Here is a 72,089-nt window from a genome sequence, read left to right as displayed (position 1 = left end):
AATAAACCTATTAGGTGTCATTATAAATATATTTGATTATATGATGGAGAAGGTGATCATGTGAAATTAATATGGGAAGAGAAAGAATGTTTTAAATAAACATAATACATACAATACTTATTAAAATAATACTATTTAATATTGTACTCGTTTATTATTAATATATTTTATTAATGTATTTTGATTATTTCCCTTTCCCCGATTAATTCTTGTCTGATTTTGCTAAATTTGTATTTCATTAACATTAATTTCTATTGTACGTACATGTCGTATGGCTTTATTTAACAAAATATATAGTGTCCTTTAGGATTTCTTCTTTTTTTTTTAATAAAAAAAAATGTACTCATTTGTGTTAAGGTATCAAACATTTATCATTATACATACACACAGATATAGACTAGCAATATTGTTGATCAGTGCAAAAATAAGAAAATGGAATTCCAAATAATATTTTATGTTCCCATATATATATATATATATATATATATATATATATATATGTATACTTGTTATAAATTAATAGAAAAACACAAATAATAATCATTCTAGTAGAAATTAAATTAAATTTGTCATGCCAAAAATATATTGATATTGTTAGGTTTTGCACTAACCTTGTCTGTTATATTGAGATATTAAACGACGTCATACCTTATACTCATGTTTTTAGAGTTCGTTTAAATTGTAGGCTGTTGATATTTAATGTAAACTTACAAGGGTGTATAATAATGACATTCATATACATCAGACAAAAAATTAGCATACGCGTACTTATTATTTTGGATTCTTGATCTGTGCCATTTATGGCACCTTTAGGCTATGTTTTCTTTATATTTCTATGCTCGTTTTTAGTCTTTTATGTCGTGTTTTTAGAGAATAATGCTCGATTTGCGTGTTTTTGTGTTAGTTTAGAGAAATGTGTGCTTTTAATGGTTTTCTTATCATTTTGTTCATTTCTCGGCTATTTCTCTCGCTTCTCCGTTTCTTTGTCTTGTTTTGTAGGTACGTCGCAGGCTATATGCATCGGAATTGAAAATATCATCCACTAGGATCGATATGCACTTTTCGGAATTAAATTTGAGTTAGAAACAAAGGAAAACGAAGGCTTCCAAAGTATCAAAAAGGACCTTTGTGCATTGTGTCAGCCATTTCTCGAGTTCTACGGATCAAATTGAGGTGATTCAAGTTGGGTTGGAAACTAGACTTGAAGAGCATTCCAATGATAGGTTGCACGCCTTCATACAATTCCTAGATTATAAGTTACAACCTTCCGAAGTTGGTCTTGCAAATTTGCCGCGGGCGAGGGCTACAGTACCCGCGGGCATGAGACTACTGCAACCTATTTCTGCCCATTTTCGACCAGGAACTTGGAGAGGGCTGGCCGCGGGAACTACACATAGAACATACGTTATTAAAGGATTGGAATTAAATGGTTTAAGTGGAATGAATTTATTAATTATTCCACAAGGTTATTATTTATTTATTTATTACTCAATCATGACTTGTTAGTATGTTGAGTAAAGGTGGATTATTAAGCCGAAATGACTAGGTGGGTTGACTATGTTCAACAATTTGGATAATTTGAAAGTTTAATGGAAATAAAGGTCAATTTGTGATGTGATCACCATTGTCCTAAATAAGTTTAAAAGTGAATTCATGTATGATTGTTATGTATGGTCTTCTTGAATGAGCCGGCTATTAATTAAAATTGTAATCACGTAAAGTGAAACATAGATGAGCAATAAAACTCTGGAAAGCGTGCACTTTTAGAGTATTGACAACTATGGGTTGGGGTACACGGTGGTAGACCGTGGCTTTTTGAGGCTTGTATGATCAACACGTCCTCTTCTCTTTTGGTATTTACATTTTTATTTTATAATGAAAGTTAGATGGGATCCTAGACTAACTTTGTGAGAATGGAGTCGCGCCCATTCTTGCATTGCGCTAAACTTTTATTTTAAATGGTCATTTGGGACCAAAATGATTTGGTGGTTTGGACAACCTCGTCTATTGCTTACTCCAAATTGAATTAATCAAACTAAATACAAAGAGTCAAGTGTTTGGAATTGGTTAGTAATTATGTTGAGTCAATTGAATTTTCTAAGTGTAAAATCTTGATTAATGAATTCGTGTTGTATGCTTATTTACTTTAATTAATTGATCATGCTAGGTTTGGTACGTTGTAGCTTGTATGCACTCAGCTATGCTGATTGCGTGCTTTTGTGTGTGTTTTCTTTTGGTCATGGCCTTCGCCTTTCAATGACCTTGTGATGATCCAATTATTACACTTGTATTATTGGGGAGCAGTATTGCACATGTAAGCTTGATGATGTGAAGTTCGGTGATTTGACATACGCATTGTCAAGGGATTGGTGTGATTGAGAGTATTCGTTCTTTGCGTTGAACTTATTTATGTTTTACTATTTTGATTATGTTTTGGGATTTTGAATATTGGTTTGATTCAATAAGGGCCTTTATGGTTCCAATTTGTAAGCTTTGACTTATTGGTTTTCTAAATTATATTATTTTAAGATTTGAGTTGGATTTCCGCTGCAACACTTTGATAAAGCCTTAACGTTTTAACACGTGGCGGTAGCATGCCAATTGTTCTCATCTATTTTTTATTTAAAGTAAGTGGTTTGGAAATGGGAGAATTATTGGGGTGTTACAAAGTGGTATATGGGAGCTTAGGTTAGATTTAATTACCACTAAAGCCAATTTTAAAGTATTTAGGCGCCTAACGTTTTAAATTTAATGAGTTTTATTTAAGTACCTTATTTAAAGTAAACTTAAGTTTTCAAAAATTATTCTATTCTATTATATTTATTTCGTCATTTATATAAAAAAAAAGGATTTTTTTGAAAATAACACCACATATTTTGAAAAAAATGGATTATAACACCACCTTTTCTCGAATTTGTATTATAACACCACATAAAAATCAAAAAAATAGATTTCGCCACCTACTAACGGATTCCATCCAAGAATCCGTTAGTGGTGCTCACTTTTGACACATGTCACTCATTTATTGGATTAAAAAAAATTAAAAAAAAAAAAGAAAAATCCTATAATGCTAAACCAGCCACCACCGCCGGTGGGTTCCCACCACCGTCACCCAAACCTAACCTCTGAAGCTCCGAGACCGTCGCTGAACCACCTTCGTCACCATACCCTGCCCCAAAACCTCCGATACCGTCACCACACCATCGAAACCCCAACCTAAACTAGCCGAAACCCCAGCCCACATCGTCGCCGAACCACCGTCAGCCGAAACCTAACCCAACCTAGCCGAAATCTCCCAGCCACTTCGATTCCTCCTCGAAAAACCACCCCTGTACTTCCGCTTCACCTTCAAACCGATCGAAAACCACTTTCGAAGCCCTAGCTAGGTCGATTTTGCGGTGAGGCGACGACATGGGTGGTTTTCGGTGGTTCGTGGTAAGGGTTTGCACGAACTGATTGGTGGGATTTGCGCGGGGGGGGGAGGGGGCTGTGGTGGGTGGGGATGATGAGCGGTGATTTCGACGGTGAAGGAAGGGTTGCCGGCGTCAGTATGAGTCTACGGCTGTGGAGTCGCGGTCGCCGGTGGTGGGCTAGTGGCTGGGTTATAGGGTGTTTTTCTTTTTTTTTAATTTTTTTTTACCTTTATTTTTTAAACCAATGTCTTATTGCCACGTGTCTATCTTGGGTCCCACTAACGGATTTCATCCAAAATTCAGTTAGAAGGTGGTGAAATCCAATTTATGGATTTTTTTGTGGTGTTATAATCAAAGTTTGAAATTATGTGGTGTTATAATCAATTTTTTGTAAAATTTGTGGTGTTATTTTCAAAAAAAATCCTAAAAAAATAAAATAAAATAAAAATTATTTTATCTAATTTTTGAATTATTTATTTATTTTGAAATAAAATTAATTTATTTATTTATTTTATTTTCTTAACTTCCTTGCTTGTTTCATTTTGTCGGTGAGATTTGGGTAGCTTTAGAAAGGGCGTATAAGATAGATTATTTCTTTCTATATGCATTGTAATTAATTCTTTTGTCTTTTTCTTATTGTATGAAGTGATTATGCAAGTTATTTAATTGTGTTTGTTTTATATAAAGGTGCTACTTGATTGTGATCACCTAGTATCATGTTTAAGGTTTAAAGCACGTAATATGGAACTATATGTGATGATTTGTGCTATATGATATGTGTAAATTAATTTTATGTGAAGCATATAATTATGTGACTATTATAATGTGTTTATTTAATTATATTATTTACTTAATGTTTGGATTTTGGAAGGGATATTAATCAGGGAATTATTTTGATTTAATTTTCGTGTGCGTAGGAATGATTAAAATTAAATAATCATTTCCTTTAGAAGTGATTTATTAGGGGCGATTGTGTGGCCGTGTCCACCTTTCTACCTTAATATATATATTTGATGATTGTGAATGTGATTTATCGAGCAAGTGAGTTCTTTCATGTTCATGTCGGCCTGAGAATGTGTTATATTTCTAGGCAGAGAAGGAGGATGGCTAACAACGATGCTTTAGCTGATGCTATTAGGCTTCTAGCTGAGAACTTGAACCAAAACCGCAATGATAATCCCGATCCTGCGGGTGAGATGTTTAAGAAACTTGCCCAAGTTATGCCACCATACTTTGAAGGAGGTGGATACCCAACTTTTCTGGAGAATTAGATTAGGGAGTTCGATAAGATCTTTGCTGCTTTGAATTTCCATGAGAATATGAGAGTGGATCAAGCCGCCATGTATTTGAAGGAAGAGGCAGACATTTGGTGGAGGGATAATGGAAACGTGCTTCGTGCTGAGGCTAATTTTGGTTGGGAGACTTTCAAAACAAAACTTAGGGAGAAGTTCTATCCACCATTCTTAAGGAATTGAAGCAAAAGGCTCAAGAGTTCATCAATCTGCAAATGAAAAATATGTCGATTACTGAGTACTATAACAAGTTTATGAACTTGTCGAGGTTCGCTCCTGAAGTAGTGCCTACTGAGGAGTTGAAATCTCAAAGATTTGAGCAAGGTTTGACAAAACAGTTACAGAAGGACTTGGCTGGAAAGACTTTTAAGACTCTTGATAAGGTTTATGGGAGAGCAGCGCACTTGTACGGTCTGAATGTCAGGAGTGCACCTGAGAGTGGAAGTGTTGGAGAAAAGCGTAAGGATTTTGGAAATTCGAGTGACCAAGGTCGCTCCAAGAAGCCAAGGAACGAGAATTTCCAGAATAGGAATGTTTAGAACAATGGAGGGTCATCTAGAACTAATGGCCAAGCTGAGAGGCATTACAACTGCAAGAGATGTGGAAAGGATCATCCTGGAAAGGATTGTGATGGAAACTTGGTTGTGTGTAGATTCTGTAACAAGAAAGGTCATAGGGAGTTTGAGTGTTTCTCCAAACTGAAGCAACAAGGGAATGGGAACAAGTTTACTTTAACAAGCAATCAAGGAAGGAATTCGAATGGTCAAAATGGGAATACAAAGAACGAAAATGTTAACAACAACAACTCCGGGAATCAAGGAAAGAATGTTACTCCAGGTTGTTTGTTTGTGATGAGCAAGACGGAAGCTGAAAGGTCTTCTGGCGTTATCACTGGTAACTTTTCTATTTATTCTATTTCTATTAAAGCTTTATTTGATTCTGGAGCCACCTATTCTTTTATTTATAGTTTTGTTGTGAAACAATAAGGACTAGTTGAACCGAATCCGTTTGACTTGCCTATTAGTTTGCCTACTGGTGAAGTTGTGAGGTGCACCAAGATACATAAGGGTTTATCTTTGAGGATTGGAGAGACTGGTAATTTTTCCATCTGATCTTATAGAATTTGAGTTGGGTGACCTTGATGTCATTTGGGGAATAGATTGGTTGGCTACTTATAAAGCTAAGATTGGTTGTGAAGTACACAAGGTTTATTTAGGGAGTCCTTTGGGAGAGAATGTGTCTTACAGACATTTTGGGAAACCAAATGGTATTGGTATTATTTCTGCGATGAAGTTGTCGAATTTGGTAAGTAAGGGGTGTCCTTTAATTTGTTCTTTTGTTGTGTGTAAGACTTGGAAATGAGTAGTAAGGTGGATGTGGAAGATGTTCCAATTGTGAATGAGTTTTTGGATGTATTTTGTTAAGAAGAAAGATGGGAGCATGAGGTTGTGCATTGATTATAGAGTGCTGAAATAATATGACTACCCAGGATCTATGATTTGTTTGATCAATTGAAGAGAGCTTGTGTGTTTTCCAAGATTGATTTACGTTCGAAGTATCATCAACTAAGAGTTGTTGATAAGGACTTTCCTAAGACTGCTTTTAGGATTAGATATAGGCACTATGAGTTTTCAGTTATGTCTTTTGGGTTTGACCAACGCACATGCAATCTTTATAGACTTGATGAATCGAGTATTCCATGAGTAAGTTTGTAGTTATTTTTATTGATGATATTTTTTGGTATACTCGAATAGTAAGGAAAAATATGAGCCCTTGAGAGGTCGAGGATTATATGAGAAAGAGAAATCCTGAGTTATTTAATGAGGTGAGTTACGAGGGCGTAACTCTTGTTCTTTAAGGGGGGTACAATGCGTATAATTTCGCGCTTTTTGCCCTATTTTATGCTATTTTATGATGTTTTCAAGCTTTTCATAGCTATTTTATTGTTTACGTATCTAGTGAAGTGTGTAAATTGGGATGGTGATAAAGTATTAGTGTCGATATTATGACACAATTGGAATTCCAGCAACATAATATTGATAATTTTGAAATGATTTTATGCAAATGTTTTGCAATTTAAGGGATTTTGTGCTAAGTTTCGGGACGAAACTTCTTTTAAGAGGGGTAGATTGTAATCCCCCATATTTTTAAATATATTATAAATGAAATTTTACTTTATTTATAATATTTATTAGTATTTTTCCGAATTTTATTTTAAAAAAAGTTTCAAATTATTTTGGCCGGAAAATTATTTTTATTACATTATGATTTTTATATGAACCATCATTCTATAATTCATGTCCAAACAATCAAAGCCAATCTCACTTTACATACTTAATTGACCCATTAATTTTATGAGGCCCAATCTTACAACTTGCCCTACACCACTCTCTCTCCTATAAATACCCCATACATCCCCAAAATTTTCCCCACACAAAAAGGTTAGTAAATTATCTTCTCTTTATTTTATTTCTTTATTTTTCCTTTATTTTCCTTTTCTTTTCCCTTTTCCCTTTTTCTTTTTCTTCTTTTTTTTTCCCTTTTAAGTGAGTTTTCACTCACCACCACCGCTGCCTCACTTATGCCGCCAGCCACCACTGACTCCGGCGCCGCCCCCAAGTCGCCGGCGAACCACCTGGCCGGCCACCATGGCCGCCTCCCCCACCTTCTTTCTCCATTTATTTTGTTTTATTCTCTTGTGTTTTATTAAATTGTTTTGGGTTTTGATTTCAGTATAAAGATTATATTTTTAGTATCAAATTATATTTTGATGGTATAAATATTATAAATTTCAGATTATAATTGTTGTTTTAATTTTCAGATTTTATGAATTATAAACCTAGGGTTTTAATTTGTTTAAATTGGGGTTTTAGGGTTCTTATGATCAATTAATTTGGGGCTTTTGTTCCTATTGCATTTCTAATGATTAATTAAGTATAAAAACATGTTTTTAATGAAGTTTTAAGGACTTTTAATCTAAATTATATTGCTGGAAACTTGGTTAAGTATTAATTTATTGTTGTTGGTTGTTTTCTAGGAAGTGATTATTCCTTAGGAGACTTTTAACTGATTAAAAGTGGCACAAAGGATTGTTTACACGAGGTACGTACATGTCTACTTCGTTGTAAGTAGTATCATATTTAGGTACCAAAGAAAAGAATTTAGTTTCATGATTAGAGAACACTTGGATGAAAATTGTTTGGTTATACATTTAATTAATTCATGTGCTTATGTTTATGAGACATGTTTTGGTGAATTGATTATGTTTGTATGGAATTATGGATGCAAACATGTTGAATTATATTGGATTAATTGTTTATATGGAGTGTTGATACATGCATAATTTTATTGGATTGGTTTGTTAACCACATTTGGATTATTAAAGGATTGGAATTGAATGGTTTAAGTGGAATGAATTTATTAATTATTCCATAAGGTTATTATTTATTTATTACTCAATGATGACTTGTTAGTATGTTGAGTAAAGGTGGATTATTAAGCCGAAATGGCTAGGTGGGTTGACTATGTTCAATAATTTGGATAATTTGGAAGTTTAATGGAAATAAAGGTCAATTTGTGATGTGATCACCATTGTCCTAAATAAGATTAAAAGTGAATTCATGTATAATTGTTATGTATGGTCTTCTTGAATGAGTCGGCTATTAATTAAAATTGTAATCACGTAAAGTGAAACATGGATGAGCAATAAAACTCTGGAAAGCGTACACTTTTAGAGTATTGACAATTATGGGTTGGGGTACACGGTGGTAGCCCGTGGCTTTTTTAGGCTTGTATGATCAACACGTCCTCTGCTCTTTTGGTATTTACATTTTTATTTTATAATGAAAGTTAAATGGGATCCTAGACTAACTTTGTGAGAATGGAGTCGCGCCCATTCTTGCATTGCGCTAAACTTTTATTTTAAATGGTCATTTGGGACCAAAATGATTTGGTGGTTTGGACAACCTCGTCTATTGCTTACTCCAAATTGAATTAATCAAACTAAATACAAAGAGTCAAGTGTTTGGAATTGGTTAGTAATTATGTTGAGTCAATTGAATTTTCTAAGTGTAGAATCTTGATTAATGAATTCGTGTTGTATGTTTATTTACTTTAATTAATTGATCATGCTAGGTTTGGTACGTTGTAGCTTGTATGCACTCAGCTATGCTGATTGCGTGCTTTTGTGTGTATTTTCTTTTAGTCATGGCCTTCGCCTTTTAATGACCCTGTGATGATCCAATTATTACACTTGTATTATTGGGGAGCAGTATTGCACAGGTTAGCTTGATGATGTGAAGTTCGGTTATTTCACATACGCATTGTCAAGGGATTGGTGTGATTGAGAGTATTCGTTCTTTGTGTTGAACTTATTTATGTTTTACTATTTTGATTATGTTTTGGGATTTTGAATAATGGTTTGATTAATAAGGGCCTTTATGGTTCCAATTTCTAAGCTTTGACTTATTGGTTTTCTAAATTATATTATTTTAAGATTTAAGTTGGATTTCCGCTGCAATACTTTGATAAAGCCTTAACGTTTTAACACGTGGCGGTAGCATGCCAATGGTTCTCCTCTATTTTTTATTTAAAGTAAGTGGTTTGGAAATGGGAGAATTATTGGGGTGTTACACCCCCACTTTGACTGAGTTTTTAGAAGCGTCAGTTACGAAAACGATAGTCAAAGTAGTCGATAGGGATGGAGAATGGTTTAAGACGTTCTGGGATCCTAAATCACTCTGTATACGCCGATACCTGCAGAAAAATGTTAGTTCTACATATAAAAGAGTAAAGGGATAGAACGCTTATCTAAAACCAGTGTATCGGTGGCAAATGAGCTTGGTAGCTTCCTAGCTTGAAGGAATCCACCGAATGACGTTTTGTTGAAATACTTTCCATGCCTGAGGAAAGTCGACTGATGAGTTTGGTAGTTTTCTAAGCCTGAAGAAACCTACTGGATGATACTTTCCATGCTTAAGGAAAGTCGACATATGAATTTGGTGTTTTTCTATGTTTGAAGAAACCCACCAATAATACTTTCCATGCTTGAGAAAAGTCGACAGATGATTTTTGCAGCTTTCTATGCTTGAAGAAATCCACCGGATAATACTTTCCACACTTGAGGAAAGTCGACAGATGATGAGATTGCAAGTATCTGTGTATCGAGAACCTTGCGTCATGAAATGATGGTTCGCTTGTCCCCGAACGTGGGTTGTAGATGGTCCTCTTGTCCCCGGACGTGGGTTGTAGTTGGTTCGCTTGTCCCGAACGTGGGCTATAGTTGATTCGCTTGTCCCCGAACGTGGGCTGTAAAAGGTTCGCTTGTCCCCGAACGTGGGTTGTAAAAGGTTCGCTTGTCCCCGAACGTGGGTTGTAGATGGTCCGCTTGTCCCCGGACGTGGTCTGTAGATGGTCTGCTTGTCCCCGGACGTGGGCTGTATATGGTCCGCTTGTCCTCGAAAGTGGGCTATAAATGGTTCGCTTGTCCGCGGACGTGGGCTGTAGATGAGACCTGCAAAATATAATTTGTCAAGGGACTCGTATATACTGTGATTGACTTGACCAAGTTTGACTTGACATGATATGACATGTGTATGACTTGTGATTGTGTGTGTATAGTTTGAGTGTGTGTGTGCAGACACAAGCAACCGAAAATGTAAAAGCAAAAATTTTCCATCATTTTTTTCATGATACTAGTGGAGGGTATCGACTTTCTCCCGAAAAAGAAAGACGTGAAAAATGAAGTTTTGTTTTCGAACTTCCCTCGATGAGAAAATTTTTAATAAGTTTTTTGAACTTCCTTAAAAGAAAAGACAAAAAAAAAGGAAGAATTTTTTAACTTCCTTGTTGAGCAAGATGAAATGAATCGTACGAATTGAATTTCTTGTCTTAAAAATAATGTATGCATGATGCATGACCTTAGGCCAGGAGGCTATGGACAATCACATCATGTGACACAATAGATGAATGAGCTTAGGTCATGGAGCTAAGACACATATATGGTGTAAAGAAACGATCTTGAACGTCACTTAGATCTAGAAGCTAAGCACGTATATAGATGAAGTGATTATGAATGTTGCTTAGGTCAAGGAGCTAAGAACGATATGCTTTGTATGATTAAAAAATATTGCTCAGCACATTATGCGATGCGTGAAACAATGAATATTGCTCAGGTCAGGAAGCTAAGCAAGTATACAATGTTTCTTCTAATGAATGTTGTCCTGAAAGATGATGAAACATGCACAATGTTGAAACAAGATTCCATGATGAAGGGTTCTTAAAGGGAAGGATGATATGGATATGTATGTGTGAGTGAAGTGTGTGAATGTGATACTAAGGCTGGCTGCAAAGGTTATGGTGATGGAAATATATGTGAGAAGAGTCAAAGATGATGACTCTTTAGGCTGGGTAGGCTAAATGATGTGGGTTCAAGCCCCCAAGTCTATCTCTAGATGGATATGAGTAAGCATTGGATATTCTTTGACTCAATCAAGCATGGATATGAATATAAATGTGAATGTGAATGTGGCCGCACCTCGATGTGAGGTTGCCTACATATTCGTTAGGAATCAGGTCGAACGTAGCTCTAACCGAACTTTGCACAAGTGTATGTACACCTCAAGGAGGTCTTTCAAAGGTCGTAATATGGTTAAGCTGAAGGTTTAAGGAAGAAAGGGGTAAAAAGGCTCAAGACCTGAGCTAAGCCCCCAAGATATGCAATTGTGTATTTGAAAATTTGAACTTTGCAATTTTATTTTTCATATATTTTTTTTATTTGAATTTCTTTTCTTTTTCTTTTTTTTGAATCAATGTAGGCAATCTCAGATCATGCGGTCCATCACTCACTTAGCATTCATCTTTCTCAGACACGGTACCAAGCACTCGATGAGAGACGCAATTTGAGACATGTTCATATCAAAGACATTGGAACACTTACCTTTAAACATTGTTTTATTGTTGCTTTGTTGCCTTTTTTATTTTTTTACTTGCTTTTTGAATGTTACACAAATTTCACATCTTCCAATCCCAGGGCTAGGTGATTGTAGGTTGAATAAATGAAACCAAACTTTAGATGAGGATCAAAGTGGTTGATGAAGAAATGGATATGTGATTGAGTGGTTAATGGGGGAATGAATGGGTTGTAAAGGTACCTCAAATCATTGGTATACCTTGTGTTCAGTTCGACAATTGATTTTTTTTTTTAATTTTTACTAATCACATGATCGAATGTAAGAAAGAGATGCTCATTTATGAAGAAGGTAAGAAATGTGACACATGCATAAGGAGAACCTATGCTAGACTTTTTAGGGGGAAGGGTTTGAAACAAAAGAAGAAGAAAATAAGAAATCTTGGTGAGAAGCTTGCATCGTGTTTTGTCTTCATGGCTGTTTATGAGTTACTTCTTTCGCCTGCTGAGAAAAAAGTTTCTTGTTGCTGATGCTTTGATTGGAAGAAAAGAAGGAAGGAATGACGTTCCCCTTATTCTTCCAACTCTTGCCTAGTGATTCTTGAACTCGAGTACTATGGAACAAAATGAGCTCGCTTAATGCATTGACTCAATACTCGGATTGGAAAGGAAGAGTGTATGAAACAATTTTGAAATCGGATTGGAAATACTCCACTCATTCCTATTACGACGGAAAACGACGCATGCATGGTCCTAGTATACGATCATAAACAATATAGTGCATTACTCGAATACAAAGTGTGTGCTTGACTCAACATGTGTGATTAGGTGAGTTTATTAAGACTCGTGGTATGATCGCATGGCTAGACATGAGGACGTTGTGAAAAACAAAAGACCCAATGACCAAATAGCACGGGAGACTAAAAGACAAACTAACTTGATTATTTTTGTCCAATTTTAATGTTTATACTATTTACTAGGTGAAAAGAGTCCATTGGAAATCGTTAGTCATAAATAAGATCAACCACAATCAAAGACAAAGAACACATGTTAAGGTTAGCACAAAAATCGATCACAAGAAACTAGGAAAAGGAGTAGAATTCTAGAAGAGTCTATAATCCTATGTTATAGACTCATGGGTATAAAAATAAATAAATAAATAAAAAAAAACTAAAAATCTATAATCCTATGTTATATGAGTTCACACGGATTAAAGGACTTGGCTAAGACTAGCTTGACACGAAAAGATAAAAAAAATTAAAAAAAAGGCAAAATTGGCCTCAACACTCTGAACTTTTGCTTGGGTGCACTCAGCACCCTGAACTAAGAAAAATAGCCAAAACACCCTGAAATATTAGCAAGGGTGCACTTAGCACCATAAAAGAAAATTTCCGGCCAAAAGTGGCCGGATTCCGGCGACTTTTTTTTTAATAAAAAAATATTTTTTTTTATTTTCTTCTTCTTATTATTATTATTATTATTATTTCCCTAAATGGATCCAAATTAAGCTCGGAATTCGCAAAAAATAATGGAAATACCCCATTTTGCGTGTCGAGGAATATCTCGATTTGGGTATTGGTTTTAGGGTCATTTTTACTCTTATTGGGTCCGAATTCAGATCGGGATTTGCAAAGAAAATACCTCGTTTTACGTGTTAAGAAATATCTCGATTTGCGTGTCTTAGCTACTTAGATATTTCTCGACACGCAAAACAAGGTATTTTTGTTTTTTTTTTTCAAAATCAAAGCTAAATTTGGATCCATTAAGGGTAAAAATGACCCCCGAAACCTTACCTGAACAATTTCCGTCAAAAAAATAACAACACGCAAATCGAGGTATTTTCGTAATAATAATAATAATAATAAAAATAAATAATAATAATAATAATAATAGTAATAATAATAAAATAAAATAAAACATTTTTTTATTAAAAAAAAAAGTCGCCAGAATCCAGCCACTTTTGGCAGGAAAATTTCTTGTATGGTGCTAAGTACACCCATGCTAATACTTCAGGGTGTTTTGGCTGTTTTTCTTAGTTCAGGGTGCTGAGTGCACCCAAGCTAAAGTTCAGAGTGTTGAGGCCAATTTTGCCAAAAAAAAAAAGAAAGTTGACGATAAAAAGACACCTAAACTGGACAGGTTGTAGTATATAAATTATAACTTTTGATCTGTCACTCTGATTGGGACGAAACCAACTCTAAATCGAAGATAAAACTCGGGGCTACAGATCCATAGGTTTCACGACATGTAACTCTTTCTAGAACTCCGGCTATGACCAAAAAACGTTGGCTCTTGTGCAGGATACGAGAATAAAAATCCGGGTTGACTCAATTTAAAAAAAAAATCTATGACTCGACTCAAAAAAAATAAAAAGGGTTTGATAAGAGAAGAAAAAATAAATAAAAAAATTCAATAAAAAAATGCACATATAAGCATATTGTCACGCATGATGCAATGAAATTCGCAACCTAAAGTCAAGTTCTATGTTCGACTATGGTCAAACTTTTGGGTGTCAAAGGGTACCATGGTTAAAAGTTTGGACGCGTTAGCAAGGCAGCTTCCCTTGAGGGTGCTTGCCAACGGGCGGCTCCGCGAGTTCGTGATGAAATCGAACTCGACTCCATAGTTTGGGTGGATTTAAAAACTCGGATGAACCCTTATTGCCATGAGCGTTTTCGGGTTGATATATCATAAAACCCCCGGGCTAGCCACATACATAGAACACGTACTATTATGGCAAAATAGGTAAGCTAGAATGCATATGCATATGTGACAATGCCAATTAAATCACAAGAATATTTTTCAAGAATCTTTCAAGTCTCATCCACTCATCTTAATTAAATACCGATCACTCAAATCGATAAATAACAAAGAATTTTCCCCAATGGAGTCGCCAAATTGTAGGCGTCGTTTGAAGTGCGCCTACGTTAATGTTGGGGTTTGGTGAGTCCGACTCACCGCGGAAACTAACCCTTACCCGAGGAACCACTCGCAATAATTAAAATCATAAAGCATAAATAAATAATCACAAAGAAAAGATAACTAATCTTACCCTCGAAGCGAGCTCGCCCAAAAACCGGGGCTCTTACTTGAAAGCTACGAGCACGTCAAGCGCCGCGCCTCCGACAATATTCACCCACAAAAAGGCGAACACAACTTTAAGGTCTACTACCTGGGGGTTAGCGAGGTCCGACCAAAACCCGAGTGTTATATGAGTTTAAGAGTTTTCCCAAAATTATGGAATGCTCTTTTTAACTCCCACTCAAGCAAAGAATTCTCAAGCCATTCCATGACTATTTATAAGGAAGTATGCCTTGTGAATTTCACTCATCTTTCAATGTGGGACTTTTCACAAAAAGATCCCACATGGAAAGATTGGTGAATTCAACCCTTAGTTAAATAAACAAAGGAACATGTAACAAGTGTCACATGGCTAGGTGTGGACCACTTTCTCACTTGGTCCCCAAGGCATTTCACATGCAATGTGAACTAACCATGTGTCACCCAACCTTGAGCCCCAAGTTGGGTTCGGTTGGCCCATTTTATTTTGGCCCGTGTCCATGACCCATCAACCCAGGCCCACAGCCATTGCCACATGTGTCGCCACCGTGGCGCACCGCCACCATGGCGCTGCCACGTGGCACGCTGCCACTTGGTGGATGCCAATGTGGCGGCTGCCAACGTGGCGGCCACGTGTGTTGCCACGTGTGCTGCCACATGGTGTTTTGCCATATGTGCTGCCACGTGGCATGCTCCTATTGGGCACGCATTCCTAGCCTTTTGCGTGGCTAGGATTTTACTTGTTACTTGATGCATTTTCCCGTCTTGCCAAATCCTAAATTTTGGCTCGACATTTGAGATTCTCCGACGCTCGGTTTCGACGCTCCAAGCTCGAATTTCCGACGTCTAAATGTTTAACACTCGGGCGGCGAATTAATTTCTTCCGAATTAATTCGTCGAGTTGGTTCGTATATTTTGCTCGGGTGTGACCCGAAGGGTTCAGTCAAGATTAAGCTGCAATATTAATTATATTAATATTACTGATCGGAAGCGGCCTCCACCCAGGCATTCCGATCACTTGACCTTACTGAATATATTAGCTTTCTAATAATTCTGAACCCGCTATCAGAATAATACACTTGTTCGAAGGACACCATTCTTTTCAATCTCCCACTTGTCCTTCTGGACAAGTGTGCATTTAGTGTGTAGCCCTTATCCTATGTCTCTTCATGTCTCTTCATGAACTACAGCGTAAGATTACTAGTCATCTTTGTTACGTCCAGAAGTGTTTCTCGAAATCCGAGTTTGACTGTTAATAAGCAGATGATTTCTAAAATCCATCTGAGCACGGCCATGCATTTTTCACAGTCTCGCTCTTCGAGAGGCCTTGTAAACAACAAGATATGTTCCCTATTGTTAGTAGGGGGACATTTCCAGTCTTGTAATGTAGCTTCTCTTACTAAGAGGACTCACCCGCCCAATATCTGTCTTTATAATCCCCAGTTACGGCAGACATTTGGCGGATACCAAAGCGGACCAGTACTCAAACAAGATATCTCCCACTACTCATGGTCAAAGGAAAAGAGTTCCGATAGTAATAATGAGAAAATACTTATGACAATTTTTAAATCTCTTAAAGTATCCTCATAGGTCGATCCAGTATGGTTCTAAACCAATACATGTGGAAATGATTTATATCCTCATAGCACAAGAAACGGTGCTATAAATCATACTACACACTAATCTCTGATGGTCATCAATCGTCCACAAAATATGTCCTTGATTAGGGATAGTTTTCGATTAAAATATTCAATGTTCACTTAATAGGTGTTTCTTTATCCAAGCCATTGACTTGATACCCTATTTTGAATATTTATTAAAATCGAATGGACTCATTATTTAATTCTAAACCACAATTAAATAGTTTTGTGGAATATTTAGAAATATTTTATTCCACTATGAAACTTCACAATGTTTCATCTTATGATTAATGGTTTTTCCCAAATGTTTTAAGAGTAGTACTCTTCATAAAACATTCATAAAAATCACACTCATATTTGATATGCTTGATTTCTTTCATGCAATTATGAATGTTGTCGTTCGCTTATTGCATAGGTTTAGTTATAATTACTTTGCAAACCTTACCATCTTCATTATCCACCATTTCCATAATAAGATGATAAAATTTTGAGAGTGTTAATGGATTACATGTGATTCAGGATTTATCGTCCAAGCAATGGCTCCCACTCATTTTCATGATTTGAGACCTTCTACTTGACAACCTACAATCATTAATGTTCAACAACGAACCTTTCCATTTAACATCTATCTTATTATTGCCTTTAAGGAAACAATATTCTCAACATATATTTTAGTAGACTCCCCGATGATGCCTTGCTTGGGTTTTACTCCAAGCGACTCACAACGATTTGGGATACCCTAATCACTTGTGATCATGGAAATTTTCCTTAAATTCCCGCACATTATACATGGATGCACATCCATGTTACCATTCTCAAGCCACGACACTTCTTGCCTCGTGCTTATAAATGGCTTCTTTGCTAAGGATCTAATCCTTGTTAAGGTTTGTGCTTGCAACATCAAAACTCAAGTTGTATTTGTTTCCATGCGTCAAGAACTCATCCAACTACATATTTAAGTGCTATGGATGTTCTTGACTATAATCTAATGATCTAATACTTAGATTAATGTCGACTGGTATTATATACGTACTTCACATTCTCTAAGCAAGTAAGTCGTCTGACGATTCCATATCATAGCCATACATGATGGATTTAATTCTAGAATGATTCTCAATTTTATTCCATCCATGTGACATTTAGCTCATACAGTTACACTGAGTCTTGCCAAATTGTTCGTTGTATGATATGATTGAAAGTCTCTTACTAGAGTGTTTCTTGTTTGATTTAGTACTTAGCCTAGCTTATACTTAGTTCAAACATTTACTTAGCTTCATACATATGGGTTGAAAGCCTTTTAAAGTCTTTCATGTTTAACATGGTAATTTCTTTTACTCATTTAAACATTTAATTAAGTCTATACCATAGAACTTAATTCCCAACATGTACTAAGTATCGTCTTTAGCTCGATCCATTGTCGAAAATACTTTCAAATCTAAACATTTAGCATTTGATGGTTGTTTCACAATAGAGTTCGTAAACTTCTTGTTGGACCATTACTTTTGCTCCCACTAAACTTCTTGTTCATCAGAATTTTTTATGTTTCTCCATAAGTCAATCCTCTTATTAACTTTATGAGAACACACGTTCCAATTCCTTCATGCAATGCTTCCTTTAATCCCATGACGGATTCCATGTGATTGCTTTCAAATCTAGCATTATTTAGATTTTCAAAACCCTTCGACTATTCCATAGTCACTTCCAAAATCCTATTTTGGGTAGGAGGTTTTTGTATCTATTTTGCCATATTTCATATGTGCAATTTTTCTAGATCAATCACGAAAAGACTTGAGCATTCCGATTGGTGAATGGGATTTTAAAACCAATTCCTTGATATTAATTATATTCTTTACAACCAATCTAGCTATGTATGTATATACATTTCCACATTTGTTAGTTTTCTCCTTGAAAACTTATTTGCAATCGATGGGTCTTTCACCTTTCATGCAAATTAATCAAATTTCAAACATGATTTTCAAACATGGAGTCTTTTTCGGATTTTCATGGTCTTTAACCATTATTCGAAATTTGGATTTGTCGTAGCTATCTTACAAGACATTATTCCTTTACTATCTAATAGTAAGTAGTATGCTTGTAAGTCTTAGGTTTGTTTCTAACTTAATAGAAAATTTATAGGATTCAATCCAAGCCTTTGGTGAATTCTATACCTATATGGGGCAATTGCATCAAACACTGAGTTTTAAGGCGCTTTCAAAGCCCTTTTATTATGTTGATCTTACTCCAACATCTTTAATGTTTTGTGAGTAATGAATCCTCTTTTAAGGCACTTGTAAAGTCCTTTTGAGTATTCTTGATCAAGCATTATCACAAAGTCCTTTAAGGTCTTCTGATATTCTCAGTTCTAGTTTGTTGCTAAGATCGATGGTCATCGAGTTCATTTTCCTCCCACTTGTCATTTTGGAAACGTGTTACTTTCCAGAAAGACACTACTTAGAGCAACAAACAATATTTTTTGTTCTCAATTGGGATGTGGAGGTATTACCCGTAGTCTCACTTGAATGCTTACAAAGAGACATGTATATTGTCTTTGGGTAAAAGTTCGTTGTGAAACAAACAGTTAGCTCCTACTTGAGCTATCTTAGTCTTTATTGAGCCATTCAGCTCCCACTGAGTCACCTAGCTCCCACTGAGCCACTTTTCTCCCACTGAGACTAAGAGCCTTAGACATATACTTGAAAAGACTTTTAGAAGTTATTTCTATCCATAACTGAATATGGCGTCCTTTCTTAGCTTCGACACATTGTTTAGTGTAAAATTAGTCATTTGTGCAAATCTTTAAGAACTTTATAGGAAGGGTTGTGAACCATCATTGTTCGAGTCATTTTCAAATGACACCGAGGTCTCCGTGAAGACACACCATGTTCTTTGTGTAGTTATTTATGAAAATTTCCATTCATAACTTTGAGATAGTCACGCTTGGCTAAAGCAAACATCGCTCGATCTAATCTAGACATTTTGATATCTTGCCAAGTCGATTATGTACTTCACCGAACTCTTGAGCTACTCAAGTCAAGTTTGTTCACATTTGATGAATATAGTCATATCCTTTCAAATTCTTTGTGAAACGTTGAAGTAATTGAATCCTCTTTAGCATTCGGAGTCAACTGTCTATACCAAGAACAATAGCTCTCTGCTTTGTTGGTTTCAACAAGTAAGACTTTCTTGTCTTAAACGATTCCAATTCAAGCAACTAACAAGAGCCTATTTAATAGAGCCTTGAGTACGTTCTTGTCGATGTGACATTGCTAAAGATGTTTGGAACGCAAATCAAGCCCATGACTTGAACTTAGTGAGTTTATCATGTTAGAGAAATGTTTGTTTATAATCAAGCATTCTTAACTCAACGCTTGGATAACCATCCCATTCAAATAAATCTCGCAACTATTGCTCATTACTTTGAATGTGAGTCTTTCCGTGTGTAAACGGATCAGTTGCTGATTATGGAACATAATAACCATTACTTGTTCCAGCCTTTGGATTAAAAGGTCTTTAAACAAAACATACGACCTTACAACTGATGTAGCTCTTCTTGCTTCATTCTAAGCTTGTAAGTCGATAACTTAGCTTAACTTCAATAGTTTGAGGTCACTATCATAGTGGAACACTCAAGCAGTATCCGATACTTGTGAAGATAACGAATTGCTAAGTAAATAACATGAACTCATGAGTTGAAATGAAATCTAATTCCTTTTCTTCGTTCCTTCTTTCCTATATTTCTTATCATACAATATCTCATAATCTTACTTTAAGAATCATTTCTTTAAGTACCTTGACTCTTATACTTTGTTAGGCATAATCAAGCACCTAGTGCGCCGTAAAACAAAGTTCCATCTTTTCCATTAATTCTTACTCGAATTACTACATCAATGAGTCCTACTCAATTGTGATGCGAAAAGGTACGTTGGTTGTCAAACATTGACAATCTTGAGTTTGCAACTCAATACCTCATGTTTTATCAAAATTACCTAGTATTTTGAATACATGATGTCCAACCGTCCTTTCGGACTTAATTATAAAAGTCATTCATGAGAATTGTATTTTAGAAATGCTTTTCCTTTCTTTGAGAACTATTCTCAAGGATTTCCTTTACCAATCATGGAAACAATATTATTTGATTTAGAATACTATAAATATAAGTTCTAAGTATAACCATTTATCAAGAACATAATAAGTTTGAAATTTAATAGCATTCATGCAAACTTCAATCTTATTAAACGTCTTATTTACGCATAATAATTGTCCCTATTTGGCCAAAATAAGGCGATTCCAAGATCCGAAGAAACAAAGAGTGGTTAAGCATGCTTTGGCTTGTCTTAAACACTCAATCTTCTAGGGTAAGCATTGTCTTGCTAATGGCTCTAAGCCACTCTTGGTTAGACAATCGTCGCATCTAATGCATCTTTGACGATGTATCTCTTTTGTCACGGTATGTGAGGACTCCTCACTCATACCGATGAGTTAAACCAAAACCAACGTGCACACCCGGTGTGCCTTATGGCCCTTGGAGAAGTGATGGCACCTCGCTTTGGCGTAGCCTACCATCACTCTCGTTCGGTTAGTAAGTGTTGTTTTGGAAAGGCAAGTTTGACTCAATATTATTAGGGACCTAGGATTTCTATGGTGGTTGATTTAAGTGAACTTAACTAATTATCGCAACATCAAGAAAACCTAAGCATGCATCTAACGAATAATTCACACACATATATATAAGCATAAAATATAAAGCGAAATTATAGATGCATATTGGCAACTAGCATGACCCCTTGAGATCTTCATATCTTCAAAAGGTCTTCATTTGCAATTCAAGGCTTTGTCTTCCAAGAAACGCCGTCTTCAAGACTTAACCAAACTATGCAAAAACTAGAGTCTACAACTAGGAATGATCTAAATATTAAAGTACAAAAATACTTAACGGTGCGTAGACCGTATTTAGATTTACAAAAATACATAACGGCACGCAGTCCGTATTTTCTATCCTAGTCGGGTCCCACTAGTTGCCATTTCATAAAACCAGTGAGAGAGAATATATATATTCCATTCATCCATTCACTATTTGTGAATGGCCCATGCAATTTACAAATTAAAACAAAATAAAATGCATTTAAACAATGTGCGCACTAGTAACTAATCTAGGTGGTTAATCCGATTAACACGCCTAATTAAACTAGTCAAAGTTTTTTAACCGATTATATAAATTACGTCATTAATAATTGAAGCTCCCACTAAATTCCGCATTTTCTTAATTAATCTAATTAATTAAGTCGGTAGCACCCAAACTTGTCAAAATAAAATTTTGCCAATGCCGCTCAAAACCGAGGTCTAGCCTCCCAAAATTTTAATTAAAATAAACAAAATTAATTAAAATAAATAAAACGGCAAAATAAGCAACATCAAGCCTACTACGGCTAGCCACCTCACCGCACCAAGCATACACACACGCCAAGACCACGAACACACGGCCCACGGCACACGGCCGCGAGCTGCTGCCACGGCATAGCCGCGCGTGGATGCTGCAGCCCGCACCTGCTGCCACGCGTGTGCTGCTGCCGTGCGTGGCTGCTGCCCCGCGTGTGGCCGCAAGTAAGGCGGCGCTACCACCTTGGCAGCCACATATGGGCTGCTATGCAGCCCGGCTCGCCAAGGTGATGCAATGCCTCGTTTAGCGTGCCACGGCCTCGGGATTTGATCCCTTTTCGCGAGACAAAAATAATTAATTCTAAATTAATTTTAGAACTAATTTAGGGAGCAAAATAAAATTTTAAACAAGTCTAACTTAATAAAATTTTCAAAGTGCAAATAACCAAAATAATTCCAAGAACCATTCTTAATTAAATTGGTTTAGCTTGGTGCAACATAAAATTGAGGCAATTTCTCACTTTCAATTTAATCAATTTAAATTAAACTTGAGAATTTGACAAAGTAAAGGGAAGTTGGAAAAATATGAACTTTAATGTTCAAATGAAAATTCCAACATCTTAATTTTGTGAATCCTTGAAAATTATATCTTCAACATGAAGATAACCAAATTTCTATCACAAAAATCGAAACTTTATGTTTCCAATCAACTCAAAATGATTAAAACATCAAAGTTTAACACAAAATAACATGGAATTTAGTGGTTTTTAAAGTTTCAATCACTTATCACAAATAAAGATTGAATCTTTAACACTTAGGAAGCCTCAAAAATAAAACTTTCACACTAAAAAGCAATTAGTTTGCAATTATGTGAAAATAAATCAACCTTTGAGCATCAAATACTACCAAGTAAGTGTGCTTTAAGGGGACATAAAAATGCAGAAAATAATGTAAATAATCAACCATATAATCAACAATTTATGCCATTAATTTCAAGGTTAGAAAAGACTTAAAATTTTTCGTCAAAAACGAAAAACCCCTCGAAAAAGGCATTTCTTGTCAGAATTTGGCTAAAATCACAGGTCCCTCTGGGGAAAAAAAACCTTTCCAGAATACGTTTTCCACCCAAAATTCACTAGTCTTGGGCGAAAATCTTGGTTCTGGGCCAAAATCGACATTAAAACGGGATTAAAATAAATAAAACCGAGCTACTAATCTAATTAGCAACTTAAACCAGAAAATTAAGCCAAAATAAACCTTGAAAAACATGATTATAAAAATAAACGAGCGGGGCTCTGATACCACTGTTGGGGTTTGGTGAGTCCGACTCACCGCGGAAACAAACCCTTACCCGAGGAACCACTCGCAATAATTAAAATCATAAAGCATAACTAAATAATCGCAAAGAAAAGATAACGAATCTTACCCTCGAAGCGAGCTTCGCCCAAAAACCGGGGCTCTTACTTGAAAGCTACGAGCACGTCAAGCGTCGCGCCTCCAACGGTATCCACCCACAAAAAGGCGAACACAACTTTAAGGTCTACTACCTGGGGGTTAGCGAGGTCCGACCAAAACCCGAGTGTTATATGAGTTTAAGAGTTTTCCCAAAATTATGGAATGCTCTTTTTAACTCCCACTCAAGCCTTAGTTAAATAAACAAAGGAACAAGTAACAAGTGTCACATGGTTAGGTGTAGACCACTTTCTCACTTGGTCCCCAAGGCATTTCACATGCAATGTGAACTAACCATGTGTCACCCAACCTTAAGCCCCAAGTTGGGTTCAGTTGGCCCATTTTATTTTGGCCCGTGTCCATGACCCATCAACCCGGGCCCACGGTCATTGCCACATGTGTCGCCACCGTGGCGTGCCGCCACTATGGCACGCTGCCACTTGGTGGCTGCCACTAGGTGGCTGCCAATGTGGCGGCTGCCAACGTGGCGGCCACGTGTGTTGCCACCTGTGCTGCCACATGGCGTTTTGCCATGTGTGCTGCCACGTGGCATGCTCCTATTGGGCACGCATTCCTAGCCTTTTGCGTGGCTAGGATTTTACTTGTTACTTGATGCATTTTCCCGTCTCGCCAAATCCTAAATTTTGGCTCGACATTTGAGATTCTCCGACGCTCGGTTTCGACGCTCCAAGCTCGAATTTCCGACGTCTAAATGTTTAACACTCGGGCGACGAATTAATTTCTTCCGAATTAATTCGTCGAGTTGGTTCGTATATTTTGCTTGGGTGTGACCCGAAGGGTTCAGTCAAGATTAAGCTGTAATATTAATTATATTAATATTACTGATCGGAAGCGGCCTCCACCCAGGCATTCCGATCACTTGACCTTGCTGAATATATTAGCTTTCTAATAATTCTGAACCCGCTATCAGAATAATACACTTCTTCGAAGGACACCATTCCTTTCAGTTAAAGCATGTGTGAATATGCTTGACACTCATAGGAAGTGGGAATTGACATATACGATTAGGGACAAGGAAAGTAGGGAGCCGCCAACAAGTTTTTAAGGAAGTTGTAAACCGTTCACGGATCATAAAAGGCAACCACGATAAAGGGACAACGATAGGCAACAACGATTGACCCGTGAAGGTTACACCCCATTCATAATCCATGAGATTACTAACTCCATATGGTTCGGAACCACGAAAGGAGAATCGGGGATGATGATACGAAGTGAGTCATGGAGTCACATTAGTCTGTATTGGCCTCTACTCGATTCTTATTGCGAAAAGCATTCCTGCGATCTCAAAGGCATACAAATAAAGATTCAATTTGCTCCAATCTATTATTAAGATAAATTGGTTGAATATTGATGCAACACATTATTTTAAAATATAGTGACCACTTGAAATAATAACAAGATTAAAAAGGAACCTAAACTGGTTGTCCAAATTATCTTATTAGGCGTGATTTTCAATTACATATTCCCTTTAAACATGAAATATAGTGATCAACAAATATAGTAAAACAATCATTAATATTGGAAGCAATTTAACAATAATAACGTTAGTCAAATCAAATAATAATAATAAACCTAATCATGATACTAGCAATATAAAAATAAAATAAGTAATTAAATTAATTAATTACTCACATTCTGCTCGTTCCCTTAAAATTGCTACATCATGAATAAATTGTTAGTAACTTCAATAAAAAATATAAATCAAATGAAAATTAAATTAAATAAATGTAAAGTTGATTTGGTCCAAACACTCAGTTAATTCTACCTTTCACGCATTGGTTTAAGTATAGAACTTTAGGTATTGTATAAACTCCTTGGAGTGCTTAGGGGAAGTATTTTGAGAGAATAGGGTGGCTAGTATTTAGGCTAAAGAGGGATAGGAGAATTATTTTGTGATCAAGCTTGTTGATGATTGGAAAAGGGGTGACATTTATAGAGTAAAAAGAAGGGTCGAAAAAACAAGATAAAATCCGAATTAAACCGGAATAAAACTCGATAGACAGCAGTTTTTGAGGTTTTTGTTTTTATCATATCTTTTGATCCAGATATCGAAATAAGATAAATAATATATCATTGGAAATCTCTTGAAGTATAATTTCTAACCCAATTAGAATCATATTAAAATATTTTGTAGAATAAAATATATTGCCGAAATAGTGAGACGGTGCCAGTTTTGGATAGAGTTTGATATTTTATTCATATCTTTTCCGTAGAGAGAGAAAATCTAAAAGTTTGATATTTTAGAGAGAGAAAATATTCTAAGTAGAGAGAGAAAATCTAAAAGAGAAGGTAATAAAAATTACGTACAAAAATCGTACTTAAACTTCCCTAAAACAAATCCTAATTGAAAACTAACAATCTTGACAATCAGGTCCTCTAAAAAACACGCGCCCGATCAGGCGAAGGGCCTCCCGATCGGGCCCGCCTTTTTTCTTGCCCTTCCTGGTGCGCCACGCTCGATCGAGCTTACGCTCACCCGATCGGGTGTGCCTTCTTGTTGATGTTTCTTGTGCGCGCCTGCCCGATCGGGCGCAAGCTTGCCCGATCGGGCCCGACTTCTTCTTCGAGGCTTGGACTTCGATTGGGCTCGATTCTTCGGCCCAATCCGGATTTCCTCTTCGGGTCTTGAATACTCGATCCAATTGCCCTGGTATCACATACCAGCCCTTAATCACCGGCTCTAACCGGTCCTGGGCTTCAAAGACGACCGTGTCCTCCTAATGCTCGTAGTTGCTTCATGAAAAACCTGGAAAACGCTCCAAATGTGCAATTTCCTACAAAACTCAAGCAAAACTACAAAAACACTAGAAAACACAAATTAGTAATAAAAGTAGCTCTAAAGAGCCAAAAACACCACTAATTATGACCAAAGGACGGGGGTAAAACACTATATAAATTGGACATATCACTACTTGATTACTAACAACAAGCAATATAGCAACTATATGCAGAAAACATCTACAATAAATTTCGTAAGTGTAAAACCATAAAATAAAAATTAAAAACCAAAATCGTAAAAATAAAACACAAAAACAAACACTAAATTGTATAGAATAATTCAAAGAACAATTAATAAGTAAAAATTGATAAAAATTACGATAAAAAACCCTAAATAGGAAAACATGTAATAAGATAAACAATGAAATCAAAATAAACAACGAAAATACAAATATAATTAGAAAATTACCTCAAGGAATGAAAAAAATATCGAAGAATACGATGTAATTGAAGATCAAAATCGAAAAATCTGGGCAGAAAAATTCGCAAAATCGAAGAACAAATGGCGTGGCGGAGAAAGCAATGTTAGAGAGAGAAAATAAGAACGCGAAGAGAGAGAAAATGAAAGGAAGAGAGAGAGAAAGAAAGGAGGTCATTCAAAGTGGGAAAATTACCAAAATGCCATTACTGAAATGAAAAAGACGGGTGGGATGTCAGCCGTTGGATTAAGGACGATCAACGCACCAGATTAGTTCCTAGCTCCTATTCTATGCTTAGGTTCTCACATGATCCCATATATATATATATATATATATATATATATATATATATATATATATATATATATATATATATATATATATATATATATATATATGCCTAAACCCGGATACCGATGTTTCACTTGGTTTCAGACTTTGGACATGTACATGGTTATGTCAATTGGAGCAGGTTAACCCGAACCTGTCGCCATGAGAAACATTGAATTTTTTTGTCCAAAATTTTTTTTTTTTTATTATTTTTAAACCAATATTTTGTCCTAAATAAATAATCAACATTTGATATAGTAACTTAATATCTGATACAATTCTTTAAATGTCTGATAATCAAATTTCAAAACCAATAACCAAAAAATCAATACCTGACATACAATTTGATGTCTGCTGAATACAATATTTATCCACAAACTTTATTTTACAAATATAATTTAGTGTTCCAATGACATATACTTTCAGCTATATAATTTTTCATTTTTAAAATCCAAAACTTCACATTATGTCAGAACGGAAGTGTTAGAGCACTCATCAATTGAATATACAGAGTTTAGAAATGAAGTTCTTTTACACACAAATTTATACATTAAGCTTTTAATTGAATAACGATGGTAGGAAAACAAGCAATTGCAACTGAAGTTGAAGAGAGTAAAATAAATTTCAATTTCTAATTCAATCACACAAAATCAGAATCTCCAAATGCAAACATGATCAATCTCTAAGATTTTAAGGACAAATTACACTACGGCTTTCACTGCTGTCACCATAGAGGATTATGATCATTCAAAACTCATAACTTAAAATTTTACTTACCTAAATTAATTGAGCACAGTGACCACATAATTTAGAGAATAAATTTGAATGACGACCGAATTGAGGGATAGTGCTTGAGATTCTAAATAGAGGTAACAAACAAACGAAAGTGAATGGAATTTACTGAAACAAATTACATACAGAAATACATTGGTCATTTATAAGCACAAGGAAAGGAATTTTGTACAACGGATGGACGGTGAGTCCGTCCAGATAAATAGAAATAACCTACCCTCTAAACAGCAAGAACAACACGAACAAATATAAATTTTGGTGAATTTGGATTGTCAAATTTTAAGTATATTTAAACGGCTATCAACAGTTATTCAATGTTGTATCATATATTAATAAGTGTTGTCAGATAATTCAATTTGATATTAGATATTAAAAAGTGAAAAAATGATATAAAACTTTGATAATGAAATGTTAAAATCTTACAATCACATCGAATTCTTATATAGTTACTTTTGTAAACATAAATGTAAAGATTACAACTCCACAAGCCAATATACTCATGCTCATGTTCAAGTCAATGTAGGTCGTTATTATTAATATCAATCATAACCATAGTTTCACAATCAAGTCAGAGATTCATAATAACAATCAAGTCAGAGATTCAATAGAACATATTGAATCAATAACATACTTAATAATAAAGTCTTACAGTGGGGATGTTGGTGTTGTTGATATCAATGGAATCAAGCAAAGAAGAAGAAGGCATTGAAAAGGCAGCAACTTTTGGCATAATTTGGTTATTTGAAAACCCTCCTAAAAACCGCGATGTATAAGATATGGTTGTACTCCAACGTGAGAACATATCTATGACCTGAATCAATCAACGATATCAAATACCTAAATCAATCAGCGATATCAAATTATAATTATTATTCGAAGAGATTTACTAACTGGGAAATTGGTAAATAAGGGATTTTAGAATTGTATATACCGAAGCTTGGAGTGAGTGACGTGCGTTTCATACAGAAAAGCTTGAAATCAATGAAAATTTTAACATACACCAAGGTGTACCATGCTTGGTACACCCGGTTGAGAAACGCCGGAAGTTTCTCACTTTTTTTTAAAAAAAATTTTGACCCCTTAATTTTAGGAGACTTCCATTGCAGCTGTCGTATATATCTCTGTCAACTTTAGCATATTGTAGAATTTTCTATATTTTGGTTTTTTGAATTTTTTGAAATTAAGATTTAAGAGAGAGAATTTCATGGATTAAAAATTATGGCTGCATATTCTTGCTAATTTGCTAACAATGATTGTGATAATTCTCCGATCGAGAATGAAGGTGAATTTGAGTAATTGTCACCTAAAGGAAAAGGTAATTTTAGATGAAATTTATATCTATTTTTCAACAACTATGTTATTTTAGATTTTAATTAGAATGTTTTGCATGATATTCAAATTCATTGTTTATTTTCAATTTGATTTAGAATATTTTGCATATTATCCAATTCATTGTTTATTTTCAATTTTAATTGATATTTGATAAATTTGTATATTAAATTCGAGAAAAATGATACAAAGGTGGAAGATGATGTTCTTTTTAAAATATTGTTATGTTCATTGTTTTTAATAGCTTTGAAATCAATGTTGAATTTCTTAATTTACATGTTATATTTAAATATAACTTATGTTCTTTTAAATATTCATTGTGTATTTTCAAAATATATATATATGTAGTGAATATTATTTAAATTTTAACGTGACAAAATTTTGAAAATTAAAATTTTGATTTATTTTTAAGGAAAAAAACCTTATAGAGGATAATTATTATAAAAAACAGATTTCCTAAAAAAGATTTACCATTAGAGGCGGGCTAAAAAGATAAAATCGTAATTATCTTTTACTTATTAAAAATCTATGCTAAAAAAATTTCGCGTTCTTTACCTTTTAACAATATGTTCTTTTCACTCTAATTATATGTTCTTTATCTCAAAGATTTAAAAGCACTATGTTCTTTATGCGCGAACACAATGTACTTTCCACCTTTATTTAAGGTATATCTTGCTTAGTATACTTAGGTGTAGGAACCATGCATTGTGAAATCAATACTATACTAATATCAACATGCAACAACAAAACCACCAGGGAGGGTGATGTATTTCCGATTCGTCGTCGACAATTATGGAAGTAAGCCGTTGGTCGCAGCAAAGAATATAAGAGAGTGATCACAAAACCTAAGAGAAAGAAACGGATTAGATTTAAATTTTTAAAGTTCAGAAATTAAAATACAGTTTAAAATAGAAATAAACATAATATCTATGGTTTTTTACTAAATGCGCTTGACCTTTCGAAAAATTCATCAAATACCCTCAAGTTTTTTAAAATTCATCAAATAGCATTGACGTTTGTTATTATTAATACCGTGACTTTAAAATGCCCCTGACGTTAAAGGTCCGTTAGCAATAAAATTTAATTCATCAAATGCCCTAACTTTGTTAAATAATTCACCAAATGCCCTAACTTTGTTACAAATAATTTAATTCACCAAATAATGAATGACTAGTTTGAAATTTAGAAAACTAATCGTTAGTTTTGGTTTTCACCCTTTTTTACATAAATACTCAACACATAGCAACCCTCTTATTTGCTTAACCACAAATTTTAACACCATGAGTTTATATGTCTAAATCATTTTCCTCAATGTGTGAGTGCGTTAGAGTTGCAAACAACTTCTATTCATAAAAAGAAGTGTTGGACACCAGGCAAACAGAGAAAAAAAAGGGGTTGTCCGCGAGCTAACGGACTTAGAGATTCTAAGGCCCCGTTCTTTAGAGTTGCTCTGCTCTGCTCTGCTGAGCCATGCTTTGCTCTGCTCTTCTCAAAAGAAATCTGCTCTACTCTGCTCAAAAGAAAGCTACTCTGCTCTGCTCTATTTTCAAATAATAATTAATAATAACTATAATAATAATTAATATTGTATTGATGATAATAATTTATCATTTTGAATAATTATAATAATTATTAATATTAAAAATAATTTTAATAATTATTAATATTAATAATAATTAATATTTATTAATCATAATAATTATAATTAATAATAATAGTTATCATTATTAATATTTAATATTTCAAACTATTAAGAATTAATATTTAATAATATTATGAATTAATAATTTCTAATAATTATAACAATTCTCTTAAATAAATAAATAATAATAATAACAATTATATAACAATTTCTTTTATAAACATTTGATATTAGATTCACAATGTGTAGAAACATTATATGTATGTGGGTATTGATTGTTAGTTCATTGAGTTGAATTATTTTTCAAATCTTTCCATAAAATTTAAGAATTTAAAAAAAAAAAAGGTTGTTTTCAATTAGTACTTTGTTTATCATTATTATTTAGGGTTAAAAATATATGATTAAGACAAATTTATAAGTAAAATCATTATTACTCATGAAATCATTTTATTTTAAAATTTTTGTGAAATAAATATAAGTAAACCATTGTCTTTTATCTTTCTACTATTAACATATGTTAATATAGTATACATATATTTATGTTTTCACTCACCTAAATCAATGGCTTATGCACTTAGTAATAGTAATAGTAATAATAATAACAACAACATTAATAATAATAATGATAATAATAACATTAATAATAGTATTATTATTATTATAATTAATAATAATAATAAGGAAAAATTGCTCCCATTAATCTTAACTTTGCCTCATCCGCCGAAATTAATCCCAACTTCAGTTTATTATCTATCACTAACAACTTTGGAGGGTATTAATTTTCGTTGCACCCAACAGGTCATCTAACCTGATGTAGTAGGTTACCTAGACACGTGTTAACACGTGATAGGTCCAAAAAAAATTAAAACAAAAAATTTTTTTAAAAAAAGGAAAAATACCCAACCCTCCACCCTATCCCGGAAAACACCACACCCCTACCCCGTCGGAAAAACCGCCCCTTCCCCGAAAACCCCTCATTCGCTACCGGAAACCACCGCTCAGCCACCCCTCCCCAGCCCCGATAACCCCTCCCCAGCCCCCGATTACCCCTCCCCAGCCCCGAAAACCCATCCATAGCCCCCCGATAACCCTTCCACAGCCACCGATAACCCCTCCCCACCCTCGAAATCGGCGAAGCCAGCCACGAAATTGGCGACGCCTATGCACGAAATCGGCCACAAACGGCCGAAATCGGCCGGTTTAGGGTATTCAGCCCTAACATCGGCCATTTGTGGCCAATATCGGCCATTTTTGGCCAACGGTGGTGGTGGTTTGATGTGCGGCGGTGGTGTTCGTGTGGTGGTGGGTGCTGCTGGGTTGTTCTATTTTATTTATTATTTTATTTTTTACATTTTTCTTTATTTATTTTTTTTTTTTACTTTAATTTTTTTTTTAATTTTCTTTATTTTTCTCAACCAATTACATATTGACACATGTGCAAAAAAAAAAATCACAAAGGTTTACCTGTTTTACCGGCTGCAAGTCATTTGGGTGCAACGAAAATTAATACCCCCCCAAAGTTGGGAGTGATAGATAATAAACTGAAGTTGGGATTAATTTCGGCGGATGAGGCAAAGTTCAGATTAATGGGAGAAATTTTTCCTAATAATAATAATAATAATAATAATAATAATAATAATAATAATAATAATAATAATAATAATAATAATAATAATAATAATAATAATAATAATAATAATAATAATAATAATAATAATAATAATAATAATAATAATAATAAAAATAGTAATAGTAATAATTATAAAAATAACAACAACATTAATAATAATAACATTAATAATAGTAATAATAATAATAATAATAATAATAATGATAATTGATTAGGGGATTTTTATCCACCAAGCGCCGTTTGACAAGTGGACCAACCAGGTTCCGCCACGCGTCCTCCACGGACCACTTAAGACACGCCACGTGTCCACCCATGCCAAATGGGACAACCGGCCATCAAGGCCCATTTCAGTCTAGAAGCCCGATCGGCCCTAGGTTTACCTTAAACCTAGAGAGTTGCACGCTTCCCAAGGCTATAAATACTCGATTAATCCTCATTAATCAAGGGACCGAATAATTAACGGAACGGAGGAGAAACATTACGGAACACACTAATAACCGGCTGATCTCGCTAGCAAAGCAGATTACCTACATTAAATACTCTCACCTAGAGAGACCTTATTACTTTAATTTCTGTATTAATTACTCCTTAATCAGGTACTAACTTGACCGTTGGAGGCGGAGCTCTCAGGAGTCTCCGTTATTTTGCAGGTACAGGCGTCCGGTTCCAGTCTCGGAATTGTAGCTCTCCCGCAGGACATCAGAAAACCCCGAAACATTTGGCGCCGTCTGTGGGGAGAGTACTTCAGAGATGGCATCCAAGTCTGTACCAACCCCAGAAGAGAGGCGTCCCCTAGACGACCCTCAAGTTCAGTCGGACCATGATACCGAAAGTGAATTTGAAGTTGAAACTCATACAGCTCCAGACGGGACCCTAAGGGCCCGCCGTACCCGTCATACTGAAATAAGGGAACGGGAGTATCTTCAAACAGGAAGCGAGCCAGCAGGCGCACCGCTTGCTCGGCAACAGCCGACTGATGGGTCTGCTCCCATCACAAGGAACGAACTCATGACCTTCATGAGGGGATTCAAGGGAGAGATCCAAGAGTTGATCAACAAAAAACCGCCTGCTTCAGTCAAAGAGCAGGCGGCCAAAAAACCTTCCACTTCACTGAAGAGGAAGCCAGTTCAAGGGCGAGAGGCGACTCCCCATCCTAAATCTAAGAAGCGGGAGCCGTCTGCTCTTGATTTCACAAAACTCCGTTATCCTACGGGAAATAGGAAACCGGTTCGTCATATTCAGGCGGACGGGTCAAAGCAAACGTTCACAGATGCTCGGCACCTGCTAGAGCAGAAGAAGAGTGACCGATTATCAGAGTCGGCTTCTACTTCAAATTTTCAGGACAGTTTGCGAAATGCCTCGATGAGGCCAACTCAGTCGTACCATGAGAGTCAGTCAGGCGGCACCTCCCGTCAGTCTGGCTTTCATAGTGCGCAGGCGGTACCAAATTTACCATTTGTGCCGCAACAACAATATTTTATGCAGCCACCTCCATTTGGTGGACCTGCAGCAAAAAAACGTCCAACCTATGGACTGGCAGCTACGGCTGCTTAGACTTGGTGAACAGCCGTCGGCCTTCTCCAAGGAAATTACTGAAGCCGCTCAGCCGGCCAAAGTAAAAAATGTTTTAGTAGGCGCCTATGATGGCACTACTAACCCGGAAGACCATCTGATGGCATTCACCAACCTGATGTACCTTCAAGGGTTGGATGATCCCACTTGGTGCAAGTGTTTCCCAGCAACTCTCAAGGGAATTGCACAGCAATGGTTCGGCAACCTGCCGACTGGTTGTGTAAACAGTTTCAGGACGCTTGCTTACTTATTTGCCTCCAACTTTGCAATGAACATCCCTGCGAAGAAAACGACCCTTGATTTGGGAACAATTCAGCAGGGTGAAAAGGAGGGGCTTCGTTCCTACATCAGGCGGTTCAACCTGATGAGAATACAGATTCAAGGATTACCGGATGAGGTAGCTTATACTGACTTTTTTAGAGGTCTCAAAGACGGGTCTACCTTCAAATTTGATTTAGTTCGAAAAAGGGTGGCGACTCTTCAAGAGGCCTTGATTGAAGCAGAAGCCTATATACAGGCGACTGATCTGTGTACAATGAAACAGTCGGACGGGAAGAGGTTCGACAATAGAGAAGGACGACAGAAACAGTCGTCCAACAAAGATGAAAAAAGAAAAGGGGTCTGGGCGGCTGATTCCTCTAAACAGCCGGCCAAGAAGAAAAAGGAATTCAAACCATACTCCCCAAAGTATGTGTTTAACAAGGATAACCAGTTTATCCTAAAAGAAATAAAGGGACGGCTCTCAATTGAGAAACCGCCCCCCATGAAGGGTTCTGCGAGCAACCGGGACCAAGACAAAATCTGTGCTTATCATGATGACATTGGTCATCACACCAACGACTGCATTAGTCTCATGCGGTACCTAGACCGCTTGGCTGATCAAGGTGATCTTGACACTTATGTCAAGAAATCTACGGGGAATACTTCCTCAAAAAAGCAGTCGGCCAAAAAGAATCAACAGGCCGACAGTTCCGATACAGATGATGCAGTCGTCTACACCATTGCAGGCGGCTTCTCAGGAGGCGGCCCCACTATTAGGGGCAACAAAGATAATATAAGGCGGTTAGATGTAAATTCCGTTCACCAAGAACGACCGTCCAAATATACATTTCCTGAGATTGTCATCACTGAAGAGGATCTAGGAGGAATAAGGGGGCCGCATGACGACCCTCTCGTTATTGAATGTAAAGTGGCCAACCAGAGAGTTGGTCGAATCCTCATAGATACTGGGAGATCTTCAGATCTCATCAGCAGCAAATGTCTGTCAAAACTGAAATATCAGACGGACTGCATACATCCGGCCTCCCACCCTTTAATAGGGTTTGGAGGAGGAGTCGTCCACCCACTGGGACGAGTTGATCTACCCGTCCGCCTGGGCGAAAAAGGGGAAGGACGACACATGGTAGTCCGATTCCTAGTTGTAGAGGAACTCTCTGCCTACAACATGATTCTGGGTCGCCCAACCCTGAATAGTGCCAAGGCTGTTATAATCCCGTCACTTATGCTGCTTAAGTTTGAAAGGGACAATGGAACAGTCGGCTCCCTAAGGGGAGATCAGAGGATGGCCCGAGAGTGCTATCTCTCGGATGTCAAACCCACTGCTAAGGCCACTGGGTCAAGTGGAGAAAAAACAGACCTTGACAATGTCAAGGAAAGTGCGCCTGTTCAAGAAACAGGCGACAGAAAAAGAAAGGCGTCCCAGACAGAGTCCGCCAGAAAGGCAAGAAAATAGCAATCATTGGCAGAGGACCGGCCGGATGAGTTCCGCCCTCAGCCGGCTGGTGAGCATACGGACCTGATATTAGACGACTCCCGCCCTGACCGAACAGTCAAAGTTGGGACGACTGCTCTGAGAAACCTTGGTGATGACTTTCACAACCTGTTGAAAGAATACAAGGACATCTTTGCATTTGAAGTCCATGAAATGCCAGGCATTAGTCCTGATCTGGCAGTACACAAACTCGCTGTGGATCCGAAAAAGAAGCCGGTACGGCAAAAGAAGCGGAACCATGGTGAAGAAAGAGGTCAGGCGGCCGCCGCCGAAGTCAAAAAATTACTTGATGCAGGGTTCATTCGGCAATGTTACTTCCCAGATTGGGTTGCAAATGTGGTACTTGTTAAAAAGCCGAATGGCACCTGGCGAATGTGTGTAGACTACACAGACTTGAACAAGGCGTGCCCCAAAGACAGTTACCCTCTGCCCAAAATTGATAACCTGGTCGACTCAACAGCCGGCCATGCCTTGATGAGTTTTATGGACGCCTATTCTGGTTTTCATCAAATTCCTTTGTGGAAGAAAGATCAGGAGAAGACGGCCTTCGTCACTGATCAGGGATTATACTGTTATACGGTCATGCCGTTTGGTCTTAAGAATGCCCCGGCTACATTCCAACGAATGATAAACACAGTGTTCTTTGATCAGATTGGGAGAAACGTCGAGGCATACATTGATGATATGATTGTTAAGACTAAACTTCAGAAAGATCATCTGACGGACCTCCGAGAAACTTTCGCCACACTCAGGCGGCACCATGTCATGCTCAATCCCAAGAAATGTGTATTTGGAGTTGAGTCTGGGAAATTTCTCGGATTCCTTATCAACCAGAGAGGAATAGAGGCGAACCCTGAGAAGGTACAGGCGGTCATTGACATGCAGTCGCCTCGTACCGTCCGAGAGGTTCAGAAGTTAACAGGTTGTCTGGCGGCCTTGGGAAGATTTCTAAGCCGATCAGGCGACAAATGCCTATACTTTTTCCAGGCAATTAAGAAAAAGGCAAGGTTTGAATGGGGGCCGGATGCTGAGGCCGCCTTCCAGAAATTAAAGGTTCACTTGCATTCCTTGCCAAGGCTGGTCAGCCCTTTGCCCAAAGAAAATCTCTACATGTACCTGGCCGTCTCTGATCATGCGTTAAGCGCGGTGCTCCTTGCTGAAAGGGACGGCTGTCAACTTCCGGTCTACTTTGTCAGTCACGTACTGAAAAATGCCGAGTTGAGGTATCCCCTAGTGGAGAAATTTGGTCTTGCACTCTTCATGGCTGTTAAAAAATTGAAGCCCTACTTTCTGGCACATGCAGTCGTCGTGTATACCGACCAACCGATCAAACGGCCCCTTACCACCATGGAGTCCTCCGGACGAATGATCAAATGGGCCATAGAAGTGCAGAGTCTCGAAGTTACTTTCGAGCCTAGAAAAGCAGTGAAGGGGCAAGCCTTTGCTGACTTTATTGTAGAGATGACTCGTCCTCCTGACTCTCAAGTTCCAGACCAAGTCTGGAAGGTATATGTGGACGGAAGCTCTACTTCAAACGGTTGTGGAGCAGGCGTCGTATGTCAATCTCCAGAGGGCGACAGGTTCGAGTATGCTCTACGCTTCAGTTTCCAGGCTTCAAACAATGAGGCAGAATATGAAGCTTTACTAGCCGGGATCCGCATGTGTAAGGCGGCCGGGGCAAGGAAAATAGACGCCTGTTCTGATTCACAACTGATAGTGAGTCAGTACAATGGCGAATACGAAGCAACACATCCGGCCATGATCAAATATTTACAGGCGGTCCGACAAGCAGTCGGCTCCCTTGAGGATTTCCATCTGATCCAAGTACCGAGATCAGAAAACAACCAGGCAGATGCACTCTCGAAATTAGCATCATCCGCCTCCTCCGATACTCCTCGAACTGTGTTTTGGGAAGTAATGGAGAAGAGAAGCATCGAGGAAAATCCTATTGGAATTCTAGACAGAAGCTCAACCTGGATGGATTCAATCAGGGCATATCTGACAAACGGTACACTGCCGGATGATCCTCAACAGGCGGCATCACTGAAAAAACGAGCCTCCTGTTTTGAAATGATACAGGGGGAACTGCACAAGAGGGGGCACCTTCAACCCTTCTTAAAGTGTGTTACTCCTGAAAAGGGACGAGAGATACTAGACGATCTTCACTCTGGTTTCTGTGCTTCCCATATAGGTGGTAGGATGCTTGCTCAAAGGGCAAGGCGGCAGGGCTACTTTTGGCCTACTTTGGAAGCAGATGCAATGGAGATGGTGAAAAAATGTGACAAGTGCCAAAGGTTTGGCAAATTAATTCACCGTCCGGCTACTGACCTCACTACCATTCACAGCCCACTACCGTTTGCTAAGTGGGGCATGGACATTCTGGGTCCATATACGCCTGCTACAGGCGGCAGAAGGTATATACTTGTTGCCGTTGACTACTTCACTAAATGGGTAGAGGCGGAGGCTGTAAAGGGAATCAAGACGAAAGATGTAATTTCATTCATTTGGAAAAACGTCATCACTCGGTTCGGGGTTCCCATGTCTATGGTTTTTGATAATGGTCCCCAATTTGAGACGCCTGTTCTCAAAAGCTGGTTGGGAGACCAAGGAATTGGACATTACTTTGCATCTGTCGGCCGTCCACAAGCAAACGGCCAGGTAGAAGCCTTTAATAAAATCATCTCAGACGGTCTCAAGAAAAAAATTGAACGAGCAGGCGGCCTATGGGCAGATGAACTACCACATGTTCTTTGGGCCATTAGGACGACTGAAAAAGGGGCGACTGGAGAAACTCCATTCCTCCTAACTTATGGTGCAGAAGCTGTTCTTCCAATAGAACACTACGAGCCGACTCTTCGAGTAATGCTATATGACGAAGAGGCAAACTGGGAAGCTATGCGCCTGGCATTAGACTCACTTCCTGAAAAGAGGGGCAATGCTGTTTTGCGCCATGAAATCTACCGCCTGAGAATGACTAGATCATACAACAAAAAAGTGCACAGGCGTCCACTCAAAGTAGGGGACTTTGTACTTAGAAAAATGGAAGCAGTTGGTAGGGCTAACGAGTCTGGCAAACTAACTCCCAACTGGGAAGGACCCTACCGAATCTATGCGGAAGTCAGGGACGGTACCTACCGTCTGGAAACACCAGACGGACAACCGTTGCCTCGAACTTGGAATGTAGATAACCTTAAGAAATATTTCTTTTGAATGATGTAAAGTAAAGAGCTACTTAATAAGTTGGCACTTACTATTCAATTTTGTATTACGAGGGGCATGCCGTCTGTACCTTTACAGTCGGCTACTCTCCATTGAGTTTCACTCTTTATCTTTACAGGGGCATGCCGTCTGTTCCATTACAGTCGGCTACTCTCCCTCGAGTATTTTACTCACAATACTTAGCTAAAAAGTTTAGGGCCTGGCCGATCCTGTAACTAACAGGCGGCTACCCTTCTTTTACTTAGCACATACGTTCACCAAGAACGTACCAAGGCCACTGGCCGAATGATCAGACCAGGCGCCTAGTCAACTGATCTAACTTTTAAAAACTAATCCGACCTGTCCCAACATTATAGCAGGCGTCCGGCGGCATCCATTCGGATGAAATTCGTCGCAGAGAGCAGCTCCCTTTTGGGTGGAACATTGTTCTATAAACTAATTACACGGCACCTATACGACTGTCCCAAAGGGCAACCACGTAGCCGTTTTTGAGACAAGGATAACTCTATCACTAACCAAACCAGTGGTAGCAGTTGACATCTGAGTCAGATAACCGCCTGTATTACTTGGGATAAATGCAGGGGGTACCTATTGAGTTAATAGCCAACAAACATTGGCGAATCAAGGGGTCTAGCCGGCCTACGCCGCCTGGTACCTCTACTTCTCAAACAAAAGTGACGACGACTGAGTAACTCCAAAGTTAACTCATAGTCACTCCTTCAAATTTGGTATGGAACCTAAAAAGTTTGAGTCGTCCGCCTGTTTTATACAAACAAGGGCACTCGAACCCCTATTCCTACTGGATAACCTATTGAGTAAATAGCCAACAAACATTGGTAAATCAAGGGGTCTAGCCGGCCTACGCCGCCTGATACCTTTACTACTCAATCAAGATTGTGACGAAGACTAAGTAACTCCTATGTTAACTTAATAGTCACTCAAACTTAGTACTGAGCCTAAAAGGTACGAGTCGTCCACTTGTTTTTAATAAACAAAGGCTCTCAACCAATACTCTTGCTAGGTTAACAAATAACAAATTAGAGGCCAACATTGGCAATAAAGGGAAACAACCGGTACCCGCCGCTTGTTTTCCTACTTAAATTCCTTGGCTACTTGGTAATTCTATTTACTTGGTCAAATTGAATAAAGAGTTCGAATACCGATTGATTAAATGGCCGACTGATCATCTATCCTGGAAACAGACAACCAGTCGTCCAGGGGCATAGGCGGCATACTTACTATTTGTACCTGTCTTAACGTTCGGCCATACACAACAGTCTGTCTAGTGAGCAAATTTCAAATACTTAGACAAATTTGAACAAAAACAAAAAATTTGATTAAAATGAGCCGGCCATAAAAGACCAGCAGAATATTCAAAACCCCGGCCCCCTGGCCGGGTAATTACAAAGCAAACGGCACGCAGGCCGTGGAAAAAAAAAAATATACTTAAAGCTTAAGAAGGGGGCAGTTCAGTATCAGCAGCAGCCGCCTGGTCAGCACTCTTCTTGCTGGACTCGGCCTTCGCTGCATCATCTTTTGATGCCTTTCCCCCAAGTGGCACAAGCGCCACAACCGGCTCTTCCTCCTCCAACGCAACGTCCATCGCCTCTTCTTCAGCAGCCGCCAGGATCTGTTGATTATATATTTCCGAACACTGGCGGTACGTTCTTTCCCATGAGGCAAAGTCGGCACTGGGGAACAGTCGTTCCCAGGTCATGCGCTGGATTTGGGCGGAGTCTTCCACCATCTCCCGGACGAGCTCTTGTTTTTCTTGCTCGGCCTTGTCCGAGAGCTCTTGGGTAAGACTCTTCTCCTGGTTCACCAGGCGTTCTTTTACGTTAGCCAAAGATTTCTCCATGGCTTCGTAAGAGTGCATTTTCTGGCGAAGGGGTTTCAGCTCGGCTTTAAATTTGGTGACGGTCCCCTCCAGCTCGTCAACCTTCTTTTGGGCCGCCTCTAGCTGAGCCCGAACAGCGGCGGTCGCCTGCGCCTGATAATAAAGAAGATCAATGGTCAGTACTTCATTTTGGGCAATTTGAAACATTGCTTTATCACAGCTGGAGGCGGCCATAGCCTTTGCGGCCTTTACCTCTTTGTTTTTCCGATCAATCGGCTTGCGAAGGCTGTTGACTCGGAGCAGGGCCTAAGTACAAAGAAAAACAGGCGTCAGTTTCCAATCAAAAGGGTTAACAGGCGTCCTGGAACTTCAAAAGGGTATACCTCAGCTAGGATCCCCGAAATTCCATCGAGGTCAAGGGTGCCGGCACCCTTGACCGCCTCCCTGTCAGAGGGAGGAACTACTTTAACCATTGACTTGGCTACCTCAACCAAGTCAAGTCCCTGGGGGCCGGCTGCATTAAGCAAAAGGAAAAACAAGTTAGACCTAATCAAGAAGGAAGCAAGAGTGAGTTTTTACAAGCAAGTGTCCATACATCTAGGCGGCCCCGCCTGGGTTTTTGAAGAAGTGGCCGGCTGCTTCTCAGCCGCCACCGTTTTCCTGGAAGACCCAGGAGAGCTTGCAACAGTCGTTCTCCGGGCCTTGGGGTCCGGCTGTTGCGAGGAAGAAGCCCTTGGAGTGCCAGACTGAAAACAAAAAGAGTTAGTATATGCATAATACAACTTAAAGGGGAAGAGTTTTCAAAGCTTACCAAGGGTGCCTCCTTGCTGGGGAAGTCGGCGTACGACTGCTTCATTAGCGAAACCCGCAGCATGGCCGCCGCAGTCTTAGATGCTGTTATTTTACTCATGGCGTCGGCTGAAAGAAATAAACAGCAAAGTTAGTAAAAATCCCAAGTAAACAAGGCGTGAAAAAACAGAGTATTCGTCAGGCCGGCTACCTCTAGAGCACCGACTGCCGAGGCCACAGGCGGCCAAGAAGTACTCATCATAGAGCCACTTGAAGCTCGGGACGCAGTGTAGGGGTACTTGCTCTCGTACCCCTGAAGTAGAGTTCACCCTAGTCTCTACTTTGAAGAGTCCTTTGTCTAGGATCTCTCTTTTAGCCTTTGGGGGAACAGGCGGCATGCTTCGGCCGCCTGCAAGAAGAGGCGGATCCCTGTTCCACTTGTTAAAACGTTTGTTCAGCTCCGTGTCTGAACTCTCGATAATAAGGAAGGTGTTCCGCCAATCCTTCCATTTGTTTGCCTTACCTCTCGTCATGAGGTAACCCCTGTGGCTTGTTAGTTGATACCAGCCGGTACCTCCCGACTTAGGGGTCCGGCTGAGATAGTTCATGTGGGCGAAAGCCTCAAAACTTGGCTCCACCCCGTTCAGTTCGCACCCGGCCACATAGCCGAGTACGTTTACCCAAGAGTTGGGGGCTAACTGCCATAACCCCAGATCATACCCATCTAAAATCCGCTGAACAGCCGGATGTAATGGGAAGCGCAGACCAGCTTTGATGGCCGCCACATAGCAGCCAAAACAGCCGTCACCATAGCTGGTACCAGCCGGCCAGACGACAGTATCTTCTGGATCCGGCACAAACAGTAAATACTCCGGGCCCATTTTGTGGTTAGCAATAAAGCTCGCCACGTTGTCTCGCATGGTTGCGATCCGGCCCCGGGGCACCCTGCAGTAGTAGGGGGTGTTTTCCTCTCTGTAAGAGGCGGACGGCTCTGCCCAATTATCCCCCTTCTCCACTGCATGGGAACTTCTCGCCTCTTGTAGGCGGTTATGTTTTTCTTCTGAGTCAGAAGAACTATGGTCAGAAGAACTATGGTCAGAAGAGCTGGAATCGGACTCGTCCCCTGACGAGTCCGAAGAGGACGACGCCTCCCCTCTCCTAGAGGGGCCCGCCTCCTCTCCCTTAGAAGGAGCAGAAGGTAAATTAGACATGTCCACGGTTAGATGAGAAGGGAACACCTTGGTCCCTCTCTCAGAACTGTCAGCTTGACAGTCGCCTCGTTCCACATCTGGCGCCTGGTCAGATGTTTCGCTAAGGAGTACCCTTTGGGAGGAGCCGTCTGAGTTTGATATTCTAGCAGTCTTTTTTGTTCTGGCCATCACGTTCTGCATAGACACAGATTCAGTCGGACTCTGTATAAAGGGCAAAGATGGGTCCAGAAAAGGGCAGGCGGCACTCCTAGTCCTAGATTCAGCCGTCCCCGGTGACCGGCTGATCACTAACTTAGGGCGTGTCGTGTGCTTCCATGGTGCCATTTCAAAAAATAAAAAGAAAATTAAGAGTAAGAGAACTGAGTTACCTGAACGGATGACAGTTGATGAAGTCCTGAAAGTTCGGGTCAGTCGGCTTGTCAGAACAGGCGGTAGGCAGAAAAAGTCCGAAAATGTCAGATCAAGTTCAGGGGTCCGAATGTTCTCGCAAAAATTCTCAAATGTGAAAATGACCGAAGTCAGCACTTCCTTTTATAGGCAAAATGAGAAGGCGAAGGGTCGCTTCCGAATTCAAATTTGGGCGGGAGAGTCTCCCGGCCGTCTGCAAGGTGACACCTGTAACGGGCCGTCGCCTGTCACCGTGCGACACCTGTCACAGGCGACACGTGACCAGTCGCGTGCCACCTGTGAGGGGCAAATGATTAGGGGATTTTTATCCACCAAGCGCCGTTTGACAAGTGGACCAACCAGGTTCCGCCACGCGTCCTCCACGGACCACTTAAGACACGCCACGTGTCCACCCATGCCAAATGGGACAACCGGCCATCAAGGCCCATTTCAGTCTAGAAGCCCGATCGGCCCTAGGTTTACCTTAAACCTAGAGAGTTGCACGCTTCCCAAGGCTATAAATACTCGATTAATCCTCATTAATCAAGGGACCGAATAATTAACGGAACGGAGGAGAAACATTACGGAACACACTAATAACCGGCTGATCTCGCTAGCAAAGCAGATTACCTACATTAAATACTCTCACCTAGAGAGACCTTATTACTTTAATTTCTGTATTAATTACTCCTTAATCAGGTACTAACTTGACCGTTGGAGGCGGAGCTCTCAGGAGTCTCCGTTATTTTGCAGGTACAGGCGTCCGGTTCCAGTCTCGGAATTGTAGCTCTCCCGCAGGACATCAGAAAACCCCGAAACAATAATGATAATGATAATGATAATGATAATGATAATAATAATAATAATAGTAATAGTAATAGTAATAATAATAATAATAATAATAATAATAATAATAATAATAATAATAATAATAATAATAATAACAACAACAACAACAACAACATTAATAATAATAACATTAATAATAGTATTAATAATAATGTTGAAATCTGCTCTGCTCGGCTCTGCTATCCTAAAATCTGCTCTGCTCTGCTGACCCCTGCTCTGCCTAGAAGCTCAAAAGAACAGGGCCTAAGAGTACTCATACATTCAGGAAGATGAATTGAACATATAACTCAAGATGTTAAAATTATGGTTAAGCAAATAAGAGCACTACTATGTGTTGAGTATTTATACAAAAAGAGTTGAGAATCAAAATTAACATTTAGTTTCCTAAATTTCAAACTAGTCGTTGTACCTCAAAAAATAAAGGGTATTTTGTATAATTATTTAACAAATTTAGAGTATTTGGGGAATTTTGCAAAAAGTCAAGGGCATTTGGTAGCTCAAAATGAATGTGGAACCCACAGGCCATATACATCCCGGGATCTATGTGTATTTCAAATTTCAAATTTTGCAAAAGGTGAATTTCAAATACAAAATAGGTTTTAAATTTCACTTAAAATTTCAAAACAAGTGGAATACAAGACCCATATTATTTAACCAATTGCAAGTTGCCAACATACATCCCACGTATGTGTAGCCTTTTCGCAAAACAATTTATGAAATTATTAAACCAAACAAAGCTATATTAGCATGCAACTCGCACTTGAGCACTACATTCTCATCGAATTATAAGATATTTGACATGTATTGCTAAAAAAGAGTGCAACTGCAGATAAATTATTAGAAGGATAACTGAATCATTACATTATTAGGGGATTATACAAAAATTTATTAGTTAAATATAAATAATGTAAAATAAAAAGAAAAACTAGTGATACAAATGCTAATTGTACAAAATTGCAGTATCAGGCTATCAGCTAGTGCTCCCAGACTGTTCTCCAGAAAATGCACTGCCATACGAAGTTGATCCTGTTTGTGAAGCTGATCCTCCATGAGCTTTCTGCAGTTGGCGCAATCTGAAGGCATCTTTGGGAAGAGGTGCGCTCTGCATTGAAGCAGTTTCATCATCATCTTGTCCTGCAAAAAGAAATCAACCATATATAATGATCCCGAGCAAGTTAATACGTATAAAGCTTCACAAGTATCACAACGATCAGCTTGATGAGTGCTACACTAATACTCAGTATGGTATTCACACTATACCAACCACAGCCATTCACATAATCCAGCCAGCAAACTCCAGGTATCAAAATAACCAAAAATCAGTTCTATAGGAGCTTTTAAACCTGTGACTCGCAAGCAACTAATGAGACCATCAATATAAGGAAACCAACTAAATTTGGATACATAAGAGTATAAGACTAGGTTTCAAATTTAAAGACATCTGAGAAACCTGTATCAGCAGTTTCTTCATCAAAACTCAAAACTGTAGATACAGACCTATGTTTAGTTTCAGCAAGGTACAGTATCTAATTCAATGCATTTGAATTTTGAGTACATTGACTCAGTTTGATTGACTTGGTCTGTTTCTAGTAATCAGTTCATGATATATCATATCAACTTCTAGTTCAACTTATCAACGAAATAAGAAATAGTTGTGGTTGTTTTACGTTATCTCATAAGAGTACAGATATGCTTTGAAATGGAATGAAGAGCTTTGTACCATGGGAAACATATTGAACAAAACGAAAAACAATAAGAAAAAAATGCATTGCAGGCAAAACTAGCAGAAAAATCAATTAATGTGAAACTAAGACTCCCTCCTATGGAGCAGCAAGCATTGTAAATTTTCATTTCCGAGGTACCTATCATCCACTAAAATAATAAGATTACTTAGTTCATTGTTAAATAGACCATTCTATAGGCTTAAAAAATTCTTAATACTCACATCTATCATCCTCAATAAACACAACTTTTGTCCTTCATTAAAAGTAAGACATCTGGATTTCATATACTCTCCAATTTTGAAAGTTTTAACTCAGTTTCCCATTTGGGGTGATTCAGAAAGCTTGACTTAGTTCCCTTTTACAACCCTACCAACACTATTTACTACTTCACAGTTTCTTACTTTATCCACCTTTCCCTTACACTAACCTTGTTTAAATTCATCTTACTTTAACCACCTTTCTCTTACACCCAAACAATAGCCTACAGTAGATGAATCAAACTTCTGAGAGTATGAATTTTGATGCCTTGTCTGTTGTGTCTTATAAGGCGGAACAAATGGCAATTGGCAGAGAGTTGCATATTCGAGAAAAGTAGACTTTGATTGATTTCAATGGTAAAATGTAATACTCCTTCCATCCCACAAAAAACTTACCCTTCTCTTGGGACACTGTTAAAAGAGTGCAAGTGAATATTAAATTAGGTAGTGGATAATCCTTCCATCCCATTATTAAGTGTCTGTTTTACTAATTGGGTGCCTTAAAATAAGTGCTTTGTCTCATGTATTCCTTAAATACCCTTTAAAATTGGGGCCCATATGAACATCACACATGCTTTTTCATTATTGTCTTTACTAGAATACTGTACTCTTTATAATTATTTCCAATGTACTTCACACAAGCTTTCTATACTTCCTTCATTTACATTACAACCCATGAAATATGAGAAACGAACACTTAAAGGGAAAGTAAACCATTACTATATTAAGTGGACCAAATTCAAGAGAGGAATGGGAAGCTTATTGAGGGACAAGAATTAAGAGAATGGGAAGTTTTTTTGTGGACTTCCATTTCCTTTTAATATTTCACATTTTATGCCAAAGAATGCATCATTTGTCTAAGGTCTAAGATAAGGTTCTAGGTCTCAGAAGCAACCTTTTAATACATTTCCAGTGAAGCTCATTCACATTGATACAACCACTATCCCATTAGTTTTTATTAAAATATATTTCCTGAAAGTTCTGAGGACTTAATTATCAGCTGCCCTGTGGTAAGCAACATGTCTTGATGATACAAGGAGTGAGCAATCATGCATGTTTAAGATGCTTGTAAAAATCTTCTAAGCCATGTCCATTCTTATAAATCTTGCATTTATTAGAACCACATTGATACAACCACTATCCCATTAATTTTTATTAGAATATATTTCCTGAAAGTTCTGGGGACTTAATTAGCAGCTGCCCTGTGGTAAGCAACATGTCTTGATGATACAAGGAATGAGCAATCACGCATGTTTAAGATGCTTGTAAAAATGTTCTAAGCCATGTCCATTCTTATAAATTTTGCATTTATTAGAACCACATTGATACAACCACTATCCCATTAATTTTTATTACTAGTAGAATATATTTCCTGAAAGTTCTGGGGACTTAATTATCAGCTGCCCTGTGGTAAGCAACATGTCTTGATGATACAAGGAATGAGCAATCATGCATGTTTAAGATGCTTGTAAAAATCTTCTAAGCCATGTCCATCCATATAAATCTAGCATTTTACACAAATATAGTGAGGCATCTTAGCAAACATCCATTTCACACAGAGACATAGTTGAGCATCATAGCAATCATGCATTTTACACAGACATAGTGAAGCAACAAAATTATAAAACATACTCTCTGCATCTTTCCTCTTTCCAGGTTGTCTATCTCTTGCCATTCTCACAGATGAACCACTTGGAGCTGGACGGGCTTTGTGTGTACCAGATGGCTCGCTCATACCAGAAGCAGCTACTGCAGGTACTTGACCTGCTGAGGGCACATGCTTCGACGCCTGTCCGGTTACAGGGTTACTTTGCAAACATATTGACAGCACGAAATCTACATCTGGTGCAGGACCTGACATTTCAAAAATTAAACTTTAGTTGTGGGGTAGACTACAGATTAAGAGGCAATGAGAAAACAGCAACTAGTAATTCGAAAGGAACCACAAATTGGCAGAATGCTGAAACTGGCAAGCACAAAATGTTAGATGTAAACAGAAAGCATCAAATCCAGTAAAGAGAAATCCCCCATTCCACAAGTTTTCTTTAACCAGAACAACCAGGGTCAACAACTTGACAACTAATAACAGGTCAGGTAAGAAAGGAAACTCATAAATATAATCCTCAGATTCAGTTTCTTACTTTTGATCCACCCTCCCACGATTCCCAACCTCATTAAAATTAAAAAAAATAAATAAATAAAATAATAAATAAAAAAAAAATTGAACACATGCTATAGTTTGCTCTTCCATATTTTCCTCAACTAGTTACACACTTACACTACGGCTTTCAAATTCATGAAAATAATCTTCAAACCCAGAATTCTATATTGATGATACGATCTTGATTCCACGGAGCAATTAGGTTGTAAAAACTTTTTTATCAATTTTTTTCATATTGACCATGCCCAAGATTTTACTTTTTTCACTTTCATTTTCAAGCTCTTTACATCATTATATATATCCAGCCATAAAGATGCATATCCATTAAGCTTATTGACTATGATCATAAAAGACTTCTCATCTATATAGCCTTTCACTACAAATCCTATTACACCTTGTCATCCATTCCTAAAAAGCATTAGGATCAAATTACTTACCTAGTTTTGGAGGCTCTAATTTAACATTTTTAATGCACGCATTTCTTCCTTTCCCACACTCATCTTCCAAAGAACTAGAAGTTCAACTTATAATAACCTCAAATTCTTCCTTGTTTTTAAATCCCACATGCTTCTATGCCTCTTAACTACAACGTCAATTCCAATGGTTGTGAGTTTGTGAATAGTGGTTGATTTCTTAAATATATCACTTATCTAATAAGATTATTAAGACATCTTCCCTGATTAAAAGACGTGTTTAATTGAAAATTATCCCCATGCATTCGGCACTTTGTGGTCCAAAGTGAAAGTACAAAATAACAGACTGGGGATTCTTTGTTTTTGAAGCCGAGGATTAAGAACTGCGTAATGATTCAAAACCCTCAATTAACCAACACTTGTGCAAATGAAGCTATTGAAAAGTTGAAGACTTACATTATAACTCGTGTTAAAATTCAAGAAAGTTTTAAAGGAGTGGTTAAAACGTTGGAGTAAAAAACACATAAAGGTTTGAGAAAACATTAGTAAAGGAAATCAATACAGTTCACAAAATAGTAGTGGGATAAAATAATAAAATAAAATAAGATAATAAATATAGCAAGTATGTATATAATAACAACATGTTGACATGAAAATTTCTCCCTCAACACCGCCCTATCCAACACCATATTTTCCTCAATACCTAAAGCACTCATGTCACTCCCAATCACCCTCTTTCAAGTTTTATTAGGTCTTTCCCCACCGCTCGCGATCGTAACACTTTGCAATTCTTCAAGCCTCCTTAGTCCTTACCGCACAACACTTGGTCTGCTTCTTACATGGCTAGACTATCTTAAACCATCTTAAGCGATTATCCCTCATCTTGTACTCAATCGATGTAACCCCCTACTTTCTTCCTAATTATCTCATTCCCCAACCGATTTTAAGGCAAATGAAAAGAATCTCAAAACAAGTTTCAACTTCAAAGGATCGTTTAGTAAGTGAAAGAGTGAGATACTTGGCTAAAATTCTACTTTACATTACCCTTTAAGCATAACACTCAAAATAAAGAAGTGAAAATTTTAATAATTATAAGATAAGAGCTCTAATATATACTTGAAGAAAGAATAAGAATTTGTATTTCTTCCCAAAATGGATTTTACAAAAAAGTCCAAAGGAAAAAGAAAAAAAAAATTGAACACTATAGATGTTGCTGAAATTGTATTCATGACTTACTATGGCCGAATAATACATTTGTAGAAAAATTTGAGGAAAATTATACATTCTCGTGACTTCCTTGTGTTCACAACTTCACATGTTTTGATTCTGAAAACCCAGTTAAAATGTTGCTTCTCACTAGAATTTTGGCTGATAATATATGGGTGGATGGGCACTCCACCACATGTTTTTAAAGCAGTAATTTTCTCTAAATGGCTAGTTATCAAACTCTGCTTTTGGTTAACAGTAATGGCTGATTTGTAAATGCTGATCAGTCAGAAACAATTCAGTACAAAAATGAGTAAGGATGTTAGACAAAAATTACTAGTGCCATTTCTTGATACAAGCAACACATAAAAAGGCTCAAGGCGATGGGGATTTACCTATGCCTTAGGCTACCACATTGAAGTGAGACAAATTTAATATAAGGTGAGAAAATTTCGAAAAAAAAGCCGAGTGCACCTCACCAAAATCACCTCACCTGGTCCAGTAAATGTAAATAGACCATGTCACTTTGTGCCTAAGGCACACCTATACACCAATACTTAGCCAAAAATAAACTACAAAACAAAATTTACAAAATCCCTCTTTTTTCAAGCATAGGGTTCTAGTACATTTTAAAAATAAATTACAAAACAAAATTTATAAATTCTTCTTTCGTCAAGCATAGGGTTCTAGTACATTTTAGCAATATCTTTTTTAATAACAGGTATTAAAAAAATTTAAAGGAAAAAATTTACTATTAAGATCAAATCATCATTAAAAAAAGGTTAAAAAGAACATAGAAAAAAAATCTTTTAACATTAATCTCATTGATCTCGTAAGTGTGATACCAAATCCCATATTGCACCGCATAAAGTGTAAAAAATTAGAGGATAAAACTTTTATGTACCTATCACTAGCAAAACAATTAAAAAATTGAAGCACTTGAATTAAGTTCAATTATCACCTTCTATGGCAGGAAGATTTGCTATAAATGCTACAAGTGCAGGAGGAGCTGCTTTTAGAATCCCATCAAATGTTGACATGGTAGTAGAGACAGTGGGAAGACCCCCTATTATTTCACTTGGAGGAGTTGTAGACCCTGCAGTTAATGATCAAGTTTTCAACATCCAGAAATGGTACGAGTAAAAACACAAATTAAGTGTTCGGGTAAACATGAAGTTATCATTAATTTTGCAAAAGTTGAAACTATGTTAACTCCTAAAGTGTGACGCAGTGAAAAATTCATAACTTGAATACTTTGATCATCATCTGTAATAAACTTAATTTCTTTGAGAAGCTTGATTCTTATAAATTTGTGCCTAATGCTAAAAGTGAATATTCTAGTATCAAATTAAAGGAGACTCCCGTAAAATTTCATCCCCTAAAATATCTAAATATCCGAATACAAAAGAACCTCATTTGATGCTTGTCATTAAAATTTAATTTTATTAGGGTCATTTATGTGGACAATTTTAAAATCCCTGATAGATGTAATTATGTAGTATAAAATTATTGCACAGCAGGCTAAATTTCAAATGACATAGTATGAACTGATGATCCAGAATTCACAGACTCACAATTCATATAAGCTATGTTACTTGGACTCTTTATTTTTCCTCACATACCCGTGTTGGATCCTCGACATTCGAACATGGGTATGACACTTGGACACTTCACTTTTAGTTCAAAACCATGGAGTTTTTTACAAAATAGCCGAGTCAGACGCTTGGACACACACCCATATCAGACATGGGTAACCAAGTCCAAGTAACAATAGCATATAAGAGTATATCATACTCTAATTCAGAGGCATATATAAATATATATACAGGATTCTGTTTCATTGCATTAGCCACTTATTCCAGCTTTCTAATCTCACATATTTTCACATCTAGTTTAATATTTGCAGTAGACACATGTAGGGACTAGGGAATATGAATAGCTACATAAATTTTACAATAAGTCTATAAAACCTCTTTACTTTTATGATATAAGTAAATCACACAACATATTGAGCAAGGCATTCCCAGGGGGGCTGCACCTTCTAAGCCATTTGTATTTCTTGAGAGTAGCTAACCCTCAGCATATGCTCAAAATTGAGATTTTCATGGATTAGGCGCTTTTATGGACATAGTAAGCAAATCCAACATAAAGGTTCTACTCTAACTTTGAACTTTGGTTGTACAAATCCAACATATAGCATATATATTGTTTGCAACAAGTTGCAAGGCATGTCAAGTTGTCACAGTTGTAGGTTCTGATTACAGAGCATAAAATGTACTGGCAAGATTACACATAGATTCAACATCATGACATTTTGTGCAAAACAGTTGCACACAAAATATAATCGTTGCAAAGTTTGGTTCCAAACCTTGTTTCTGCCCAGGCTCATATATCATCATCTGGGTAATATCAGGATAAATCACTTTGGACGATTGGTCCAACATAGGAGTAACTCCTGAAGTACTCTTCTCTTCACCTTAAGTAGCACAAGTAACCCCATCAACATTTAATAAAATGTGGAAAATCTATCACAATCAACACAGTGTTTAGAAATTCAGTACCTGTAGTAGTACCTCCATTTGGCACGTTAGATTTTTCCGCTTTTCTGTTCATGTTCATGGTGAGCCACTGGATGTTTAAACAAAATGATGCGTTTAGTATTCTTGAAACATTTAGTAATCAAAACATACTAAATTTCTTATAGCTCAAGAATTTGTTGTGCTCTAGTATTTGTTACACATATTTAGTGATACCAGATGTCTGTAATGCCATAAAACCCTATCCAGTATGCAAGGAAAAAGAAGGGAATAAAATATTTATGGTTGACATCACAGCAGTAGGGTTACATTATTTGTGGACAGTGGTACAACCGTATACGATGCATGCATTATAAGAAATTGACTGGGCATAGAGCCTACAAATCATTTTTCCATTCTTTCGAGCTATATCTGTCATTTTACACGCGTACTCCTGATTGTGATACAACCACATTGCATGATCTAGATCATGGACATTAATCCTATAAATCCTTTTTAAATTTTTAAACATACTCACCAAAAAAACTCAAAAGACCTCCTAACTTTGTTACAATCGGTTACTATACTCTTTGGAATTAAACAGAAGCAACAAGAAAAAATTTCATACATTAGTTGATAGAACCTCAAAACAATTATAGATTGACACCTGTCCTATTTCTATTAATATATTATTATCCACCATACAACTAGTTCTGAACCAGGGTTCTTCAGAAATTGGGTTCTCTAACAATTCTTGATTATTAGGAAACAGTGTGCCGCACAAGTAACCAGGAAAATAACAAACACATTCCACACAATTTTCTCTCTACAACATCAAATTATCAATAATCATTTTAACAAAATGACATCAACATTTAAACAAATAAAAGATTACATTAGGCACTAGTACAGGATATGGGAACAAAAAGTAAAGGTACATCTGATTTTAGTTCCTCTATCATCACAAATGCAGGAATTTGATAAGAAAAATGTAAAGGTAACTTGCAAATCAGATAATCTGATTTCGGTTGCTCTATCATCACAAATTTTGTCTCTTTTTCTATTTTTATGTTTTGGAAAGACAGAAAGACAAGAATTAAAACACACCGCTTGCCGTGCTAAATTATCCAAATCTTTAGATGAACATGGCCAAAGATCCATAAAACTGTATCGTGAAATTACTTCCTGTAGTGAACCCTCCAAATGTAAAGGTAACTTGCAAATCAGATAATCTGATTTCGGTTGCTCTATCATCACAAATTTTGTCTCTTTTTCTATTTTTATGTTTTGGAAAGAAAGAAAGACGAGAATTAAAACACACCGCTTGCCGTGCTAAATTATCCAAATCTTTAGATGAACATGGCCAAAGATCCATAAAACTGTATCGTGAAATTACTTCCTGTAGTGAACCCTCCTGTGCTACACCTCCATCATCACTGGTCCTCCAAAGAGCCTCTTTCCTTCTTTGCTCAACCTAACAACAAACATCAGACACTATCAGAAACTCCTATACGAACCTTTACCATGTATAAAAATACGGACATCAAATCACACAATGACCAACTACATACTTATTTCAGTGCCACTCAGGTTAATATAAAATTTGGATACAAGGCTAAAAATATTCAATTCACTATTAGTCATACAAGTTTTAGTACTGTTTCTCTGCAATTTGCATACAGTAAAAATAACGTAAGACCCATTCTTCATCTTCAGGTTTGACAGAACAATTACAGACATGTATTTTCAATATTTGTTGGATAAGTTACAAAAAAAAAAAAAAAAAAAAAAAAAAAAAAAAAAAAAAAAAACTAGGTCCCTGAAGGCCAAACTCCATGCTCTGTTGAAAAGAGAAATTCCAATTATCAGTCACTGTTCTCATTATATGTGGTACAAATAAATCAGAGGAAAAAATCCTAAGAGACTTATTAAGCAGCAGTAAGCACATCAAAAGGCCACTGAAAATGAAGAGCTATATGAAATTAAGAATCAAATAACAATCTTTACTACCTTAAGCATACTAGCCAGGTCTCCATATGTTTGCTCAAATTGTGCAAACCGCTTCCAAACCTGTGGATTATAATTGCTAGAATAAAACACTCTTTTTACTAAGTAACCAAAGATTAAAATATAAAAGATAATATGCAGTGAGAGGATCAATTAAGAAACTGGACATTAACTTATTGCATTTAAATTTTAAGGTAAAAAGGACCAGACCCAAATCCTTAACATTTTAACAAGTCTTTTATGTATCCAATTTATACAAGATCTCCCACAGTACCTTCCACTAATGAATATTCTGAATATTGACCTCAACCTCAAGGCTATACTTCCTCCATTGTATACTAGTCGTTACCTTTCCTAATTTTAGATGTATTACTATAATTGCTAGTTGACGAGGACCAAGAGGTTTCTTCCCTGGTTTATTCTTGCCATCGTCAAAATTTGGAATTGCTATTTGAGGTTTACTTCCTTATGTCACTCATAGAGTCATAGGAAGTGATTAGGTAATAACTAGTCCTTTTTTTTTTATTTTAAGTGATTTTATCCTCTACTTATACAATTTTAGTCCCGTTTACATTTTAGTGGTTTTTATTCATTTTTATTCCTTATTTAGTAATTCATTTACAGTTTCTTGATTTTTATACTTTGTTGATTTAGTTTAGTTCTCTTAATTTATTTCGACTTTTATTTAATCACTTTCCCTTGTCACAACTACAACAACACTCTCCCTTGTCTCACCACGGCCACCTTCCAAACAACAACTCCATGCAGCAGCACCCCCTCACAAACACAACATCAGCCTGCAGCCTCACGCACTAAGAACAATGCCATTCTCAGGCCTCAGCACAACGCAGCATCAAACACCAACTTTCGTCCCTGCACAATCAACACCCCTAAGATCATTACAACCCCACCAATTACATTGGTCCCATGCAAACCAAGAAAACAGAGCAATTCTCGAGTTCGAACGAGCCACAATCAAGAGGCGTTCGGCGAACCTAAAGGTGTTTGGTTCGTTCAAACCTTTTAAGACAAGCCATATACGGAATTAAAGAATGTTTGACAGATGTGATCTGATTGGTGGGTCTCTTTGATTTCGGACCGCATTGATGATGATAGACGAAGTAACAGCCAAGATTGATTAACGATGATGGGCAGCAAAGAAAATCTCATGGAATAGCCAACAAAAAAGGGAGGGGGATTTCTAACTTTTGGGGGTTTTATTTTTATTTTTATTTTTCCTTTCTCTTCAGTTTTCTTTTTGTTTTTATTACTCCTCTATTTTTTAAAGTGCCTCACTTACACTATTCAAATACACCAATGTTTGTTCTTTATACATAAAATCTAACATAGTTATAGAGGTAATTGCTACCTAGCTTACCTAAAATGTTTGTGATTCATTGTAGTTTAACAACATCCCCAAATTTTGTTTGGTAGCTAGTAGTTGGTTTATTGATATTTTCAACTCCTATTTAGTTGACTCAAATAAATTTTATTAGTCCTTGAGGACTGAGGATAATGACCATTGCCACATTACTTGTTTAATGATCCAAACAATGCGAAATTTCCTTTGTCATAACCACCAACACCCCTATTACTTTGAGAAGAAAGAAGAGTAAAATATAGTAAAAAAAAACCGTTAATGTTAGAGTAGCTATATATACTTACAAGTAAAAGGTGGAAGATGGTATATTAAGTGGGAAAACATGAATTGAATTTCACAATGCTTATTACAGAGAAGTATATCCCCTTATTAGGACAACTATAAATCTGATATTGGGATTCTTTAGCGACTATGGGTGACCATTATATTGAAATAGTTGGGACAGCAACGGTCTCACTTGAAGCATAGGAAGGTTAAGAAAAGATCATAACTACTAAATAGCCACAATCCACTCCCCCCCCCCCCAACACAAGGACATTCTGTAAGCTTTATCAAGAAACTAAATTAGATGTGATTGCTTTCAGAGCAATCTGGAGAATGAGTTTGCACCTCAACAGATTCTTCAGGTGGAAGTGAGTTGAGTGCACGTTCAAACAAAGCTCGGATGTTTCTATCATCATTCAAGCGTGACAAAAAATCTGCATATCTGCAATATATAATAAATATGGAAAAAAAAAATAATAATAAAATAAAATAAAACAGAAAGATGTGTTGGTGATAGTGTTATATATATATACACACACTCACACACACACACATATATATGTTATCATGAGTCACATTGAAAACAAAGAAAAAGGATTGTATGTTGAATAAATTTTTTGATGGTCTTTTCACAATAACTTGTTCATTGACACTTGAGCTTTTATTTATTACTAGGGTGGCTTATGCGCGCGATGCGCGAGTCATAGGTAGCAATATTCGGGAAGCTCTTTCGGTTTGGCCTTACATCACAACTTTAGTTATTAGTAGCAAGAGAGAAAATAGGTAAACAAGTATTTTTCAGGGGTATAAATGTCCGCACACTATTCATAAGAGTTTTAAAAAGTAGTTAATTAACATCAATGGGGGCAATTAAGTAAATAAACATTTTAGACGGTATAATTGTCCAAGCACTATTAATAAGAGTTATCTCATGCTTTTTAAAAAGTAGGGATGTATATTGAAGATAACACAATCTCATTTAGTCATATTTTCGAAAACTGTTAAACCACAATGAACATCACAGAATGCCCAAAAAAGTGTGCTTCCATAAATGTGTCAGACCTTTGTTGGCCAAACATAAAAATTTAACCATTGATTTATAGAGAAAAATACAATAACGTTACTGATCAATCATTATCTAAAAGTATTTTTCACGTCCTTTGATAATTCAATAATAAGGAGATTTGGGAGAAAATGTAATTAGGAAAATTGCAAATATTTGCAATGGCAGAAATTTAGCATGGAACCAGTTAACATGTTTTAACAAGGCAAATCACACCTGAACTTAATATATAGTTTGAGCATCCTATAAAATGGTAGTCAATGCCTTGGACAGCATGAAAAACCTTGTTTTCTAGGAGATAAAGACTTGAAATGCTCAAATAACAATTTACACAAATGGGTATTCAAGGCATTTTGTTATATATCCACCAAAATCTAGTTCAAAATGTGTCTGGTATGGAAAGTAATGTATTTGTTACTAACAATTCATGGAAATAGTGGTCAAGGATATTTTTTCCTCATCAACCATAAAAAGTCAACTGGAGTTATTTACATGGAAAACAGAGAATATATATAAATACTCACTCAAGGATGTATCCAGGCTCGTGCATGAAACGTTTTAATCCTGCTTCAAATATATTATGAGCAACCTGTATGAAGAGACAACACAAAAAATCAAACAGCAGAAAAATAACAGCAACAACTATTGAACAAGAATAAGAAAGACATGGCCTAATAATAGCAATAATGAACAGTACAGTGAGTATACAACAAAAACTGGAATTCATTTTTCTGGATCTCCCGGCCATTTGAATGCAGATAGCAGGTATTGGTTTCAATACAACAAAAACCAGGTAATATTGGATAATTTATGAATGAGAGCTTATTTCTAATAAGAACATTAAGACAACATAGTGGGCTAATTTTGTGGGTCAAAGAGAGTATGTTAAGTTTTTCTTTTTTTTTTTTTTTTTGGGGGGGGGGGGGTATTTAAGTAAGTAATTTACTTCTTTATATTAGAAATTTACACCGGCATCATATAAGTTCAAGCCCCCGTGTTGGGGCAAAATAGTAGGTTTACATATGTTACACCCAATAGCAAGGGTATGTAATTCATAAAACCGCATTTCTTGTTCTATCGTAGTAATCATACAAATGATCTTAATTAATATTTGATAAGAAATTGGGGAATAGATTATAGAGCATTGAACTACCTTCGGATCCTTGTCAAGACAAAAAGACATCATTGCATATGCAACATATACATGATAAGTGCACTTAGGTGACTTGCGGGCATCCAGAAAATACTTGCGGGCAGCTTCAACTCCTTCACTTCTTCTAAGAAATCTAATAAACTGGAGCATCAAACATCACAAAGCAAAAGTTAGAGACTGAAATGACGAAATTACATGTGTATTCTACCAAAGGAAAGCGCTTATCAACATGGTATAGATTCAGTATTGGAGATGTGATGCTGTAAAACGGAGTAAACATCATCAAATACAGGTCACCCGAAGACAAAGACCAAAATCCATGATTATTAATCTCTTTCCTCAATTCCTTTAAAAGTTCAATAAAAAAACTTGTTATAATTCTAGTGATCAAATACCAGAAACCATCTTCAGAGAATCCTGATCACTGGTAGTCATCAACTTTGAATAAACAAGAATAGCCAACAGAACTTTGGCAAATCAACTATGTAAACTGCAGAATCACAAGAGTTCACACAGATAAGGTCTCCAGGGAAGAAATATCGCTGCACATGCATGTGACAACTCTTTCAACAAGAGCCAGCTGAGAACATTATTGCATGAATTTTTTATTTATTCTTGCCAAAAAGCACACCAGGTCAGACCAAAACTTCTTATTTCCGTTTAATTTCTAAGGAAAATTTTATTTTATGTGTCACTAATATATATATATATATGTCATTTTGAAAATTCACATTAAAACCTAACAAGATCCTGCTAGATTTTTTTTCCTTATACAACAACAACAAAGCCTAGTCCCAAAATGATTCAGCTAACATGAATCGTCATAAGGAATCGTACGATATAAAGAAAAGGGACATAACAAGACAGCCAGTTAGAAGAGTTTGAAAAAAGGTGAGTAATAAAATGAGAAAAAGAAAGAGCATCCAAAAGGGAGTTTTAAAAGAGAACCAACTAACCAAGAATAAAATTCAAGAAAGTTTTGGAGGGGTTCAAACGTTGGAGTAAAAAAATCATACAGGTTTGAGAAAACTATAGCAAAGGAAATCAATACAGTTCATAAAACACAAAGATAAAATTATTAAAAGTTTAAAAATATAATCAAAGTTTAAATGTCAGATCAGACTAGACAAAAAAGAGTCAAACCAGACAAAAAGCTTAAGGCTATGTTTGGATAACAAAAAATGGAAGAAAGGAAGGGAAGGGAAAGGGAGGGAGACAGGGTTTCCTTGTTTGGATAATATGTTGGGGGAGGGAAGGGGAGGGGGAGGGAGGGATCCATTTTCCCTCCTCCTTTAATAAAGACCATCCCTTCAAAATTGGAGAGATTTGGAGGGAAAATGGAGCTCATCATTTCCTCCACTTTCCCTTCCTTCCCCTTCCTCCTATTTCCCTCCCTTCCATTTCCCTTCTAATTTGTTATCTAAACATAGCATAAGTCTTATATTATTGTGACATCATCAGCAGTTTCCTCATTTGCATGAACAGGCAGGAGAAACTATTTCATGGTTACAAATATCAATCTCAGAAAGATGTCATACTCTTGAAGGTTATAAAGCAAAGACTGATAAGAGGCTCAACAACAAATGTCAGAAAAGGACAGGTAACATGAGATGTTCAATTATGTCCATCTCAATTACAGTATGGCAATTCATCGGTTGAGCTTGTTAAGTGCAATAGAATGATAAGCTGATACAATATGTATTCATATATGCGGTGTAGTATGCACAAAACAAATTGAAACCAATAAATTGGGTTAAGACTTGAGCTTAACTGCTTAAATCCATAAAGTCAATATGGCGAGTATCCTTAATCTTAAAGCCTGATAATCAGCTTGCATAATCTCAAACAACTTTCTTAAAAGGGAGATTATGACAAGACCTTTATATTCATATTATAAATAGCTAATTGAATGCTCTTTGCTCAGGAAAAACTGCTCTAAGACAACTTTGATTATTAGAAAAGTCCTTATAAATTTCTACCACACATTACTTGTATATGTGAAAGGGCTGTTGCATTCACACCATCGCCCAGCAGGCTCTCATAAATCTTCTTTGCAGGCTGCATCGAGTAAGAAAAGTTATTATTAGATAAACGATTCATATAAATGATCAAATAGATAAAGCAAGAGAAGTTCACCTGGACCGCTCCACGGGATTCTTCCAGCTCAGCATAAGCATACTTCAGCATCTCAGAACCTGCTTGAGGAAGAAAATAAGAAGCTTCAGAAAGCCCACAAGGAAAGGCAGAGACACTTTCATTTCATGAAGAAAGCATAGACTGCCTATGAATTAAAACATGACAAGAAGCTATGAAAAGTCAAAAGCAAGAAAATCACCTGGAAGAGCCTTCAGAGCTCTCTGATAAACTTTGATAGCAGAATCTACAGAACCACTTTTAGCATGCCATGAAGCATAGTCATACCATATATCAGGATAATGATATAAATACATCAGACACTGGAATCATTCAAAAAGCAAGGGAAAGTTAAAAAGTGACAATAGGACAGTAAGAGCACAAATTTCAAACAAAAACCATGAGAAACAAAATTAGAAGCAGCAGAAAGGAACCACTAGCTTAGCAGATGTATGATCATTTAGATGAACACAGAGTTGCAAGGTTTTCAATATTAGCTGCCTCATAGTAACGTTATAAAGTTAGTCAAGAAATTACTTCTGGCTCAAAAGCAAAGGTAATACTGCAGATAGTACAGGCACAATTTTGAGGTACATGCAAATGATGTCTGCCACTTAGCACTCTTCAAATTCAGTAAGGGAAACAATCATCCAAGTTAGCTTGAACTTTATTTGGGTAAGCAAGCCTCAAAATCAGGTAACTATACACTTTTGTTTTTCTTTTCCTTTTTGCTTCAAGCCTTATTTTCTCTTCAGAGCGCATGAAGTTGGTGTTTTTTTTTTTTTTTTTTTTTTTGAAAGATAAAAAGCAATTCAATTAAATTAAGTCCAGCACATGAAGTAATTTAATTTAAGAAAAGAGACAATCATCACTTAAGTATGCTAAATTCTACAGAATAGCTAATGATACTAAAGCAACTTGCATGTTGAAACTAGCCCACCACTTTATATATGTAAATAAATGAAAAAGAGAAGGAAAAAAAAAAAAATCGGAAACTAAGTTCACAGACTCTTCAATTCACCTCAAGTATCCGTATCGGATCTTTGACACTCGGACATGGGTGGATGCTTAGACACTTCATTTTAGTTCAAAATCATGAAAACTTTTAACAAAATAGCCGAGTCGGACACTTGGACATGTAACCATGTCAGACATGGGTACCCGAGTCCAAGTAGCATAGATTGGAAACGCATTGAAAGGGGAAATAGATCACTAAAAGAAGAACATAACAACAGCATATCCAGTATACTTCTGCATAAATGCATACATCTATTACTCTACCTGTTCATAGGCAAAGACAAATCTTTTATTAGATGATACACTGTCAATCCTTTGAGGATTCCCCCTGCAAAGAAAACATTTTCAATAAGCACATAACTATAGCAGAATAAACAAAAGGATAGATGCGGAGGAAAGCATTGTGTTGGTTTGAAGCACGGAACCAACTTTTAAGCAGATATCATAAAGCAACTACAAGAATGAAACAGTACATACATCTAGTGTTATGTACGGATCTATAAAAAAAAATACTTGAATTACTTTAGTCTGATAAGGTTGTTACCATAGAAAAAAATCGCGCTCGCGGTCGCGTTCGCGGAAACGGACGCGTTGTTGCGGAACGGTCAATTAGAACAGATCGCGGATTTCGCAGCGTGATTTTTTCCAAAACTTCACATAAGTCTTTTTTTGAGCTTTTAAATACATTTTTATTTATTTAAACAATATTATTGCCAAAACTACTTTATATACAGCCCAATATATGAGATATGGCATTTATAAATTTATTTTACCATTATTTGAGCTTTATTTTTTGTTACACTCAAATAAAATAAAAGCTACAGTCAGCACAGGTAGTGTATACTTTGTAATACTCCAAAGTCCAAATAGAAAGAAAAGTCTAACCCTTCAAACCACAAATAAAACATTAAAATAAAAAATAAAAGAAAAAGAAAGAAAGAAAGAATTGAGAAAAGGCCACGTGATAAGAAAAGCTAAAAGGTAAAAAAGAGAAAACAAGCAAGGAAGCCAGCCGCATGCCCGCATCAGACAGGAGAGAGAAAATAGGACCTGCAAATTAGTTATCGCAGGGAAAGAATTTTGGCCGGAGTACAAACTGCTTTCAGCTCGCCTAATTCCCACGACTAAAAGCCCCAATACCTTTCTTCCTTTTATGGCTAGTCTATTTGTTAATCAATAGATTTAGGGTTTTATTTTCGAACCATAGATCTGGAAATTAGGCTGAATATGGATCGAGTTTCTACATTTAACGGCCGCTACAACTATAGAACGGTTATATAACGCCGTTCTACCGTTACGTAACAGCCGTCGCGCGAGTTGGGTGTGATTTTCAATGCGCCGTTATATAACGGCTTTTCGCGGAACGGTAAGTCCCAAACCCGTTACAAAGCGGCCGCAATAAAACGGAACGGCCGCTTTTTAATTTCATGGTTGTTACACAGCCATGAGGTTATGCGTTCAAACTCTGACCTAAACTTTTCACTTCCAATGTTATTGGGAAGCATAAACAGAAACGTAACTACGGTACTATTTTTTATCCACAGGGAGAAGGGTGAATTTGCTGGATCTTTGAAAAAGGAGAACCCACTGAAATAAAGCAACCAATAATATGTAATGCCATCAGATCAAAGTCCATGGCAAAGCAGGTCTAGGGCATAACCACAATTCTTCTGACTTACAAAAATGGAAATAGCCATATGAAGAATGCATAGTCATTTCAAGTAAGGCTGATAATAAGTTCCAAAGAAAAGAAGGTAAACGGTACCCCCTAAAATTTCTTATAGGTGAACACATCACAATCTTTTGTATTAAAATTGGGAAAAGGGGAATGATACACAATACTACATCGTATAAAGTACAAGTAAATAAACAAAATGTGAAAGGCTTACGGTACCAATACTTACTTTTCAAATGCTAAAAGTTTTTTCCATGTCATCCATTGTTGTTCTTCCTGTAAACATTCAAAGATAAATCAACCATGAGATATGAAGGCGTAAAGTGGGAAGGAAAGAGTTTTAACTACAAACGATGTATGACAATCCAGCAAGTGACTGGCTTAACATGCATTAGACATGAAGGCATGGCAAGAGGATGAGTTCTAACTAAAACAATGATTTATGACACTCTAACAAGTGAATGAATCAACATGATTAAGCACAATATCTTTGCATGGCCATAGCATATGCAAACAAAAGGCCCAAAATAGGCGTAAAGTGTGAAGGAATCAGTTCAATCAACAAATAATGTATAAAACTCTAACAAGTGACTGGCTTAACATGCATCAAACATGAAGGCATGTGAAGAGGATGAGTTCTAACTACAAATGATGTATGACACTCTAACAAGTGACTAAATCAACATGATTAACCACACTATCCTTGCATGGTCATAGCATATGCCAACAAAAGGGCCAAAATTTTGAAACAAACAAGATACAATCTTTAACCAAAACTAATACATATAAATTGCCTTGCAAGAACCAGTTGGTGGGACGGCCAGCATGTTCCAATCAATTTCATCAACATATTTCTTCCGCTCTCTATAGACAGCTCTTGCACTATTAAATTTTGGTTGAAACTCCGATATAAGTCCTTTAGCCTGCATAACAATTACCACATTTCTAATCATGATACATTACGGCTTCTCAAGTATTAAATATCAAAGTTTATGCTACCAAGGACCATTTTCTCCATAAAAGAAATTGATAGAATAATTAAAATTAAGTAGCCATCGCATACGCAGATAATTATAAAGCATCATGCATCAGCATTTTTCATTTCAAGACCAGCATTAGTGAGAATATGGAGCCCAGCTCATCCAGCAAGCCTATATGGCAACTGATCCAGCATACAAAGTATAAGCTAACCATGGTATACTATACATCTAGTCCTGACTAAAGAACTTTATAAACAAAAGCTCAAGTACTGCCATATACTCGAAATATGGAAGATGCTAAAGGGACTTAATTTGACTAGATACAATGATACATGCACCATTGCTATACAGAAGCCCAATATTAAATTGAAAATGATTGCCGATCATTGGTCCACTAGAATTACCTCATTCACAATATACCTATAAAAACCTCTAATTTTTCAAATAAGAATCATATAGTAAGAGCCAAGTCACTTTTCTCCTGTAAAAAAATTTGGTTACACATTTCAATACAGTTAAAAAATGTTAAGACACCTCACAAAATTGCGTTTATCTATCCATTCTCTTTCTAAATATTCACGCTGACTATAAAGTTTCTTTCTTGATCCAGGTTCCTCTCTAAGTTAAGTATTAATAGTCAGAGAGGGGATATTTCCTCAAAATCCTTTTAAGGGTAGCTCAAATTTGCTACTTGGTACAAATTTGGGCAATTGTGTAGCAAGCAAAAGAAAGTTCATATCTCATTCATCTATCCTATGTGCCCCCTTGTAGCATATTTCTTAAGAGACCTTCTTTCTCCACTAGCCTAAGAAAGGGAACTTATATGTTGGACAAGCTCATATCAAAACACAACTAGGAACAGGTAATGGAAGGTTTATGCTACAGCTTCAACTCTTAAGAAAGGCAGAAATTAATTCTTTAGAGATATTCATATTTAGGTAGCAAAAGAGATTGATACAAATAGACCAACATGGTCCAATCCAAAAAAGGTGAAATAAGAAAACGAGACAAAAATATAGGTCAAGTGGTCATTTCCATGGCTAAACCAAATGTAATAAGCCTGCATATAGCCTAGAGTCAACTCCACTTCCCTCAAGAAAATATCACTGATAATCAAAGGCAACAAGGAAGATATACATAGGACATGATATTTTATCATATCAAACAAAGCTCAGTAGTACAACTATCAATCATTCAATCCTCCTACTATACATAATGAAAAGGTTTAGAGGATTGCCCTAGAACAATTAGCCTCAGTTCTACTAAATAAGAAGCCCCTTAAGATGTAATGAACAAACCTAGGGGAGGGGCATCATGGAACTCTGATATTATTCTATTAGTAGTCATCAGATTTGATATGAAATTATGAACAGGGAGAGTAGGCATAGAGAAAAGGCATCCAGAATATTTGAGTTGTTATTTGCTAGATTTGCAAGAGGGTCAAGTCTTTTGAATACTTGTAATTATTATTTATCTTTTTGTATTTCAGGTTTGCTAATTAAAATCACCATTCTCATCTCTTAGAACCATGTGCAATATGCAGTTCATTACAGCAAGCTAAGGCACTAAAGCTTTGTTCTCTTTGCGTGAAATAAGCTGTTCTTGTCTGAATTTTCTAAAATTCTGGTGTGGTTTGAATTTTTCTGATGTGGGGTGGTCTGGTCTGAATTGACATGCAAAGATAGGATCTTGTTAGGTTCACTCAACATATATTTTTTAAATATCTAATATTTTTTATTTTTAAATACGAATATAAGATAGATGGCAATAAGGATAAATAAATAAGATCTAATCTGGTCCGAAATTTTCTGATCTTAAAAAGAATAAGCAATATGTAATAAGAATAAGGTGAAAAGAACAAAGCCTAAGAATACTTAATTTAGAGTTTCCTAGGAAATGGATCCCTAAGAATACTTATTTTAGAGTTTCCTATGAAATGGATCCCTAGCACTATGGGTAAAGAGGTAAGCTCGATTTTATAACACCCTCTGCATTACATCCACTTATAGTTCACTTAGTCAGAATAAAAAGCTACCCGAAGTAAACTCTATGACCTCAACTGTCACTAGAAAGTGAAACTCATTAGGACAAGCATCAAGCCCTACTTTCAAAATTGCACCTTGATATCTTGACAGCAGTTAGATGCAATTGCATTGAACCCATGCACAAGTGTGGCAGAACAAAGTCTGAGTGGTGATCTCCACATAATGTTTTCAGACTCACTTGAGCTTGAGTGAAAGGATAAGTAATAGACAAGTTGTCAATAAGACATGAAGACTAATTCTAGATGTTAACATGTTAGGTGATTATTTTATGCATTTTGGCCCATTGGGTATTTAACAAATTCGATAAAGAAAAAAACAAAAGAAATGAAAGTCCTTAAACTACATACATGAATATGTACATAATAACACCAAAGTAAGCTATATCATGCGCAGCAGGATTGATAACACACATAAATGTGTTAGACTCAGAATTACTATTAAGCAGCGGGTGTACAGGCTTTGACAAGGGAATCAAAACTTAGTAATTTGGCAAGAATGAGGAGAATGAAATTTTACCAAGAGAAACCATGCAGTAAGGATCCACACTAGTGGGTTGGTTGTCTATAAGCTACACAAAATTTAATTCAGTTACATATGCACTTGAATATGTTTAAATACTTGATGGGAACATTAAAAGCTCACAGGGAATAATAGGGAAATAGAAATAGATATTATTTGCTCCTAAGTAGGATTTGGGGGATTCTATATATTTTAATCAGTAAAAATCAGATAAGTACAGTAAAAATAATATTGGTTCATTTAAATATTGTGAAAAGAACCAGGCTCTCACATTGCATAACTCCAAAACTACAATAACAATTATCTAGAATCATGTTAAATGAGATGAGCTATATTGATAAATTTAATATGATAACTAGTCATCCCCATCATGCACAAAGAGTTCATGAGTCATAACTTCTTTAGTTATCTCCCAGTAAAGGAATTGGAAGCTAAAGAAATGGGCCTTTAAGTGCCTCAAGTGCCTTTGGGTGCCTCAACAACACCTCACAAATATTGATTTACATAACAGCATATGCTTCATGCTTAGAACAAGACGGCGCACAATGGAAAACATTATAAATATAATACAGAGTAACACTAAGGGAACTAAAATAAAGAGTAATGTAGTACATGTCCAAACACGGTACATTACAATACTTAAGATGGTACATTGAAAACAATGCTGAATAGAATAAGAACACACTTCTGCGCTTGCTTACATCTATATACTAAAAGAAGTAAAAAATTTCTTGAAAAACCACATAATAAAAGATCAAAATTACCAGTACGCGGCTGACAGAATTTTCAAAATTCTCATATTCCTTCCATAGTTGTTCAACATTGTGCGTTGGAGTGATAATAGCTTTTTGATATGCTTTGCGAACAGCAGTCATACGATGAGTCTCATCCTGTGCTGAACGAGCCTGCCAAAACACTGTTAGAATGCACATATATCATTGTAGAAGGTAATGTAAAGATAAGTGTGACTAACCGGTAAGGACTTCAAGAAGTTGATGTACTCTAACCATACAGGGCCCGATGCAACATCAGCTCCTGTTACAAAACTATGTATCATTAAAAGCATCAAGCATCTCTCAACTGTCACACCCTTCAATCAATTGCTATAATCAGGACCAATTCCACCTCCTTTTGCAGTATGACTATAAACTGCAAGCCTGTCCTTAATGGTTTATCCAAGCAGAAAAACCATAGATTTACGATAAAAACTTTGACCAACAGGGTGGCAACAAAATAGACTTCAAAAAGGCATTTGACCAATTCAGATCACAGGCATGAATTTGCAACCTGAAGCCCCAAAAATCGCATACACTAGCTAAGGCCACATAACAGATGTTAGTTTACAGAAATCAATGATGGCTATACCCTACTTGGTAAACACAACACTAAGGCAATTAAGTTCTTTTGCTCCATGCTCAAAACATCAAACATATAACTGTAGATGATGAGGATAATAACGAACCAACTCACCAACTGAAGGTTATATGAATTATATCCTTCTGTCAAACTAGATAATTAAACTACAGTGAATAACTGAACGAACAAGTGGGAAAAAGGTGGTGGCCATGAGAGTCATTGGAAAAAATTCAGTACGGAAACATCTTACTGAAAGTTCTTTATGTATGTTTGCGAAAAGAGTTAACTTACCGACACAATTCAGCATATAATCAAAGGCTTTCCTTGTTTCTTCCTGACCATCAAAGCCCTTCTTTTCATTAACCTTCTTTATAAAACGAATATAGCACCTCCTTTTAGAAGCAATATGGAGCACACAGTGAGACATGTATTAATAAACAAGAAAAGTACACTTAGAAGACATCAAAAGATACTCATATATCACAAACAACAACTCCAAATTAGAAGGCATGTACAAACCTAAGACCAGATTCACATAGCAAGTTATAATGTCAGATTATCCATAGTAAAGCCCAAAGGAAATAGAAGATCTCACTTACCAAAGAGGAACTTGAGGACAAATCATTAGACAACGGCTAAAGATTTGTTTTGTAGCATCATCATTATTGACGGCCATTTGTGCCTCCACATACTGCTTCCAAAACTTTGCCTGGACATCAATTTATTCAGTTTAGATCAATACTTCGTACATTAATTCATTCTTATTTAATCGCAACGTGTTCCTTTTAGGGATGTTGCAATTAATTTCAAAATTATATTATCCGGCCAATGATTTTCACTATCTCTCTCTCCTCGTCAAGTTTCCATCTATATTGTTTTGCTTTAACTTCCAACCATAATCACTACTTTCTAAACACTTTAACATCTTGGGGTTTGAAAATATATTAGCAAAATTATTACTACTTGCTTGTTTCACCTCACCCATTCCCATTAAAATCAAACAAAAAAAGTAAATCAAACCAATGTAGTTTTGAACCTAATAATGATTCCAGTTTATCATTACATGATTCAAATATTACCAAAACCCGAAATTTCATTACTTTGAACATAAAAATGATTTGTTCCTATATGACAAACTTAGCATAAGAAATTATTTATGAGCAGAAATTTAGATAGAGCGCACTTACAGCAGTAGGATATATGGCCAGAAGTTGTTCATAAATAGGAATTGCTTCAGTAATTGCCAGATGCTAATCACAAAAAAAAAAAAAAAAAAAAAAATTAAATAAATAAATACGAAAAATTGCAAGGAATTGAATAACAATAAATTAGAGTGAGAAAATCAAGTAGTAAAAATTACCAAAGCTTCGTTTGCCAAAATCTCAGCAGCTTCAACATAGTATTTATCATTATTATTGTCGAGATTATCGGCCATTAGTGGGTTAATTAAGGGGGTTTAATGGGTTCAACTAAACCCCCAAATCTGAAAATTTTATTCAATTTTTATTGGAAAGAGTTAAACAATGAAAGAATAAACGGAAACGAATGTGTAGTTAGTGAAGTAGCGAGTGATTGAGCTCGATTTCTCAAGAGTTCAAATATGCAAAAAATAATTTGGCATTTTTGGTTAACAATTGGGGATGCAGAGAGGGCATCTTGGCGCTTGAACTCGATTTTATAACTAACTAGTGTGTGGCTCCGGATTATTACTTTGAATCTTGTAATTGAATAGATATATTCATTATTTATTATTTATTTATTCATTATTTGTTTATTTTTAATAGTTTTGCATTAAATCTTTGAATAAATTATTTATTGAACAACTATTGATTATTTATATAAACATAATATTTGTATAAAATTTATAATGTAATGAAAATAAAAACATAAATAATATCAAAATAACATAATCTTTTTTTTTTTTTTAAGAATTATAGTTCTTAAAGGTTCAGATCTCCAATCCATATATATATATTTATGACTCAAAAATAAAAGCATGATTATTTTATGTAGATGAAATGGTAAGTCATCTAATGCGTATTTTTGCGGTTGTGAGTTCGAATCTCATGATAAGCATTTTTCAAATATGAATATGATGACGTGGCGATGTTGCCACGTGGCACATAAACATTTTTAGGAATGATAATTTTTATTAATATTTAATTTATAGTAAAATTCATGTAATATGGGGCCAATTGACCAGATTGGTAAATAAAAAAGACCTCTAGCGACAATTTGGTAAAAAAATTACTCCGGCGACAGTTTGGTAAAAAAAGCTAACAATATGCGACAATTTGGTAAAAATAATAAACTCCGACGACATTTAGACCAATAAATCTATTTTTTTCTCGACAAACTCTTTAAAAATCCTATTTTAATTTGTTTTTGTGTTCTTAAATTTATTTTTTCCTTTTAAAATTTTGAATTTACATGTCATCCCTTTTTATTTCCAACCCCTTTTTAAAAAAAATTCGTAAATAAGGGGTATGAAACTTGAGTGAAAATTGATACTTAATGTTTTTTTTCTTCAAATTGTTATTTCCGTAAAAAAGGGTTGGTAAAATAACAAGAAAAACGAACTATATTAAGCATTCGCGAGTAATTTATCGGAAATTTTTCTATTTTTTGGGTTAATTGTCGCCTGAGATTATTTTATTTACCAAATTGTCGCTTAAGGTTATTTTTTTTTTTTTACCAAATTGTCATCGGAGTAAGTTTTTTTATCAAATTGTCGCTAAGGGTCTTTTTTATTTACCAATCTGGTCAATTGGCCTATAATATGATAATAGCTTAGTGGCTAACATTTTAAATTTTAAACTTAAGGTCTTGATTTTTCAAATCTTATAAAACCATAATTTTAAACATAGAGTGAAATTGGATTTAAGTGAGGGTGTTTCCCTATAGCTTAAACATATGGAGTAAAAAAACAAGGAGTCGGAGAGTAGCACGTGGCCCCTTATCTTGTTTAAGAACGTCTTTTAACATATAGTATAGATAGATAGATAGATAGATAGATAGATAGATAGATAGATAGATAGATAGATAGATAGATAGATAGATAGATAGATAGATAGATAGATAGATAGATAGATAGATAGATAGATAGATAGATAGATAGATAGATAGATAGATAGATAGATAGATAGATAGATAGATAGATAATAGATAGATAGATAGATAGATAGATAGATAGATAGATAGATAGATAGATAGATAGATAGATAGATAGATAGATAGATAGATAGATAGATAGATAGATAGATAGATAGATAGATAGATAGATAGATAGATAGATAGATAGATAGATAGATAGATAGATAGATAGATAGATAGATAGATAGATAGATAGATAGATAGATAGATAGATAGATAGATAGATAGATAGATAGATAGATAGATAATAGATAGATAGATAGATAGATTCATTGAATAATGCTTAGAGGTGCCAAATCGGGTTCCAAGATAGAGTTTGGGTTGACATACAATGGATCAAGATATTTAGGTTGGGTGATGGCAGGTCATTTTATCCTATCAAATCAAATCAAGTCAGGTCAAGCTTAATTAAATACGGGTCAAAGTTATGTTCGAGTATGGTCGGGTACAAATAGAATTTGGGTCAAGTTGAATTCAGGTCGAGTTTAGATGAGCTCATATGCAAATCTAACCGGGTTTATTTGGGTCAAGATGGATTTAATAGACTTTGATTCGGGTCATTTCAAATTCGGTTAAATCTCAGTTGAAATCAATTCACTTTTAATTTTGGTTAAAATTAACAATAAGTTTTAGGTCAGGTTAAATTAGGGCATAAGTAAATAAAGGTCGGGTAAAACGAGGTATTTTTCGGATATAAATGGTTTTGGGTAAATTTCTCAGGTTCGATAAAATTCAGATCTTAAATTATCGGGTTTTATTAGTTCGGATAAACAATGAGTTGATAGCAAGTTAGGTTTTGATATACAATGATAAAGTGGATTTATAGTCAAGTTTGGGCTGATCATTCTAGATTGAATTTGAATGAATAATTCTCAGGTCCCACTGTAGGGAATAAATTCAAGCGTTAATCCCCTAACTTGAACCCCACTGTGATCATACACTAAAGTACGGTGGCGTCCAAAAGGGAAGAAGATAGAGCAAAAGAGTCGCCAACAAGTTTTAGGAACTTGTAAACCGTTCACGAGGTGAAGGTTACACCCCTTAACGATCCAAGAGATCGCAAACTCCATAAGGTCTAGAACCAAATAAGGGTTCGGGGATGAAGGTACAAATCCAACCTAAAAGAGATTGAACCTGCCCTAATAATAGGCCTCTACTTTATTCTGATCGTATTCATGTGCGCTTTCTGACTAACATGCAATCAATAGGTTTAACCCTAAACCTGTTTATCTATGTTGGTTGAATATAATGCACAAATAAACTATTATTGACGATCACTTGAATTATAATCATATTAACCCTAAACAAGATTATCAATTATCTTATTAATCGTGATTACAAGTATTAATT

The 72,089-nt window shown here is 36.4% G+C and overlaps 1 protein-coding gene across 4 annotated transcripts; it reads right to left on the bottom strand.

Moving 5' to 3' along the window:
* Positions 1-44,498: 44,498 nt before the first annotated feature.
* On the bottom strand, positions 44,499-69,282 carry LOC110700054 (cleavage stimulation factor subunit 77-like). 4 transcript variants are annotated; one of them, XM_021877553.1, is made up of 23 exons: positions 68,947-69,282; positions 68,774-68,836; positions 68,186-68,295; positions 67,878-67,978; positions 67,204-67,265; positions 66,995-67,135; positions 63,481-63,609; positions 62,916-62,962; positions 61,276-61,339; positions 60,197-60,317; positions 59,998-60,056; positions 59,851-59,919; positions 57,862-58,002; positions 57,233-57,297; positions 55,991-56,087; positions 54,004-54,063; positions 53,341-53,467; positions 53,101-53,126; positions 52,039-52,105; positions 51,846-51,953; positions 50,439-50,573; positions 47,330-47,551; positions 44,500-44,850 (listed from the first exon to the last, which is right to left on the bottom strand). In XM_021877553.1, exons 1-23 carry the CDS (start codon positions 69,019-69,021, stop codon positions 44,687-44,689), a joined length of 2,253 nt encoding a protein of 750 aa, XP_021733245.1. In that variant the 5' UTR covers positions 69,022-69,282; the 3' UTR covers positions 44,500-44,686. The 4 variants fall into 4 exon arrangements, with proteins under 4 accessions (XP_021733246.1, XP_021733245.1, XP_021733244.1 ...); XM_021877552.1 differs by having other exon boundaries at positions 53,101-53,189; positions 53,404-53,467; XM_021877551.1 differs by lacking the exon at positions 53,101-53,126 and having other exon boundaries at positions 44,687-44,850; positions 53,315-53,467.
* Between the last annotated feature and the right edge of the window lie 2,807 nt (positions 69,283-72,089).

This window comes from Chenopodium quinoa, unplaced genomic scaffold (assembly GCF_001683475.1).
Source record: "Chenopodium quinoa cultivar QQ74 unplaced genomic scaffold, ASM168347v1, whole genome shotgun sequence".
Lineage (NCBI taxonomy): Eukaryota > Viridiplantae > Streptophyta > Magnoliopsida > Caryophyllales > Amaranthaceae > Chenopodium > Chenopodium quinoa.
The sequence above is the reverse complement of the archived record's forward strand: the minus strand, read 5'-3'. Positions and strand labels throughout refer to the sequence as shown.

Excerpts from the sequence above, each read along its gene's own strand:
- LOC110700054 (XM_021877553.1), bottom strand. The coding sequence starts at position 69,021 with ATGGCCGATAATCTCGACAATAATAATGATAAATACTATGTTGAAGCT. Across the intron at positions 54,064-55,990 it reads CACCTGAAGAATCTGTTGAG|GTTTGGAAGCGGTTTGCACA; the intron begins GTGCAAACTCAT and ends TATAATCCACAG. Across the intron at positions 53,127-53,340 it reads TTGGCCATGTTCATCTAAAG|ATTTGGATAATTTAGCACGG; the intron begins ATTTGGATAATT and ends GTTCATCTAAAG.